The sequence below is a fragment of the Lathyrus oleraceus genome, chromosome 7 (genome assembly GCF_024323335.1).
Source record: "Lathyrus oleraceus cultivar Zhongwan6 chromosome 7, CAAS_Psat_ZW6_1.0, whole genome shotgun sequence".
Taxonomy (NCBI): Eukaryota; Viridiplantae; Streptophyta; class Magnoliopsida; order Fabales; family Fabaceae; genus Lathyrus; species Lathyrus oleraceus.
In genome coordinates, this window is record NC_066585.1 from 527,362,978 (window position 1) to 527,435,066 (window position 72,089).

A 72,089-nucleotide genomic window follows, 5' to 3' on the forward strand; every position below is an offset into this window, starting at 1 on the left:
ACGCGGATTAACAAATAAGTTGAGTTGAGACGATTAAATTTAGGGAATATTTATCAATTGAATTTAACAGTTTTTTCCTATAACAACAATCGAATTAAGAAAACGATTAATAGGAAGAACTTGAAAGGAAATCGAAATTCAATTGCATAATTATAATAATCTTAGAGTTTTAGAATCTGAATACAGCAGATTAACTTCGAGAGTGTTAGTTCTCTATAGCTTCGTACAAAGCGTTTTATTTTTCGTGAATACGAAATAGGATTACTGTAGCAGTGAAAGGCCTAATATAATTAAAGGGAAATTTGGGCCCTTATGAGAACCGACCCCAAAATTACAAAAACCGGCTCAAACTAAGTATTCTAATTAAGTCTGGAACTTCAACAAATTATTCGGCCATCATTCACTCTGAATCAGCTTTTGACTTCAACACGAAATTTGTAGCACTTCCTCTTAGATTTCCAACGCATATCAGAACGTATACCAGAATTTTTGAAATTTTCGACATAAATGCGAAAAATTGCAAATCGGAAATTTTAAAATAACTACCAGAAATTTCGTTTTAGTATGTTTGAAAAAGTGAAACTTATGGAAGAAAAATAAAATTTAAAGTGTAAATATTAGGAAGGGTATTTTGGAAATATTGAAAATCTTGGGGTGTCGGGTTTAATTGAGGGATGTCAGGAAGAAATATCTAAATAGAGGGGTCAAAAAAAGTTCTATTTAATAAGGCCCTAACAATTAGACCCTCTCTTGTTAAACCTCCTATTGCGTGAATATTTTTTTGACCACTTATATTTAAGTCAATTCATATTTTTGTTTTTTAAATAGCCTAAATAAGGGGCTTAAAATCTAATTTGTTTATAATAATATATATATTTTAAAATAAATATTTTTGAAAATAATTATTTTTGGTAAAATAATTTTTTACTAAATAATAAAGTTGATTTTCTTTAATAAAAAAATCATTTTTTTCAAAAATAAAAATGTACATTTTTTTCAAAAGAAAAAATCTATTTTTAAATTAAAATATCTATTTTCTCTGAAGAAAAAAAGTTGATTTTTTTTAAAAAAAAATCCAAATTTATTTTGAAAAGAAAAAATATTGATTTTTCCAAAAATAAAAAGCTGATTTTTTTTCTATAAAAAAAGTTGTTTTTTAATCTAAAATAGTTGATTTTTTCATCAATTTTCTTTTGAAAAAGAAAAGTCAACTTTGTAAATAAAAAAATTATTTTTTATCAAAAATAGAAAAAGTGGATATTTTCAAAAAAATCATTTTTTTCTAAAAAAATCATCTCTTGAAAAGGGCCTTTAGTTTAAAGGGTTTACTTATTTTGAAGCTCATTTAATTTTAAAATTTTAGATCCTTATATTTTTTGGAAAAATTAGACTTTGATTCCTTAAATTAACTGCTCTTATATAAATGTGTTAGTTTTAAAATAATCTAATTAAATAGAAAAGAAAAATGATTGCAGATGTATTGTTTTTCAATAAAGTCCCACATTAATTTTGTACTCCCTCCGTTTATTTTAAAATATCATTTTCTTAAAGAAAAAAATATTTTTTTTTAATTGTTACTTGCAAAATTCAAGGTAGTATTAAATGTATTTTTCTTAAAATTACCCCTAATTATTATATAGAAAGAAAAAATAAAATAAATATAATAAATAATTAATGATATTATAGGTAAAAAAGAGAATTATTGTTCGGCACTTAAAAAGAAACGGAGGGAGTAATAAAAAAAATTAATAGTATTTATACAACATTAAACAAATTTTGAAATAAAACAAATCCCCTTCATAAAACAAATCACCATCATTGAGTTATACTCGTTGAAAACAATTTGTTTAAACCATCATTGAGTTATACTCGTTGAAAACAATTTGTTTAAATGTATACTTTTTAGTAGATTAAACAAGTGAGAAATATATTCAAGAAACATACAATTTCCACTTTATATTAGTATTAATTAAAAAACTTAACAGTTACTACAAATATTTAGAAATCTCCCCTTCTCATTGCCATACATATTTTTAATAAATAGTTAAACATCATCATTAGGTTTATTGATTGTTTATTGTAGTTCTTAAATAAGGATTAGATGATCAAAGCACTAAGAGACATAATCCAACATAATTCGAAGATAGAAGGTTGTATTCAAATTTCAATGTATTGTAACTTTTAGTGGCAAGCAAGATCTTACACGGCATATCTAAATATAGTAATTATCACATGATTGATTAAAACATTTGTGAAAATGACTATGGTACCCACCACTAGCCACCAAATGGAAATTGAGTATTTCCCAATCAATATGAAATGCCAAAATGAGTATTAACAAAATAAACTTTCCTAACTTCTTTTCCAAACATTAAAAAATAAATAGTACTTTAGAGTAAATGTTACACGTTGTTCGATCAAGAGTAAAGAAGATTGTAATAATTGATTAATGTGACATCAGATAAGTAACATGAGACAATAATGTCTCTTCTCTATGTATGGACTAAGGAAACATGTGTAAGTGTATGCGTGTGTGGTTGTATTATCTTAATATTTTAAGAAATACTCATACTTAATATTACTTATGATTCTATAAAATATATAAAACAAATAAATAGATAGAGCAAGAACCACTAACAGTTTTTCACAATTTATTTTATTTTTTAACGAAATTCTTTAACTTTTGATTATCTTTGTGCTATCACATAAATCTTCTCTCTATTTGATATAATTCACATTTTTTTTAATAATGTAATTTTGCTTTAATTTTTTTTGTCATTATTAAAACTAAGAATACATGTATAACATATAGAACCACAAGATCATGCAGAATCATCCTGACACTACCGACCATTAGTTCATATGAGGCGTAAAGCACATTCTCCAACTCCCTAGAGGTGTTCCCCTTCCAAATATGAATTTGAGGGTTGTCAACTAAGACACTATCATCTTCGTCGTCACCACACTTCACATTCTTTTTTGTCTGTTGTTTTTTGTAGTGTCGTATTTGCAAAAAACCTTGCATATGGCGATATCCTAGGACTGCCCTAGGAGAAAGCGACATCATGAGGTCACCCGAAGGGAGGTATCACCCTGTCCTTAAGTTTTTCTCGCCCCTAGAGGGAAATAAGCGTAGGATAAGACGCGTCTTGGATAAAGATAAAGTCATAATTGTCGGTAACCCCATCATCCTCAGAAATAGGAAAAACAAATGTCCACCATTTGACTAAGTAAGTGGTGGTTTTTTCCGAGGTAACCTAGGTCCTAAAGCTTCTATAAATACATTATCCCCTCAAGGGGATATGGAGATTCTCAAGTGACACAGATTTACTACTACTCAAAAAGAACCACACACCTAGTAGCTTTAACACCCTCATCAACCTAATTGCCCGCCTGCGATCCAGTTGCGCTGGCCGCCGGCAGGGCCTCTCATCTCACGTGAGTTGGTCCCTTAAAGAGCCTCAAAAACCACCATACATGGCTTCTCGTCACCCTGAGCAAGCCCTCATTACCCAAATTGTAATACACCTACGAAAACCTCTGAGTCCCCCTCAAAGGAAACACGCACGTCCTGTATTTTTTAACAAATACAGTTTTTAAGGAGACAGAGACACCCTTTTTAGAAACACCTTCAACAGAAGAATAAATGAGTATCCTATACGCATAAAGCTCCATAAACCATTAGGAAAATAGGCCTATGACGCAACAACCAATCCAAATGAACACGTGGAACTAATTGGTATCCTCCTAAATTTTAGGGGTGCAAGAGGTTCAACAAAGTTCAAGCTTTTTGTTTTTACTTTGAAGATCGAGGCTATGACATGGTTTAGAGGACTAAGAAATATATTCATTAGCTCGTGGGGGAGCTTCACATATGCGGTTTACCACTCTTTACAACATCTCGGAGACATCTAATATCGTTGAAAGTTTTGACCTCTATTAGGCAAGAGAAGGATGAGCACACATCGTCTTACATCATAAGATTTAACAAGGTGGTCATTCTGTTTAAATGCGCTTGCGAAAAAATGAAGAAGCATCTACTGGGCCTCAGAGTCCAATCAGGGTCCAATTTCATAAAAAGTAACGAGATTAAGTCCTGAAAACCTTTAATAGTCTATGTTAGAAGTAATTTATATTCAGTAGTATTAATATTAGATTTTTGTTAAGCTTAACCTAGCTAGTGTAGGTTAGCATTGTTGCCTACGTGGCATTTTTATTTGTGTATATATAGTATTGTAATTGTCAATGTAATGACATCCAATGTAATAGTTGTAAGAGCATTTTGTGTAACAGTGTATGTGCAATCATTTACTGTAACCATTTTAGCAGAGTAGTGAAAGTTTGTTATTCTCTCTTCTTTCATCTTCATCCATTTCACCTTGTGCACCAATAATTGGTATCTAGAACTCCGGTTCAAATCCACAGGGAAATACAGGGAAACACGGGTGAACGGTTAGGCGTTGTGTGATTGATTTTGTTTCTTGAGTTCGTGTTGAACTTTTTATTTGAATCGTAACAGAATCACATTTCTTGATTTTGTGAGATTGGAAAACACTAGTGCTTGAAGAGATGTGAGTTTTGCACAAGGTTGAAGATGAACGGAAACAATAATCTATGTACCAACCTTTCAGTGTTCGATGGCAAGAACTAAAATCGTTAGATGATTCAGATGTAGGTGTTGTTTAACGCTCAAGATGTTCTTGATCTCGTCAACGACAATTACATACATATTGCAGTTCCTGATAATGCAACTGATGCGCAGAGAAATGCTCAGCGTGATTTAAGGAAGAAGGATCATAAGGTGTTATTCTACATCCATCAGTGTGTGGATGTGAACGTGTTTGAGAAAATCGTCGATTCAACGACGGCGAAGGCTGCGTGGGACACACTGGTACGGTGGTACGACGATGATGCATCAGTGAAGCTTCAGTCTCTGCATAAGCAGTATGAGAATCTCAACATGAAGAACAATGAAAAGGTACCTGACTACATCTCTAGATTGATTCTGATCACAAATAAGATGAATTCATGTGGAGAAACTATCTCTGAAGAAAGTATCATTGAGAAGGTACTTAGATCCCTTACTCCTAAATTTGATTACATCGTAGTAGCAATTGAACATTCTAAGGATCTTAGCACGATAAAGATAGAAGAGTTGCAAAGCAGTCTAGAGGCATAAGAGTTGCGTCTGATTGAGAGAAACTCTGAAATGGAGGTAGAGCAGCAGGCTCTGAAGCAGCTTCTGGTAATAAATATCAGTAGTCTTGATCATAAGCCAAAAAGAGATCTGATGGTGTTCAAAAGTCAGAAACCTCAACTTCTAGAAGACAAATGAGTGCTCAAAGGGAAAGGAGAAGTATGCCAAGAAGAAAGTCAAGTTCTACTATTGTAAGAAGTTTAGCCACTTCGCTACTGATTGTCGGTCAAACAAGGAAAGGAAATCAGAAGAAGAAAATATAACCAAAAGAGATTATGATGATGAATTTGTGCTATTGATGGCTTCTGAATTTGATGATGCATATTTGGCAGACTAGTGGTATATGGACACTTGATGCTCAAATCATCTTACTGGAAATAAGAAATGGCTTATTGATTTTGACTCTGGGAAGAGGATCAAGATTATATGTGTTGATGATAAATACCTCAATGTTGAAGGTATGGGAAATGTCAGAGTGGTTCTGAATAATGGTAAAGCAACACTGATTCAGAATATGTGGTATGTTCCTGACATGAAAAGCAATCTGATGAGTGTAAGTCAATTAATTGAGAAAAGATTTTTCGCTTATCATAAAGGACAATCTTTTGAAACTATATGACTGTAATCAGAAGCTGATTATGAAGTCATAACAGAGAAGAAATAGAACATTCAGAGTGAATGTTAAAACTACAGACTCTGAATGCCTTTACGCAACAAGTGTTGTGAAGGAAAGTGAGTTGTGGCACAAAAAATTTGGTCATCTAAACTTCGGAAGCTAAGGGCATCTGAATTTAAAGAAGTTGGTACATGAAATTTCTGCAATTAAGAAGCCAGAGAAGTCATGCTATGTGTGCATGAGAGAGAAGCAACCAAGACTTCCATTTGCATCTGAAATGCCTCCAAGAGCAGAACATGTTATGGATGTGGTGCATTCTGATGTGTGTGGACTATTTTCAATACCTTCACTTAGAAGGAATAAATACTTTGTGTCATTTGTTGATGAGTTCACAAGGATGACATGAGTATCCCTTATAAAGTCCAAACACGGGGTGTTTACTAAATTTAAGAAATTCAGAGTGAAGGTTGACAATCAGAGTGGTCAGACTCTGAAGATTTTCAGAACTGATGATGGAGGTGAGTATAACTCTATAGAGTTCAGAAAATTTTGTGAGGAGAACGGAATCGAGCATGAGGTGATTGCTTCGTACACTCCTCAACACAATGGTTGTGCTGAAAGAAGAAATCGAACTTTGCTTGATATGACAAAGAGCACGCTGAAGGAGAAGAAGCTACCTCACATTTTGTCGGAAGAAGTTGTTACCACCTCAGCGTATGTGCTCAACAGGTGTCCAACCAAGAAGTTGAAGAAAAATTTTCCTTTAGAGAAATGGTCTAGAGATAAGCAAAGTGTGAGTCATCTGAAGGTATTTGGCTCTGTTTGTTACAAACATGTTTCAGATGCTAAGAGAAGGAAGTTGGATGACAGAAGTAGAGTCATGTTGCTTGTAGGGTACCATAATATAAGTGCTTATAAGCTCTATTGTCCTGTCACTAACAAGGTTGAATTCAACATAAATGTCATTGTGAAAGAATCAGAAGCATGGGATTGGAGTGAATCTCAATCCAATTCTGGTGTAGTACCAACTTCTAAAGAGATTTCTGACTCTGAAGAAGAAGCTGCCTTTGAAGAGGATTTTGCCTTTGAAGGTGAGTTAGAATCAAAAAGTGATTCTGAAAGTGACTTTGAAGACGAGTCTGACTCTGAAGGTAAATCTGATTCTAATCCAAATTCTGATGGTGATTAAGACTCTAGTGGAGATTCAGACTCTAGAAACGTTCCAGACTTTGAAGGTGGTCATGTCTCTGAAGGTGGTCATGTCTTTGAAGGTGGTTATTCTGGGGCTCCAGCATTTGATACCGCTCCAGCATTCAAAGGAGATTTTGAACAAGTTTAGAGACCATAAAGAATCAAAAATATTCCAAAGAGATTTGCATAGTTTGGCGTGCTGCAAGATATTAAAGTAGACTCTGAATGAAAAGTCATTCAGTGTGCCATGTTAGTAGACTCTGAACCAGACAATGTTGAAGAAACGCTAAAAAAGAAAGTGTGACTGAAGGTCATGAAAGAAGAACTTTAGGCTATAGAAAGAAACAAGACTTAGGAGTTGACTAAGCTTCCGAAGGAGAAGAAAGTCATCAGCGCCATACGAGTTTTCAAGATGAAATTAATGTTAGATGTTCTGACGAAAGCTATCAAGACTAACCAATTTCTCCACCTGAGGGATGGATTTTGTGTTGTTAATTTTGATTAGCTTAATATAAATTAAGGAATGGTGTTAGAAGTAGTTTATATTTAGTAGTATAAATATTAGTTTTTTTTGTTAAGCTTAACCTAGTTGGTGTAGGTTAGCATTTGTTGCCTTTGTGACATTTTTATTTGTGTATAAATAGTATTGTAGCTCTTAATATAATGACATTCAATGTAATAGTTGTAAGAGCAGTATCTGTGGCATGGCAGTGTGTGTGTGAGCGCAACCATTTCTTATAACCGTTTTAACAGAGTAATAGAAATATATTATTCTATCTTCTCTCTTCTTCCACCTTCATCCATTTCACCAATCGCATCAATAGTCTATTAGCTAAAGCTGAAAAATAAATAAGACAATCTATAAAGAAAGTTCCAAGAAAGCCAAAACAGGTAAAAGAGAAGTTGAAGAACTGAGAAGCAACGTAGGGAACAAAGGAGAAAGAAAGAAGCAGAGAGAGAAAAGATTCAATGAAGAAAACTTAATAAAATTGAAAGACCTATTTATTTCAATTCTTAACATTTAACATTAATAATAAGCAAAAACACTACTAAATAGGCAACTACATTATGAGTTTAGAATTAATTTGAGTAGTAATAATAACTTTATTCAAAATTTGATACATCCAATAATTAACATTCATGTATATCATGTACCATAGCTGCGATCGCCAGCATCTCCGAGGCCAGGAATTATGAACCTAAACCAGCGAAATAAAAAAATTAACAATGTGGCAATTCTATAAATCATGTAATTCTCAATATATAATTAAATTAAGTTATAATGTGAGGCACCAACCCTTTGTCGTTAAGTACGGGATCAATAATTCCGGTATATACTTGAAGCCTGTGAAATTTACTGATTAGAAAACTAAATGCTTGAATGAAATTGAAGAAAATATTTTATGTTATGTGATTGATTACCCCGGGAACTGCTCGCTCAGCTTTTCGAGAGCTGGAGGGGAAGAACATGCAGATATCTGCATTGTCATTAGTCCGTTATTAATTAGGTAAACTAATCGAAGAAATCTAACTTAATCACATTGTACATGTATGCAATGCACGACTAAAAACAACCATGTGATTATGCTGATGAAAAGAAATATAGCTTATGATTATGCGCGGATTATTCATTTCATTACCACTTTAATCTGCTTGTTGCTAACCCCGCGATCCTTTAAGAGATTCAGGGCTGCCACTATAGTACCACCTTCAATCCATACAAAACAACAAATTATAGTAACTACAAATTTGATGCATAGATATTGTATATAACACAAATACGAGTAGACTACAGACCCGTTGCCAACATAGGATCGACCACGAATACTTTAGACCCTTCTGCAAATTTTGCAGGTAGCCTGAAAACCACATGCGGTAGTATTTAACAAAAGGAGAAAAGGAAAAGAGCTGAAGAAAAAGCATATTTCCTTTCGAGTATGAATATCTTACTTGTTCAAATATATTGTTGGCTGAAGAGTTTCCTCGTCTCGGCTCATTCCTTTTCCAAAGAAACAAAAGGAAAAACAAAATATTATTCAACATAAGAAACAGACCAAAAGTGTTCTCAACTTTTATAGTTGTGCATCCCTATGAATTATTATGTCTAAACAGACCATAGTCTTATTTTAAGTTTATAATGAACGATAAAACAACAATAAACAAATATCGCAAACTAGATTTTTTTTCTCGATAAATCATGTTTTTTGGATGTACTCAGAACTAGTACAGTACACGAATCATTACCTAAATGATATGTTTTTGTAGCAGGCAAGATCGATGATGCATGTTCAGCAAGAGCAAGGCCGGCTCTCAAAATCGGAATTACCTGCAGAACTGATAAATTATTCAGGCAATATTTTGCAGAAAGGGACAATAAAGACGCACATCGACAAGACTATAAGTTAGTATAAGTTAAAACAATATCATCAATGATTATAAGTAGAATTGGAGTATGTCATAGTTTTGTAAGATATATCCTGAAAAATATCAAATATCAAAGTGTAGATAAACATATTGAAAGAAGTATGGTACTAACAGCCACAGGCTCTCTTGGATCAATAAACTCCACAGAGGCAACACCCAGCGGTGATTGAATCTCGCCGGATACTGTTGGCTGAAAACAATGAAAGAAAAGCAGAAATGAGAATAAATGTAAATCCATTAGTTAGTATTGAATGTGAAAAGGCAAGAGGAAAGTTAACCAATAATAATACATGATTGGAGCAAAACTTCAAGTTTATAACCTTGAAAAACCATGGCTTTAGTTTGTGAAGCTTTTAAAAATTATAATTAAATGATTTACAAACAAGAAAGGTTGCAACCAACGACATCAAAATATATTGAAGGAACTAACAAAAAAATCGAGGCAAAAAAATGCGATTAAGTATAATTTAGCATGAAATAGGAACTAACCAGCCAATCCCTTGAGGCTTCATACATTAGTAGCCTTCCCAACTCGGCCATTGCATTTCCTAAAATATTAGAAACACAAAGTGTCAAATTAACCTTCATATGATTAATCAAGTAATATCAAGCTAAGTTGACTAAATTTAGTTAAATAATAACGGGTTAACAAAAAAGAGGTAGAATGAGTGACATTAGTGAAACTAATAAGTTGAACTTTCCAAAATGAATGCAAAATTGATGCTACAGAACCACTAACAGTGACAATTCAAAGATCAAATACGAGTATAATAACAAAACTACCATAAGTAGAATGTGTTTGTCAAGAAGCTACGGTAAGTGTTAGCATAAAAACAAAAGTTGCCATTAGATTAACTTCAAAACGATTCAAGTGCTTGAAACCAGGTGGATCAATGTTCATCTCATATCAGAGTATACTGCTAAAGATTCAAAGAGTAGCCACTCACTGAAGATGGGACACGGAGTTTGCTCATTCCTGAGAACCGAAACCCAGTGCTTGATCAAAGGATGAGCAGGCACAAACACCTTCAAAACAGAACAAACATTGTAATCATTGATCAATCATATCATAATCATTACAAGACAATAAATTCACCAAAATTCAAACTTTAATCTCCCGTCCTTCCATTTTTCCTTAGATTATGTTAGGATATCATAAAATGAACAGAATGAAAGCGGAATGGAGCAGAGCGGAATGAAGATTCCTTTCTATCGTTTGGAAATTTTAGGACGGAACAAGACAATAAATTCACCAAAATTCAAACTTTAATCTCCATTCCGTCCATCTCTCCTTAGATAGTGTATGGATATCATAAAATTAACGGAATCGAGCAGAGCGGAACGAAGATTCCATTCCATCGTTTGGAAATTTTATGACAGAACAAGACAAATTCTTCCTTCCGTCCAAAAATCGGAGGGTGTAAGTGATGGAATTGAATACATATCACTTCATTCCGCTGCATTCGATTTTCAATGATCCAAACAATGGAATACCACTTCATTCCATCTCAAACCACTCCGCTCCATCTGATTCCATGAGTCCAAACAAAGCCTTAAAAAAAACTAAAACAGACTAACCAAACAAGCAATGACAAATAAATGATCAACAGAGAAGAAAAATACCCTCTTTTCTCTGCATTTTTTCTCTCATATACAAACCACACCAAAAATCCAAAACCAAAAGAAGACTAAAAAAACCTTCATTTCACACTAATCAACTAATTAAGCTACCATGCATAAACCCCCTCAAATAAACAAAACTCTACAAACCCACAAAAAAAACAGTTAAAAAACAGCAACACATTAATCCAGCAATGAAAGAAAGAAAAAGCATCAGAAGGTTAAGAAAACTAACGAGCATTCGATTGTTTTGAGAGAGAGGCTTCTCTTCCATTGTCATATGAGACCTGATTACTCCACAGGTGCGCCGCAGAACACTTGAAAAACGAACCTGAGTGGGAAAAACACAAGGAGTATATATATATATATATATATATTACAAATTATAAATTTCTAAATTAAAAGTTTTATATAATTAATAGAATCATGAATCTAGAAGCTTAATAAACAAAGAAAGAAAAAGATATTAATTAAAATAATTAAGAAAATTGAATTGGAAAGGTTGAATTTTGCCTTATTTGGAGTGAAGAGAGAGTGAAAAGTGGAGGGGATACGCGGCGTATTGGATGGGAATTGGAGATTAAGGTGGCAATGAATGCGGCACAGAGTCATGATCAATGAATGTTTGTGTTTGTTATCCCAAGAATTTCAATGCTAACTCTTGTGAGGTTTAAGACTAGAAGTTTTTTCTTCTGGTTTTGTGAACGGGTTTGAGAGGTTTTTGGTGAAGAAGAGGATAGTTAGTTGGATAGTAGATTGATCACACGTGGATGAGAGCAAACAATTTTGACCAGTTACTCCAGCTTTATATCTACTTAGTACTTGCATTGTCCACTTATAAGACACAAATATCTAAGCAAAATTACTAGGATCAATGTTGTTTATTAAAAGAAAATTAGACATGTGCTCTAATCTAGTACTACCAATTACTCCCTCCGTCCTATGACAAGTGACTCATTTGAAATAAAATGTCTAAAAATCTATGACTCATTTTAATTTGTAATCTAAATTAATTTTTTTTCTCCAATTCTATCCTTTTAATCATTAGTACTATTTGCATCACAATTATATTTGATAATGGATGTTTTGATAAAAATATCATTATCTCTTTTTTATTATTGTATTTTTGTTAATATGTGTGAAATAATCAATTAAATCACTTTATTAAAGGAGAGGAAGAACAGGAAGTAATTTTTTTTAAAGTACAAATAAAAGCATCTTTTGAGTCTATAATTCAACTCTCCATTGTTTTCAATTTTTTATCACTAATGCATTAGTACTTTCATAATCATAATCATTCTTTCTCTCTTTCTCACGGCAATTTCTTTTTTAAATTGATCGATTTTATAACAAATGAAGCATTTGTTTCTCTTTTGGTTTTTGCTGCGGTTACTTCTCCCTTTTGAAACATTCAAGTATTTTTTTATTATGGTCAAACTTCAACTCGTGCACATCGGTTAACTTCTTAGTTCTTTTAGACAAATGGACCTCCTCAAAGGAGATAGTATCTTTTCTATTATAAAAAATGGCATTCTTAAAATGATCAAAGATATTAAGTGTAGAGTATTACCCTTATATTACCGGCGGATTCAGAAATTTTAAGCTTTGGTACACTGATAAAGTTAGATCGAAAAATGGGGTGGAGATTATTATAGATAAGGAGTGGAAGAAGGATGTTGTGGGTGTGAAACAAATATGATATTGGATTCTAACCCTGAAATTCGTAGTGGGTCAAGACGCCTTTAATGTTATCAGTGCTTACGCGCCTCTGGTTAGGTTAGTATAACACCTTAAAGTAAAAATTTGGGAGGATTTAGAAAGTTTATTTTGGGATATTCCCTAAGGAGAGAATTCATTTTATGAGGGGGTCTAAATGGACATGTTGGGAGCGTATCAAGAGGTTTTGAAGGTGCGCATAAGAGGTACGGTCTCGGGAAGGTAAATGCGGAGGATAAACTCATTCCTATAGTTTTTCTTTGATTTTTGAACATACTATAGTTAATACTTGAAAAAGAGATAAGCATCACAACTCAACATTTAAGATGATTTCTCACAAAGCAAACCACTACTCATTCCAATGCAGATCCAAGAACACTCAAATATTTGAAAGAATGCCCCAATTGAGGCTTATTTTTTCCAAAGAGACTATTCCTTACATTTAATTGGCTTCTCAGCTTTTAACTAGGCATGATATGTAAAAAGTAAAAGATTCATCTCATGTCAATGTTTTTTCTTAGGTAAATCCTTAATATCTTGTCCCACAAAGTGATAGAATAGAATATTTTGTTATAATTAGTCATAATTAGTTTCCTATAATTATGTTGTATCATAATTAAATAGTTGACCAAATGTTACACATTGTTGTATATATATTCTATTCAAATCATTAAGAAAGACACGGTTTCCATTATCTTACATGGTATCAATCCTAATCGACCCCCCTCTCTAAAAAAAATGCAGAAACGTGTTTCTTCTTCTCCCTCATTACAGTCTGTCGCCGCATGCTTCTTTTCCCTCCTTGAAGTCTGCCGCCGCAACAGGACTACCGTACTCTGTACCGCTATCACCGTCGCACCTGCAACCATGTCTGAATCAGACCATTCATAACACAGTGACGCCGATACCCACAAATCCGCCGATACTGGTGATTCCGGCCAGCCCAAGAACACCACGTTTCGAGGTTCCAAATCAGAGTTTCATCCCGCTCTTGTCATCTCCAATATTAGGAACCACATTCCTATTATTCTTGAGATGGAAAAAGATCAATATGGCACATGGGCCGAGCTTTTCCGCATCCATGCTCGCTCACATCGAGTCCTGCATCACATCGTTCCATCTATCAAAAAAGAGCCATCAGTCATTACCGACGCCAACCATGAACAATGGTTCACTCTTGATGCCACCATTCTTCAGTGGATTTATTCCACTATTTCTACCGATTTGCTGACCACTATTCTAGAGCCCAACTCCACTGCAATGGAAGCATGGAATCGCTTGAAAGATATTTTTCAGGACAACCAAAATGCTCGAGCTGTCACTCTTGAGCAAGAGTTTTCTAACACTCGTATGGAGGATTTTCCCAATGTATCAGCTTACTGTCGGCGTCTTAAGATGCTTTCTGATCAATTGAGAAATGTTGGCTCCCTGTCAACAATCATCGTTTGGTCCTTCAGCTGATCTCTGGTCTCCCAGAAGCTTACCGCAGTGTTGCTACTTTAATTCTCCAGAGCAACCGTCTTCCGGCATTCTATCAGGCTCATTCCATGCTCAATTTGGAAGAAGTAGATATGGCTAAGATGGAAAACACAGGCTCTCATGCTGCTATGCACACCACTCATCTGAAACCTACTGAAGACATCTCTCAGCGTGGCAACCGCCGCCCCGACAACCGTTCTCGCTCCCGTGGCAACCAGGGTCGCGGAGGGGGACGTGGTAACCGCAGTGCACCTCAGTCTGGAGCTCCCAGCGCTCCCTCACCTTGGTCTGCCCCTCCTTGGCAACAACAACAATAGTACCCAACCTGGCAACCATGGGGTTGGACTTCACCACCATGGACTATGCCACCGTGTCCGTATCCCACCTCTTAGCGAACACGCCCTGCCGGTCCTCCTAAGTAGCCAGGCATTATAGAACATAGTCCTCAGGTGTATGCAACCTCTACCTCATCTCAGATACCGACAGACATTAAGACCGCAATGCACACCATGTCACTTCACACTCCTGACAATCAGTGGTACATGGACACGGGTGCAACATCTCACACAACCGTATCACAAGGTAATCTCTCGTCTTATTTTCTAGTAAGTAATTCAAATCAGAAAGTCATTGTAGGCAGTGGCCATGGAATTCCAATTCACGGCACCAGACACACACAAATAACCACATATCACCAACCACTTCACCTTAACCATGTCCTGCATGCCCCGAAAATTATTAAAAATTTAATTTCTGTGAGACGACTCACAACTGACAACAATGTTTATGTTTCCTTTGATCCTTTTGGTTTTACTGTCTTTGATTTTCAGACAGGGATCACCCTTCTTAGATGTGACAATCGTGGAGATCTTTATCTAGTTACCACTTCTCCCAGTTTTGTCGGTCTCACATCCAGTCTTTGGCATAGTCGTCTTGGTCATCCTGGCGTGTCTGTTTTGAATTCCCTTTGCAAAAATAAGTTCATATGTTGTGAACCTTTTAATTCTTCTGTCGTTTGTGACTATTGTGTTTTAGGCAAACATGTTAAATTTCCATTTTTTGATTCTCAAACTACGACTTTGATGCCTTTTGACATTTTACATAGTGATTTATGGACGTCTCCAATTTTAAGTTCTGCTGGTCATAAATATTATGTCTTATTCTTAGATGATTTTACAAACTTCTTGTGGACTTTTCCTATTAGCAGAAAATCTCATGTGTTTGAAACGTTCAAGTCACTTACTCAACTCATTCAAACTCAATTTTTGCAAAAAGTCAAAACATTTCAATGTGATAATGGCGGTGAATATAATAGAGTTTTTTTAAAAATATTGCACTGATTATGGTATAGTTTTTCGTTTCTCTTGTCCCCACACATCCTCACAAAATGGGAAAGCGGAACGCAAAATAAGAACCATTAATAATATGGTACGCACTATGCTAGCTCATTCTTCTGTTCCCCCCTCGTTTTGGCATCATGCTCTCCACATGGCAACTTACTTGTTAAATATTATTCCCTGTAAAACACTTCATAATCAGTCACCAACACAACTCATGTATCATCGTGATCCCACCTACACACATCTCAGAGTCTTTGGTTGTCTATGTTATCCATTATTCCCGTCATCTACCATTCATAAGTTACAACCCCGCTCTACTCCGTGTGTCTTCTTAGGTTATCCGCTGAATCATAGAGGTTATAAGTGTTTTGATTTGTCTAATATAAATTTAATAATTTCGAGGCATGTTATCTTTGATGAAACTCAATTTCCCTTCACCAAGATACACTCCCCTTCACCTCACTCTTATCAATTCCTAGATGATGACCTTCACCCGTACCTTATACATCAGTGGCAAAATCAAATTTCACCACCTGTTGCACATAACCAACCAACACCGATAATCCCAATTGACCAACCACTACCCTCAATAAACCAACAATCATCATCTCCTACCTCTTCGATCAACACACCCATTACAATAAACTCTCCATCATCACCATCAATTCAACCGCATCCACCTCCACCTACACGAACCATCACCACCCGAAGCATGAAAGGCATTGTCAAACCCCCGCACGATATTTAACTTAACAATCTCTCACTCTGACCACACCATCTCTCCCATACCTAAAATCCCCAAACTAGCCTTATCAGACCCGAATTGGAAATCTGCAATGCAATCTGACTTTGATGTTGTTATTCGAAATAAGATGTGAGATTTAGTTCCTCATCCTTGTGATGCTAATCTTATTCGATGTATGTGGATTTTTAGGCATAAGAAAAATTCGGATGGCTCCTTTGAGCGTTATAAGGCTCGTCTTGTAGGTGATGGCAGGTCACAGGTTGCAGGTGTGGATTGTGATGAGACTTTTAGCCCTGTGATGAAACCCGTTACCATTCGAACAATGCTTACCATTGCTCTCTCCAAGTCCTGGCCCATTCATCAACTGGATGTCTAGAATGCCTGTTTACATGGTGATCTTCATGAGACTGTTTACATGCATCAACCATTGGGTTTCCGCGACCTCCGTCATCCAGATTATGTATGTCGGTTGAAGAATTCATTGTATGGTCTCAAGCAAGCGCCTAGGGCATGGTACCAACGTTTTGCTGACTATGTGGCCACCATTGGCTTTCTCCATAGCACATCAAACCACTCCTTCTTCATATATCGACAAGGTTTAGACATGGCCTACATTCTACTGTATGTAGACGATATCATCCTCATCACCTCCACTCAGGTCCTCCGCCAATCAATTATGCCACTCTTAGCATCTGAGTTTGCAATGAAGGATTTGGACCCTCTAAGTTACTTTCTGGGTATTGCAGTATCTCGTCATCCTGATGACATATTTCTCAGTCAAAGCACTTATGCATCAGAGATCATTGAACGTGCTGACATGGCGTCTTGTAAACCATTCCATTATCTTACACAAAGTAGCAATTGACAGTCTCTAAATCATTTTCAGAGGAAAAATATTGTACTCTGGATGCAACGACTTGTGAATTATAATGACTTGTGTACCTTCTATAAGACATCAAAGTCTCATGTTCCAAGCTTCTTGTATTTTACAATGACAATCTCAGTGTCATACACATAACAATCAATCAAGTGTTCCATGAATAGACAAAACATTTGAAATCGATTATCATCTTATTTGAGAGAACCTCGAAATTGACATGCTTAAGCTAATGCTAGTGTCCTCTAAAGATCACCTTGCATATTTTTTTCCCTAAACCACTCTTTTCTCAATCATTTCATCTACTCTTATTATCTAAATTGAGGATGATAAACATTTATTCTCCCATTTGTGGGGATATCACACACTAACATACAAGAGTTAGTTACCCATGTTAGTTTCGATAATAACTAATCAAATATTAGTATCGTAAATATGAGTCATATCACAAAATTAATTGAAGAAGGACTTATATTTCTATTAGGGTAATGCTAACTTGTGTCCTAGGGGTACAAGATAAGATATCCACTTGTAGAAAGTTTGTATTGAAAAAATCAATTATAAAATTAATTTTATATCTTTATTAAAATTAATGCACAATTTCCAATACAAAATTAGTTTCTTTAGTTCTTATCTTGCGACCCTAGGCACAAGTAAGTATTACCCTTTATATTATTATTCTTTAGATTTCTTTTAAAGAAAAAAGTTAAATATAAATGCCGGTAAAGAGCTGAGTCTTTGCACTCTGTGGAAGAAAGCAAAGCAAAGTGAAAACAATGTATTGGCTTAAACGCACATTTTCCAAGAGTTTCACAAATCCAAACACTTCAACAGAATCCAATTCCACACAACAATCACAAGAACATGAACATCATGGGATTACCGACGAACTCATAAACCACGTCAAATCATTCACCATTGACACCTTCAAAAATTTCCCTCTCAAAGGTTTTCCCTTTTTCTTTTGCCCCCAAATTGAAGAAAATGTTAGGGTTTATGGTTCCCATTTTAAATTCCCAATTTTCACAAGTTTCTTCCATTTTCATGTCAATTTGATCATGTATGGCTGTGAATTTTTTAAATCTTGCAACTGTTTTATGATTAACTTTTGTTGGGTGCAGATGAAGATGAATCCAGTTATAGTGAGGAAGTACAATCTGATTCAACAAGAGTTCGAAAGGATCTTTCTCAGTGGCAAGAGAGGCATGCAGTTCTCATACTCTCAAGAGTAAAGGTTTGATTTCAATTGTGGTTTATGATGCTATTGTTCTTGCTACTTATGTTTAATTCAACTATTATTATATAGTAAAACTAGTTTAATCTATAAAATCACGTGTTTCTTGGCCTTTTGGCTAAGATCAAGTGCAGTATGCGTACTTATGAGTTTAATGACTTTAATCTATAAAATCAAGTATGGTGTTCATATTTGCGTGTGTTACATTGCATTGAATAGTACCCACCATGTTGAACTAGATAGTACTAGTAGTGTAGGTGAAATGATTATGTACTTCTTAAGTAGGTATTGTAAATTGTCTCTGTTGGGTTTGAATGATTCTAGCAGCATTGAATTCTAATTGAGTATTTGTTAATGGCCTTTGCATAGGACCTTGTGACATGTCCAAAACACAAAGGAGATCTTTTTGTAGCCTACAGTTAAAATGAAAGACTCATCCTTGAACCGAATTGGGAGAATAGCTGGTTGATTATGGCGGATGACGGTCCATGGCGGAGAGTCAAAATCCCGCCATACCGGCCTCTTTGCGACGCCGTTATAGCAGATTATGGCAGAAAAACCAGCAATATCGGCCAATATTTACCATTGCGGCGAGTCCAAAAACTGCTATGTATATGTGCCATAGCGGCCATGGCGCCGCAATTTGATAACACTGATTTTCTGTTGAATAATTGACACCCATTTGAAGTTTGTGCCTAATACAAGAAGTGATCCTAATTGATAGGATAGGATTTAGGTAATCAAGGTAACATATCCCAAATCATAGGCAGATGATTTGAGGTTCCTATTGGCAATATAAGCCACACAAAGACAACTTATGGTAGTGGATGTTCTCACCAAAGGGTGGCGTGTTTTGAACTAGCTGTGTCTAACTTGGGAGTGAAGAATATCTATTTACTAGCTTTAGGAATGTCATGTATTTACATTACCCTGTAACTTGTGTAAACTCCCCAAATCAAGAGATCATAGTATTTGTGTTAATATTTGAACTAGTAATTTAGTACTAGGGCTATTATATGTGCACTACTCATTATTTGTGAAAGGATCAATGAGTTTTACTCAAAAACTGCAAGACTTAGTATGGGTAATTTTTAAAAAACAGGTGTGGGGACAAGTACTATAGTTTACTTCACAATATTGTTCCAATCAATAAGCTTGATATTAGTAGTACCACAACCTCCAAAAACAAAAACCCTAGTGGTCGTAATAGGCCCGCCGTCCGACCATCATCTAGAATGGCTCACGGGCCCTAACCCAATATCCTCCAATCGACTCTCCCATTGTTGACCTTTAAAGTCTCAGGTCTTACACTTCATACAACATGAATTTTGGCTAGACTATGTGAGCCACATGTGCCCTCCCAACCTCTGGTTGACCTGATGCTTCTCCAAATATCTTCTTCGGTGTCTCCTCTATCTATTTTTGAGAGGTCAACAATTTAGTTAGCTCATCTTTTTAGTCGCCTTCATCTCACCTCTATTTTTCAGACAGTCTCCTCCATATAATTCATTATGCAATTCCTCGCTTACTAAGTGCTCGGTAGGATGCTTAAATGGTATTGTAGCCTCATTAAGTGCCCAATAGTCCAACGCAGGTGAAGCGTTTTATAACAGTGCCATATATGCTGTCCAATGTGGCATTGAATGATGACCAATGGGTGGACAGCCAATAGAAGGAGGATAACATGAATCTTATAGGTGGACAATTCCAACTGAACTTTCTTTTTGAAGTCTATTGATGCATCTCACTTATCCAAAACAGCTAACAAACTATTTTAAAGGATGTGCAACATTTTTAAAAAGGTTGGTGATGAAATTAGGTTCCATAACCTGTGATTGGTATAGGCATGTGACTAACACATAGCCAAACAGAAATAGAATAGAAATCACATACTACATTCTATTACTTGATATTTCTATTTAATAGGAATGCTTAAATACAACAGAATTACGGAATACATTTATGCAATGCTGAATGTAACTATAGTTATCTGGATTTACATATTAATATAAACACTATCCGGCTATAGTTTATTTTTTGAGGAGTGGTATCATTGGTGTGTGATGGCCGATTTGCATGTTCATTCAATTTTTTGTCTTCTACTATCTTTTTTATTAACCCCATAATTTGACTTCAGTCTATATAGTATTGTTACTTATAATCATAGTGGGGTAGTGAAAGGAAAAGTTAAAGCAGCACAGTTAGAACCAGAGATAATTATTGATTAATTACATTTCAGGAAATGTCGCAACTGAGATATGTACTGTGTCCACGCCATTTGAAGGACAATCAATTCTGGACAATATACTTTGCACTTGCCAGGAGCCATCTTGCCCCGTAAGTTATACTACTTATCGCCGTTGTTTTATGATCACAAAATAGTAAGAACTCAATTGTCTGAAATTTTGTTGATTTGGGTAGATAGCTTTGAAAATATTTATTTCTTTCCATTTTTTTTTGTGCGCTCAATCACAATACTTACACCAAGACATACATTGACACCAAAACATAGAGTGGGAACAAATGTATAAAGACATGCTTTTGATGACATTTGACTCTCCCTCATTGCTAATCAGATATGAGCTACGTGCCATACAACAAGAGAAACTCAAACAGATGGCAATGGAAGAAGATAAATCTTCAGAAAACCACCCGTACGAAATTGAAATGGCAGAAGCAAAGCACGGGAACTCCGTAGAGCCTTTAGCACCCCCGTAGTAGGAAAAACACATGCAATGATTGGTCGTTTGAATATAACAGGTACTAAACTATTAGTTTCTTTGGTGATATATAGGCACTATGTAACATTTGAAGTTTGACCATGCCTTCTTGAAGTTGATATTTTCATGTTGTTTCTAAAGTTTTATGCTTCAATTCAATCTGCTCCTTTGTACATTGTTCTATTCTTAATCATATAAATTTGCAGACAAACATATGGTGCTTGATCTATTCAAAGTTCTTTATGCAATATTGAGAACTATATGAATTTTATTCATGAGTTGTACAGATTATACAAATTCTCTCGTGATATGCATCCCTTAATCTCTTATTTGATAATAAAGCTATGGATATTAGAAATTAGTTCATTCTGGATCAAAATTCATATGAATCAAAGTATATTCTTCCAACTCCAAACAAGATATGCAGGTAAAAAGAAAGAAGGAAAAAGAGGCCACACACATGTAAAATTCCAAACCAGTCAGAGTCATTATCTTTTGTCTCAGCGAATTACAGAAAGCCAAAAAAACAAAATGGTAATAGACGAAGTTAGATGCAAGGCCTAATAAAAAGCTACCAACAAATAAACACATCAAATAATACTTGAGATCATAACAAAGAAAGAAAAATCTATACAATTTTCAGTTTTTATGCTTTTTAGCTTCCATGTTAGTTCCATCTTTGAGAGTCTCCTGTGCATCATTTTCCATTCCAAGGCTAAAAAGGCAAGTTGCTTGAAGATACAAAGCAGTAGGCCACTCAGGCGACACCACTTGAGCTTGCATGGCATCCCCTAGAGCTTCCTGTGGCATGTCATTCATCAAAAATGACAAGCAGCGCCTTGCATACACTGTAGGTGACACCATGGTCCCTCCATCTATGAACTGATGAAACAAAAAATAAAACTAAATGTTAAAAACTTGCTCTATTTGATTAGTATAACACATGAAAGATCATCACTCTTAGTTGTTAGATTAATTCAATAGCTAAGATTTTAAGCTATAAGGTCTGATGTATTGATTTATTTGAGCTTATATACCGACGTAAACACTTGTGAGAATGTTTAAAAGAACTTATGAAAACAGTTTATAATATATTCATAAACTCTTTAGAATAGCTTATATGAAAAAAGTTTGACTTTTTTTTGCCTTTTGTTATGAAAATAATTTATGCATAATCACTTGTATGATAGCCGTTTATACTGTAAACGTTTAATTAAGTTGTTTATCCGAACAGAATCCTTAAAATCCTCTTACTTGTGTGTAGCAGTCAATGGCGGTGACAAAGTCCTTAGCTCTAAAAGCAGCATCTCCATGCTTCTTCAAATTCAAGGTCTCTTGCATTTGACTAGTCCACAACTGAAAGGAAAGCTGCAGTTTCAACATTCAAACATTGGAGTTAGTAGCACAAAGTTAGAGAGAAAAGTGTGTAAAACAAAGTTGATATTCCTCTATTTCATTTTGTGTATTCAAGTTTGACAGAAAACCTCATTGGCAATTCCTTCATCATCCTTGTAACCAGTCTTCTCTAATATTGCATGTATGGCAGTAAGATCCAATCTCAAGCATGATTCACCAAAAGATGTCAATGACAATGGTTTTGTAGATGTTTCTGTTTCATGCTGGAGACCCATCAGAACATGTGATGGCACCTGTTCAAGTACTATCCAAATTAAATGAGAGATCATAATTTTCCTAAGATTGGCCAACATTTTTCACATTGCTTTACAACAAAGTATATTACTTTCTGCAATCCAATTTAGTGATGATAGATCTATTAGACCAAAACAAAATCTATCATATGATTAGTATACCTCGATTTCTTTCTGGAGAGACATAAGAGTTTCAACAAGAGACTTTGCATTTGGTCTCTCGCGAGCTTCATATTGTAAACAACGAGAAGCCAAACGAACCAACTCAGTTCCATCGTCCTTTGAAAAGTGACCCTCTAATGCAGAATCCATCAACATCAAATAGTTTTTTCCGCGTATCAGGTCAAGTGCCTGTAAATGAAAAAAAATTGAATGATGTGATTATCAAATGTTTGTACTTCATTAAGTTTGCTGCATTAGCATTAGTATATGAGCAGAACTATTAGTGATATATATACCAATGACAGTATGTCCTACACGTCGAATCTGTCTTAAGCAAATATGTTCTTATATAGTACCGATACTTCAGATCGAATGTGTATTTGGTGTCTGATACATTGAGTTACATTCAATCGTTATTATTGTATCTGACGCATGTGTTAGTTCTTCATAGAGTACCACAGGCATTAATCATTATCACGAATTTATTTATTCAGTGAGTAAAGAATGGAAAGAAAAACTTACATGGCTTGGTGGAATATGTTTACCACTCAAGAGATCAAGCAACAGAGTTCCAAAACTGTAAACCACACTCTCTGCTGTCACTCTACCTGCACATCAAATGTACAAAAGAGAAACATATGCAGTCAGTTTATCGGAGCTATTGGATGAAGATCTGACGACTCACATTTCAAGTTTGCTTTTTCAATTTCATTCATCAAACTTAACCCGTGAATCGTCCGATAATTAACCAATGGTTCCAACTTACTAAATGCAGTGAATGCGTACTGTGTAGCAGTATTACAACAAAAAACCAGATTCCAAACAAAGTTGATAAAACATTACCTGTCCTTAAGTACTCGGGAGGCGTGAAAGCCAAGTTTGTACTGTAACTCTTGCCATCTCTGCTGTTCTTCATGAGTCCAAAGCAAGATAACCTGGGATTACCATCCTGTAGATGCCATCCAAATTACAAACAGAACTGATATAATTTAAGGAAATAAAAGTGATGAAACGTCCTAACACGTGTTGGTGTCATGTAGATATCAGACACCGATATGAGTCAGATTTCAAACATATCTTTAATATAAAGTGTCGCTGCCATAGATCTTATACCTGATCAAACAAGATCCTATAAGCATTTAGATCATGATACAAACCCCTCCCTTTACTTGTGCAATACTCAAGAGCTTGAGCCAAATAGTAGGCTACCCTCAACCTCATTGCCCATTTCATAGGCTGTGCCTCCCCTACACAAAGTTAAACATACATAATTTGTTATTTCCATGTTCAAACTTCAAATGTCAAAACCAATTTAATGAATGCTTAAACCTAACTAAGACTAAAACAAAGCTTATAGTAATCAAAAAGAAAGAACTCACAATGAAAGAGATGCTTAGCAAGAGTTTCATGTGGCATAAACTCTGCCACTAGTAGCCTTTCATCCCCTTCATAGCAACAACCGATCAAATTCGCCAAACGTTCACTTCTAAGACTCCCTACTTGTTTAGATTCTTCCTACAAGAACACAATTTGTGATATCATAGTTTTAAACTGCAGTCTGCAACTATAATTACGGTCGTATAGTTTTATACTCTTTTATAAAACGATAGAAGAATAATGAAGTGAAAGTGAAAAGTAAACAAACAATGAACTGGCGAGAATCGGGCCAAGCGAACTTGTTGAAACGCTTGATGGCGATAAACTGTCCATTCTCAAGTTTCCCTTTGTAAACAACATTTGGAGCTTTCTCTCCATGCTCTGAGACTATGTTGTCTGAGGAGAATCCATCTGTAGCAGCCTTCAATTCTTCCAAACTGTACTCACTAAAACTTGGCCACAAGTTCTTTTCACTCTTGCCACCATTTTCTACAAAAAAAAAAGATAACATTATTAAATCACAAAAGAGTGTGTCACACAATAAAGATCAAACACAACCACAGACACCAGATACGACTCTAAGACGTTGACACAAATAATGATTTCAAAATATAAATTAATTCAACGTACTCACATGTGTCAGTGTCTGACAATAGTAACAGTTTCTATTAGAAATCTCGGTGCTACATAAATGTCATGTGTGTACTAAAAAAACCCGAAACAAACCTTGGTCAGAGGAATCAAGAACAGAAGGATTGAGGTGAGAGTGGAACCAACAGAAAGAGAATTTAGAGCAACGAGCCCCCATGAAGAAGAAGAATAAGAAGCAACTGAAAGATGAATGCCAAATGAAGAATGATCAGACAGTGTTCATTGTTGTGAGCCCATTTGGTCTATGAGTACTCTTGTATTTGTGCTATGTTTGGTTTGAACATAAATGGAAAAAAAGTTGGAATTTCAAAAGGTTACTAAGGTAAAAACTTTAGTATAATGTAAAATTTCTCTCTGTTGTTCAATTTGCAAAGGGACTTTGCTGTTCTTAACTTTCTGGTTTCAGCTTTATGCTTTTTCACCTTTTCATCATTTTGCTTAACTTTTACTTAAGGAATTTTCAAATTATTATTAAGTGTTACTACTATCATAAATCTTCATTTTTGTGTTGTGTGTGAAAGGTAATAAGTGATTCATATCAGGTAGAAGTAGGTATGATTTAAGAAACATTATAGGACTCACTTAGTTGATAATCATGTCATATACATGACTCTTAAGTATTCATAACTCTAGCAATAATTTCTGTATTGAATCCGTCCATATTGAGTTTTCGCTATGGCTTTAACTGACTTTTGCTAATAGACGGTAGGATTAATCGGTTATAAGCATAGCCGTTTTTTAGGGTGAACTCACACTTTTTCACGATGAAGTTATGGAAAAATGAACCACCATACATATATTTCACAATTAACTTACGGTTAACTGAAATTAACTTCAACTTTTTATACAAGATCACTAAAAAAATTTGAGACGACTCTGATTATAGGGTGTGTGTATGATATTTGATAATTGTCTAGATTAAAAACAAAAACACACTCCAAAAAATGAATGAGTGGTTAAAGTAAGAGGGGTGTGATGATTTATACCACCCATAAGGGGATCAAAAAGTACCCTTAAATGGGGAAAGGAGAAAGCATGTAATAAAGAAAAGTGGTAGTTAGTTGGATTTGAAGACATGCTTCAATGATGTATGTATCAACCTTATCATTGCACTCATCTTTTGTCTCCTTACATTGACTAAACTTTAATTTCCAGCTTGAATTGCGCTTTGTTAAAGAAGTTGAAACTTTATCTTTTTTAGTCATATACTTATGTATTGCTAAAAGTCTACTTTTTCATTCAAATTGAAACTCTAACTCATACTTGATCACATGCTTAAGAGAAATCATATATGAAACTGAGACACTTTGCTTTTTTGTGTAACAATAGAAAGGCCACATCCACATGCATACTTAGGTGTAATAGCAAAAATTTGAAAACACACTAATATAATAATTAATAGAATCGTGAAATAATAATAGAATCATGAACTTGCATCACCTAATAGGGATATGTACGAAAATTGTTTGTTTGAGGCTCTAAAGATGAAGAATTTTTCATGCAGAAACGATAATGGAGAATAAAGTCCCTTTAAAAAAAATTCTTAAATGAGGACGGCGAACATATCCCATCCTGCAAAGTCTCTGTCCCACCTAAAATATTATAATAATCTTAGTTAATATATAATTTTAAATATATATTTAGGTTTATTTGTAATGTAATATTAGTAAAAGAGAGAAATTTATATAATTTTTTTTTTAAGTTTAAAATTTTAATAGTCGTAATTCTATGTGCATAGATTAAATATTGTAAAAAAACAATAGTTTTTTTTTTTATAGATGATTAGATTCTGAGTTTTTTTAGGTTAGTTTTTTATACAGAAAACTGGAATTCCTGAAAATAATTATGATAGACAAAATTCTCTGAGATAAGAATAAATTTGAGATCGGATCGAAATGATTATGTATATGTCATCCCGCTTCATTGACATTCCTATCTTTAATATATTTTTTTAATAATATAAAATTTAGATGAGAAGAATCTCACAAACTCTTCGGAATGAAGCTGTCTGAAGGTTCAAAAGAGTGTAGACTAAGCTACAATAATTATTACTCCTTCTATTTTAAAATAATTATTGCATTTGTAAAAAAAATTGTTTCAAAATAAGTGTCATTTTTAATTTCGAATACAATTTTAATCTTGATCTTCTAACTTTATCTTCTAATTAATACTCCTAATTTACTATTTCTCTCATCTTTTATTAAGGATAATTTGAATACATCAATAACCAAGATAGTTTGATAAATTTGTTATTCCCTCTTTTTTATTTATCACATTTTTTTAATCTATATAAAAATAACAAATATGACAATTATTTTGAGATCGAGATGTTCAAAATCATTATACTCCCAAATGTGTTAATGGTGCTATTATTGACTCGTTGGAAGGAATAATGTTGATTGCTATATATGAGACTACATACATTTGCATGGCCACATGCTACAATACCAAATGTTCATGGCTGATGGATAACAAGTGCTTGAAAAGTTTAGGGCCACAAACATGTGTAAAGGAGATGATGCATGTGTTGTGCTTATGAACTACGTAAATCATATATTAACACAAGAAAAAAAATGGCATAGCATTGTTATGTGTAAGAAAGCACATGCATGGTCAAAACATCATGTGCTACCTCATGTTACTTTGCCATCATCTCAACTTTCAAGAATACTATAGCATTTTGCCCAATCATATGTTTTAAAAATCGAATCAAACGAGTCAATTACTCCAATCCAGAGTAGTAGTCATTTTCGAGTAGCAGCGCGGAGTTATTCATAAATCAAAACACAAATGATTCTCTTGAAGTGCATACTCAAATACGAAATCCTTAAAATATTGTAAATTTAAAGCCTGAAACCACTCTCGGTCGCTGTTCTGATATTTACCTTATAGCAGCAGCTATAGTGTTCTGGCTATATGCTGTTATTGACTACTATCCTCAAACCATGACAAAGTCACAACCGAATCGCTCAATAGCCGCTCAAGCTTCAACCGATTAAACCGATTATAATGTTCTGTTAGCAATTACAGGTTGAACCTAAAACTCATACTGAAATTCATTGAATATCTTATCCCAAATCATTCTTTAAAATTAGATATACTTAAAATAGAATAGAAGTAGTGGTTTCAAAGAAATTAGATATACCACCAACCTCATCATTTCAAAGAAATTGAGCCTCTACAAACCAGTAATAAGCTCAACCTTAAACCACTTTTTTTGGAAAGAAATAAGTGCTGAAGTGTTGTTGCATACTTGCATTTAGCTTTAACCTCTTCTTTACATTATATATTGCCTATATTACACAATGCTAAGCACTAGGTTACCATGTAATGCAAGAAGATAATAAAACCAGCAAAAAAAGAAGCTATGAACATGTTCTCAACATTGATAAAAGGAATTGTAGGGCTGCACAATGTTGAAAAAGCAGAACCTAGTTTTAACTTTCACTAATACAATTCTTGGTACTGGTTTGACTTCAGATTTGAGAAGCTACAAGATCTTCTAATCCAGCAGCAATATTGCAGTAGATCCAATTTTGTACAGTGGAGAAGATTCGGTCCTTTATCTATGCACCGTTCATGGAAGAGTCGGTATGGTGTGTATTACCGTCATCGGTGATTTTGCCGTTTATTTGAGATCTTTGTCTCTAAGCAAGTTCGAAAAAAAAAATCATGTTATGTTGAGATCTTTGGCAGGTATAATATAAAAGGATCAAGGGAAAGGGTAAGTATATTTGCCATACTCGATCCGCAGGGTCGCCGGAATTTCCATTCAATAGCTTGTAGTTCTCCTCTTTGTTCCTACCGTCTTTGTCTTTAGCGCTCAATGGCAACAGGGTTGCTGAAGCAGCGATCGACCGGTCCGGCAATTCTGCAAATAACAAAGTCAGAAAGAACAGCAAATAGAACCTCAAGTAAACCAACAAACAGTATATATTAATACCGGAAACTACCGATTTCGGTTGATATTTATCTGTACAATAGAAATAGAATAGAAAAAGCGAATAGACAGGCACATTAGTGCCGTCTTACAGATGAGCAAACCTGGCAATTTCTTGTCTACAAAAAATACCACCAAATTTACAGTGTACCTGCCAGCGATGGACCAAAAGATGAAATGATTATTCAAAAGGGAACAGATGGCAGTTTTTCGATTATAATGCAGAAAAAAGCTCCTTACCAGGCAACAACTACATCAACTGTGTAATGTTTGCGAGATGCTACTATCAAAAGACTCTGAATAACGGCAAGCAGCCACGCGAGCTGCTTTATGGATCTATAGGTTCATCCATAGTCACAAAAATCAGAACCAAAATTTAAACATGACAAAATATATGACGACGAGGACATGTTTCAAAATGAAGAATGAAGTAACCTTCGGGTTCCATATTTCTGATATGTGCGCACAAAAGTAAGAGTAAAGATCATGTGTGACGAAAATATTAAATCACCGCATCCATATAACACGCCATGCGGAACTGCGTATCAAAATAAAAGTAAGTGTCCAAATCACCAAAAGGCATCAAAGCTAAAGCAACTCCAATTCAGTAATGTATACTAACAGTTAATCACGAAAACTTCGAGAATGTTATCTGGACGGGGCAATGTGGCAAGTTTAGAACCCTGTTTGATACGTAATAGTGTAAAGTTAAAAGAATCTAACAAAATTAGCAGAAGTAACATTTAAAACACATCATCAATATTATGTCTTACAAATGCATATATCAATCAATCGTACCTCACGGCAGTGGTAGTTTGGACCGGGAAGTTGTGTAGAATAAAATGTAATTATGCGAAGAATTTGAGAAGCCTGCATTGAACATACAAATCATAAGCACTCATCTATTTAACATGAAAACTGCAAAAGATTAAAGAACACTTAAATAAAAAGGACATGATGTGATTGACACTTACGAATAAGAATGCTAGAACCCTGCACCAGATAAGAACTGTGTAAATCTTTCGGCTTTTCAATATGAAAGGATGAAACGTCCACTGCAAAAGCACACATCAAAGAAAAACAGTTTAATTAACTTAAAGTAAAATAAGTAAATAGATCATAACTTTCGAAAAACAATTGTCACAACCCTTTTAAAAATCGAAACTTTTCAATGTCGCTGAAGATTGTACTTATAATAATTTTATATATGATAAACAAATACACACTAACAGGATTATGGATAATATATGAACACTGAGACACTGATTCTTACTAAGGCAAAGGATATAAAGATTGTGGTGAACAGTGTTTCACTGATGTAAGCTTTGTCTTGCCCGAGCTCCTGCAAAAACATCGAGGTTAGAAATGACAAAGGCGTTTGTTTCATTCTATTTAACGGTGGGAAAGAAAAATAAGGGGATGACAGTTACAAACCGGAAGAAGGAAGAATCCAACATCTTGCAGAATAGGGCCAGGCTTATGAAAATAATGAACTCCTCGGGCCGCCAAACCATGTATGTACTATATACAGAAATCATGGTTATCGAATTGAGATTTAAATCATGAATTGATGAACATTTTCCAAAATGTTAATTGAATCTTATTACAAGTAAAAACAAGTGACATACGAAACTCAAAATGATTCATAATTCAAGTCATAAATCAAATGACAAAGGAAAAGTTACTCGCAATGCGAAGCTGAAAAACAAAAGTAACTGATACACGAAGTTTAGATTGTGATTTGTCAGAATGAATTAAGATTAATATTAGTGAATCTGTTGATCATCACAATGAACCAGGATACTCAACAAAATTAATCCTCTCATTAAACAAACACCGATGATTTAATCAACCCTGATACTCGACATAATGCTCATAAGATTAAGTTCGGTGATTAAACCAGGTGATAAATGTTGGCACCCCAACAACTTGAATAAAAAGTTTGAATTTTTTTTGTAGCATACAAGTTCAGGGTTTGTTTAAATTGCGTGTATAAATCGAGTATCTTCCATGTACAACTAAAGAGATTAATCTCTCGAGCTAGATAGGACCACAATCACCAACAAAGCTTCCTTAAAGAGTTTTAGTGTTGCTGCATTAAGAGGGCTAGCTTCGAAACCAAACTAGAAAAGACGTGTACCATCTCATCCAAATGCTCACGAGTAGGGTCCGTTTGATTTAAGACAACATTCTTTGTTGCTTTTGTTTTCACTTTTAATTAGTTGGGCCAAGAAAAGCTCAGGTGAGTTAGGTCCTTATGGCTCACCAGGATTACCTGTTCGTGTCAGTGTCGGACACTGACACTTATAATTACATTCAATTTGTTCATCTTTTCAAATTATTACCGCCGTCGACCTATCAATGTTGTGTCTGGTGTCAGTGATTGAGTTTCATAGAGAAAGAGATAAAGAGTCCATGTATTCAGTCTACCACTAATCAGAAAACACTTTTCTCTAACCAAACATGTCCCAATTTTCCAACAACCCCCAAAACCATTTTCAGAAATTCTCAACTCAATATCAAAAGAAAAACACAAAGAGCCTTTCAATTCTCTACACAAAAGGGAAACAAAAACTTGAATAGAAAAACTCAAGCATCACCAAACATAAAGAGAAAAAAAAACCTGACAAACAAGACCAGCTAGAAGATACTTCCAATTCTCAGCAAGAAGGTTGATCTCAACAGTTGTCTCTGAGCAAATTCTTTTCCATAACTACACAAATTCATATCAAAAAACCAAACATAAATAATAATAAAAAAATCATAAAAATCACCAAGCCAATAACTAAAACATAATAAAAAAAAACCTTTGAAGCCTCTCGACCAATGTAAAACGACATGTTATTATTGTTCTTGTTGATGATGTTGTTGTTGTTGTTGGATTATGAGAAGTTCCATATTAGTTCAAAAGTAACAAGAGTGATGAATTCAGCATAATTGTGCAAATTGTAAAAAACCCAGTTATCAAAAATGAAACTTTATGGGAAATAAACAAGACCCAGTAAGAGAAACGCAATAGGGTATCCGAATCTGAATCAGAAAAAGAAAAAAAAAGATCTGAGTATTGGGGGTGATCACAGAGAGAGAACCGATCACACCACTAGAGTCCAATGTGAAAAGGGGCTTAATAGTCAAAAGGGTTTTTCTCTCTCTCACACACACTCTCTCTCTCTATATGTATCTATATGTGTATGTATATATTTGTGGGTGATTGTTGTGTTGTGTCTTGCAGTGAGTTTTTGTGACTGTTATGAACGCGAAATGAACGCGGCGAGGACGGTTAAGAAAGGTTCAATTCATGTATTGTTTTTTTGGGTTAGTAAAACAAGTTTTTTTTTTTATTGGAAAATGAAACTTTATTTTCCAATTTTTGGTTTTTATGAATTTGATATTTATATCCATTAAATTAGGTTTAGCACTTTCTTTTTGAAAAATATTTTTTACTTTTCTTTATACTGATGTAAACGGATTGAGTTACTTCGGATTTGGTCTAACTTGTTATTCAATCCGCAATTTTATTGTCAAAATCGACTTGAACCGAACCAAATATAAAATATTTTTTAATTATTTTTTTCAATATAAAAAAAGTTAACACAATTCAAAATTAAATGAAACACATCACATAATGTCTAATAAAATTTATCCATGTGACATAACGGTCGATAATAGTATAAAATTCAATTGGACACGTTATTTACATAAAATACAATACCTAAATTGGAAATGACATACAAAAATAAACAAAATAATATTTAGTCTTAGAATTATGATTAGTAGTGAGATGATAATTTTATATTTTTATTTAGAATAATAATAAAAAATAAAAAACTACTAATGTCATATCAATGAGTTTGGTCAATAGATTTGCGAGTTGAGAAACTCAAATCCGATGTCCGAATAAAAAATATTCGGATTGATACGGATTGAGTTTGATATATCCGTAAATAAATGAGTTCGAATAATTTATAGATTAGTTCGATTTGGAACAGTGGATTCCACCTGCACCTATGAACACCCATATTTCTTCATTATCTATTAAAGAGAAGATAATTTTAAATATGAACATGGTGAATTGTCTGTTCGATTGATTTGAACGATTAACAGTTTCAAATGTAATTTTTTTTCTCTCAAAGCATATGATGTTTTTCGTATGCGATCTTTTACTAAGGTTATGGACGTTTTGTCGTGGGGCTTATTAGTTGTCCAAAATAATATTTATTTTTAGCAAAATTTATATATTAATTTTAAAAAAATATTTTTTAATCAAAATAGAAAATAAATTATGAAATAAGAAAAATGAGTCTTAATATTTCTTGTGACAATTAAAAGATTAAATAAGTGTTTTAGTAATTTTAATTTTAATTGAAGATATTTATTTGTGAAAATTAAAAGATTAAATAAGTGTTTTAGTAGTTTTAATTTAATTAAAAATATTTGTTTGTGAAAATAAAAGATTAAATAAGTGTTTGAGTAGTTTTAATTTTAATTAAAAATATTTATTTGTAAACATATGAATTTGAATTTTAGTTGAAATAATAAATAAATAGATTTCATTTAATTTTTAACCAAATGCTGATTTTTTATAAAAAAAAAATATTGATTTATAAATATTAATATATAAAAATAAATAAAAGTTAGATTGAACTATAGATTAGTAATTTACATCATTTAACACATCTAACACTTAAAGTTCAACTATGTCACTTAACTCTTTTTTATAGAATATTAAAATTTAATTCTGATATTTTCTATACAAAATATAATGATTAAGATTCTTTGTAAATAATGTTTTTTTTTAAATTAGTCATATTTAAAATAGATTAAATATTAATATCTTATAATCGTTTATCATGTGATATTTCCTGTAACTAGAGGGGGGTGCCAAGGTGTGATGGTCCCCATGTTTCAAGATATTTTATAATATTCTTTTATAAACATCATTTTATTATATCATTCCCTTTTATACTTTTTACTTTATTTTTTATATTAGTTAATTAAATAATGTATTGTTTTGTGTTTGTCCTTACATGCTTTTATTTCCAAATAATTTTTTTTTATGAGAATCCAGTTCTTTAGGTTAATTTCGTTGAATTAAAGTAATATTTAACAAAAAGGTAATATTGAATCATTTTTAACATAAAAGTGAGAGTGACTTATAGAATATACTATATCCTTTGTCTCGACAATGTTTACAAATGTAATTTACGTAAAATTCGAATAAAATTGTCTTAAAGTTTAATATATACTTATAAATATAAAAATATTAAATACTAAATATGCACAAATAATTCTATTTAAATAGAGGACAATCTCAATTATTTATGAACAAAAGCAACAGCCACGTAAAGGCTTGACACAAATGATTTTAAAGATTATCAAAATTTATATTTTTAATTCTAAAAAATTATCACAAGAATATATAGAATTTTGACTACCATCATTATTTTATGAGTATAAACTTCAATGCTATATGAAGAATTTGTTAAATCATTTTTATTTCGAATACCATTGTCTTTATATATGTATTATTTTTATCGAGGTTGTATCATTAGTATATTTTAAAAATGTTTGAAATAGATTAATGATTTAATTATAATATTAGACTTTTAATAATGAAAAAAATATTTGATGACCATAAAGAAAAAATATAGCCAAACATATTTATATAAGTAAAAAATTGAAAAAGAAATGATCACACTTGTGCAATTATTCTAGAGAGAGGAGAGTGTCGGAAAAAAAGAGAAGAGAGATATAAGTTTATAAATTAATAAATAATAAAAAAGAATGAAATAATGAAAAAGATGGAATGAATGTAGATATGTGACTAAGGAGAGAGATGAAGACGGACTCAACATATTGAAAGCAGGTTTAATAGATTAATTTCTGATCACAATTGGATTAAATTTTTTTGGTAACACAACAAAAGGCTCAATTTGAAATAAAATTTGCTCTAAAATTAGAGAATTTATTTTAGCAAGAGAAATCGAAAGTGAAGTGGCACAATGAAGGAGATATGAATACTGCATTTTTTCATAGGATCTTTAAAATCAGAAACTGCATCAAACTAATCTCAACAATTCAGTATGAATAAGAGGTTTTCACTGATCCTGTAGACAACTCCAACATTTTCTCTAATCACTTTGAGCAATTCTTCAACTCTAGCAAGGTATGCACAGAAAATGGCCTCATTGATGAGGTAATTCCAATATTATTAATGATCATACCAATGCTTTACTGACAACTCTTCCCAATCAAGAAGAAATATAAAGTGCATTTTTTCTATGAATAAGGATGGCTCTCCAGGGCCTGATGGTTTGGGGGTTACTTCTTTCAACACTACTAGGAGATCATCAAATATGATGTAATAAATGCAACTATTCAATTTTTCTCTACATATTGGATCCTCCCTAATTGGAATGCGAATTCAATTATCCTCATTCCTGAATGCTTCAATGCCATCACAGTTTATAAGTATAGACCTAGAACACTAGTTAGTTTCAAATTTAAGATTCTTTCTAAAATTATGGCTGACAGGCTTGCTACAATCATGCCCCTTATTATCTCCCATGAATAACGAGGCTTTATTAAAGGAAGGTATATTGTTGATTGTATATGTTTGACATCCGAGGCTATTAATTTACTTCACAGCAAATCCTTTGGGGAAAACATTGCAGTTAAAATTGACATAAGAAAAGCGTTTGGTACATTGAATTGGGATTTCTTATTAAATGTCTTGCACAAATTTGGTTTTTAGAACAATTTTGTTCATGGATCAAGGTTATATTGTTCTCTGCCAAGCTTTCTATTTCTATCAATGATGCTCAGGCTGATTTTTTTTATTGTAAAAGGGGAGTAAGGTAGGGACACTCCATCTCCCCTTTACTTTTTTTGCATTGCTGAAGATGTTCTCAGTAGAGCTATTACAGAACTTGTGGAACAAGGAAAGCTAAATCTCATCAAAGGGACAAGAGGATCCTTAGGTCCTTCTCATGCCTTATATGTAAATGACATTATGCTATTCTGCAAAGCCAAAACCTCAAATATTTAAGCTCTAAAATATTAGTTTATTAGATATGCCCAGTGCTCAAATCAACAGGTAAACCCCCAAAAAATCTATATTGTATACATGATCCATTTCTCAACAAAAATTCTCTCATTTTGCCCAGTCTTTGGGATTCATGGAAGGACAACTTCCATTCACTTACCTTGGTGTCCCTATCTTCAAATGTAGACAAAAAGCTATACATTTTCAACCTATTATGGACAAAGTCAAATCAAAGCTCTCAAATTGGAAGGCTTATATGCTAAATATGGCTGGAAGAGTGCATGTAATATAAAGTGTATTTGATAGTATGTTAACTTATAGCCTTCTCATTTACTCTTGGCATGCACGCCTCATAAAATACCTTGAGAACTGTATGCGAAATTTTGTATGGAATAGTTATATTCAAAAGAGAAAATTGATAATTATGGCTTAGCACAAAGTATGCAAGCCTTTCTCAGAAGGTGGTCTTGGCATCAGATCAGTCTCTAAAGTCAATGATGCTGCCAATCTTAAGCTTTGATGGGAACTTTCCAATTCCTCTAATCAATGGGCTCAGCTTCTTAGACACAGAGTCTTGAGAGAAAAAACACACATAAACTACCATATTTCATTATCTATTTGAACTGGTATCAAAGGCAACTTTCAAGCATTGATAGAAAATTCTATATAGAACCTTGGTGATGGCAATAAGATTAATTTTTGGTCTGAATCTTAGTATGGCATCCCATTGGTAGATCAATTCATATCCCTCTGATCAGTGCATTTTGATGCACCTTCTTCTATAATTGTACTTAGGCATTTATATAATTTATTTTGCTTATTTTATTATTTTATTATGTTTTTAGATTTAAGTTCATGGTGACCTTTAATCTATTTCTGTTTGCTATTTTCAGTTTTAGCGGTTATTTGATACATGTCCACTATTCGGATCATAACTTTAGCTACGGGATGCCGTTTTACAAGTTCTGACATGCGTTAGAAAGCTAACAGAAAGAGCTGCAACTTTTATGTTGAAGTCAAAAGCTGCTTAGGAGTGCAGACGTCTCAAATAATTAATTAAAGTTTCGTGCTTTAAAAAATATTTTCTTTTGGGCCATTTGTTGGGCCGAATTTAGGTTTTTCGGCCCAGTTTGAATTATAAGTGAAACCCTTATTCTGTTTAAAAGGGAAGCCGCGATACTGTAGCAAATACACATTATTCACAATAACTTTTTGCTTTTGTGTGATCATGAAAAGAAACTAATCTCCTAGAGTCAATCTGCTGTAACCGAATTTCCAAGGCTTTGAGGTTTTTATTCTATCAATTTAATTTTGTTCTCTTTCAATTCTATTCCATGAAATTGTATTTGCTTAATCTGTATTTTGTGGAATGATTTTGATTAAATTCGTATGATTGCATTCCTAACTATTAATCGTCGTTTTCGTCGTTTTGTCGTTAAATTGCGTTTGTAAATTGTGTTTGCTTAATTCACGATTGTATTTATCCGTTTGCTTAATTCGGAATATAAGAATATAAATCTATCATATATCTATTGCGCTTGTCAATCAAATTTGAATCGAATAGAGGTCGAAGGCGCTTAGGGAATTGGTAGTAAAAACCAGTGATTAGCCGGAAACCGAAAATAGTAGATTGACTTATTTTATAATCGCTTATTTTAATCATTTTTTTTGCTTTGTTTTCTAAATTGACCACTAAAACATAAATCCCCCTTAAATTGATTTCATTAGGTTAAGAATAATACAAAAATCCTTGCGATACGATACTCGAGGTGTCGCTTCCCGTTTACTATATTTTATTACTCGTTTTTGACCCGTGTGCGACAACGGATCAAATTGGCGCCGTTGCCGGAGATTCTTGTAGATTTTAACGATTATTATAGTCTAATTATTATTATAGTCATAAGTGTTTTAACAATTTTTTTGCCTTAACTTTCTTATGTTCTGGTGTTTTTGCGTTTTAGGATTAAAAAAAATCTGTTTTTTTAAGAAAATCGTCTCAAATTATTCCGATTCTTTGTCGATTAACCCGAAATTCCTTATTTTTCTATTTGTTATGATTTTTTTTTTCTGTTTTGATAGTTTCAGAAAATTTCAAAAAAAATCTCAAAAATTTTAATTGACGTTATTAGATTAATTTTTGTGTTTTTGTATTTTTTCCCTTTTATTTTAATAGTTTTTTTACGTATTTCAATTGTTTGTTCTTAATAGGGACATTGTCGGTATTTTCCTATTTGTTGCTGCATTGCTGAATTAGTTATGTGTTTTCTCATTCTTTGTTGATTTTTTTCTATTGAGTTTAATATGGCTGACCAAAGAACTCTGAGAGAACTTGCTGCTCCTGATATGAATTACAATGGTTTATGTATTGAATATGTTGATGTTACTGTTCCTTTTGAGTTGAAATCTGGTTTAATACACTTGTTGCCAAGGTTTAGTGGTCTTGCAGGTGAGGATCCGCATAAGCATCTTAAGGAATTTTAGGTTGTTTGCTCTACACCATTGAGACCTGAAGGAATCACCGAAGATCACATCAAGCTGAGAGCCTTCCCGTTTTCACTACAGGGTGCTGCCAAGGATTGGTTATATTATCTTGAGTCGAATTCTGTCACGACTTGGAATGATTTGAAGAGAGTCTTCCTAGAGAGATACATTCCTGCCTCTAGGGTTGCATCAATCCGAAAAGAAATATGTGGTATTAGACAGGGAAATGAGTCATTGGCTGAGTATTGGGAGAGATTTAAACAACTAGTATTCAGCTGTCCTCAATATTAAATTATTGAACAACTGCTTATTCAGTATTTTTATGAGGGATTATTACCAATGGATAGAAACATTCTTGATGCTGCTAGTGGTGGAGCACTTGTCGATAAAACTCCAGTTGTTGCTAAAGCCCTGATTGAGAACATGTCATTCAACTCCCAACAATTCACAACCAGAAATAATTATATGGTCCAAACAAAAGGTGTGAATGACATTCAGGTTTCCTCTTCCAACAAGGCTTTAGAAACCAGAATTGAAAAGCTTACTTCTTTAGTGAAACAAATGGCAGTGAGTAAACCTCAAGCAGCAAAGTTGTGTGGTATTTGTACTTCTACTGAACATCCAACTGACACATATGCTATTCTTCAAGATGATTCGATCACTCAGTTGCCTCAAGCATATGCAGCTAACTTTTTCAACCAAAGCAACAATCGGAGAGGGTACAACATTCCTGACTTGTCCACCAACAAATATCACCCCAATTGGAGGAACCATCCAAATCTTCGATATGGAAACTAGCAACCCACCCAACAACATTTAGTCACACCCCTGCCACATACCACTCCCCAAGTCTCCACCTTTGCACCTCCCGGACCTTCATTAGAGGATCTTGTCAAACAAATGGCTGTGAATAATCTCCAATTTCAACAATGAACAGATTCCAGTATTCAGACTTTGCAGACACAAATTGGACAACTTGCCACTTCGATGAATGCCATGCAGCAAGCCCAAGGATCAAACTAACTTCCTGCCCAAACATTTGTGAATCCAAAAGGTCCTAATGCTAATGTGAGTGCAATTTCGTTGAGATCCGGGAAGGTAACAGAACCAGCCCCAAAAAAAATAAAAAAATTCTTGAGGTAACACCTGAACCTTCTTCCGTTGTGATAGAAACTGAGCCCTCTGTTGTGGTAGAAACTGAAAAAGAAAAAGAGAAGGAGTATGTGTCACCAATTCCCTTCCCACATAGAATACTAAAAAATAAAAGGACTGATGATGGAGACAAGGAGAGAGAGATTTTAGATGTGTTCAGAAAAGTGGCGGTAAACATTCTGCTTCTTGATGTTATTAAGCAGGTTCCAAAGTATGCAAAATTTCTAAAAGACTTGTGCACAAGTAAGAGAAGGTTGAAGGGCAATGAGAGAGTAAATTTGGGACGAAACATTTCAACCATTATCTAGCCTAAACATTCACCTGAAAAAGATACTGTTTCATCCCTCAATCAGGTCATACCCCAAAAGTGCAAGGATCCATGAACTTTTGTTATTCCATGTACCATTGGGGATAGTAAATTCGAAAATTGCATGCTTGATTTGGGAGCGGGCATTAATGTTATGCCTACTTCTGTTTATAATAACATTGATCATGATCCTTTACAACATACAGGTTTAATCATTCAACTGGCGAACAGAAGCAATGCTCACCCTATTGGAGTAGTGGAAGATGTGCTTGTTCAAGTTAATGACTTGATTTTTCCTGCAGATTTCTACATTCTGGACATGTATGGAGAAACAAATTCAAGCAGACCGCCCATCATTTTAGGCAGACCGTTCATGAAAACGGCGAAAACAAAAATTGATGTCGACGATGGAACCATGTCCATGGAATTTGGTGACATTGTCGTAAAATTTAACATTTTTGATGCCATGAAACATCCCTTGGAGAAGCATTCTGTTTTTCATATTGAATTGATCTCTGAGTTGGTTGATGACACCTTTTCTGAATTGTTTTCACTTGATTTTCCATCTCTATCTGAGTTTGATGATGTTTATTCATGTGATGATTGTACTGACACTAACCTTTGTGTTGTTTGTGCTGAGATTGATGCTTCCTTGCAGGGTGATAGTATAAACGAATTTGTTTATGTGGCTGAAGCTCTTGACATTCCGGCTGCCCCAAACATACCATCCATTGAACAACCACATTCTTTAAAGCCTAAACCACTTCCCGAGGATTCATATGATTCAGCAAAGCTTCAACTTAAGCAGAAATGTAAGAAGGGAATTAGGTGGACCTTGGTTGACACTCGTGATGTTAGCCCATCCATATATATGCATAGGTACTTACTTAAAGATGAAATAAAAGTAGTGAGGCAGCCCCGTAATCCTTTGATTCTTGATATTGTGAAAAAAGAGATCACTTTCACGTGCCCGTTCAACACTTTTACTTATCGAAAATTCTTTTTTGATCCTGGAATACAAGACAAATGCACTAATCAAAATTGCAAGGTCAATGGACACTACCCAAAGCTACTCCATAAGAACCCGACTTTGGAAGAAGAGACTGTAGAAGAGCCCTCTTTAGGAAAGACTGCTTATGCAATCATTTATCCATCTTGACTCCTCGGGTGTGTTCTTTCCTTTCTCTCACTCTTATTTTATATTTATGCTCTTTCATTGAGGACAATGTATGTTTTAAGTGTGGGGGAGGGAACCATTTATTTGTTTTGTTTTCTTTGTTTTTTCTTTGTTTTGGTTTTTGTTTGCTTTCTTAAAAAAGAAATTGCATATTTTTTTCTTTGGTTTTTGAGTTACAATTATGAGTATTTTTCTTAGTTCTCTTGACTAAAGTCTTGTGGTGTGATGTGAAAAATTTGTTGTGCATTTTTAGTATGATAGGTATGACTAAAATCTAAATTGTATATCTTTAGCAGTAGATCATTAACCCTGGTGAGCTTTGAGCCTTATATGGATAACATACAAAAATCCATCTCTTTCTTTCTTGTGTGATTCATTCATGTTTGTTAGTCTCTAGAACTTGAATTGACTCTTGTTGATGTTGTTGTTTACTTGTGCACACTGATATGATAAAGACAATTTTGTTTTTGTTTTTTAGTTTTTTTTAGTCAGTTAGCCAAAAAGCCAACCCTGAAATAATTTCATCCCTTGTTTGAAACCCCCTTGAGCCTATTCTCCTTTTTTTGTTTAAAACTCATTACAAGCCGAGAAGTGAAAAACAATGTTATCACCCTATTCAAAGGGTTGAAAGAGTTTTGTTTGGAGTTGTGTGAGGTTGAATAATTATGTTTGTAATATTTCAGAAGTTGGCAGAAAAAGAAAAAAATAGAAAAAGAAAATAGAAAAGAAAAAAAAAGGAATGAAAAAATAGAAGGATAAGAGGAAGAAAAAATAGAAGGCTAAGAGGAAGAAAAAAAAGGAATTATGTTTGTAATATTTCAATACATGTCAATACATACACCTTCAAAAAAATGAATAAAAAAGAGGAAGGAGAAGAGAAAACAATTGCTATAGAGTTGTTCAAGTGAATGAAATATTTTATAAATTCAACACCCGCAGTTTCTTTCAAGTCTCTTTTATCTCTTTGAATTTTAGCCTAATACCCCTTAGGATTTATCTCACCCTTACCTTGGCCACGTTACAACCAAATAAAAGTCCTTTTGATCTTTGTGTGCATGTATTTCAACTATGGATGTTAGAGTCCTTTCAAGATTATGGTAGTACTAATTTTCATGTTGTGCTTTGAGTGTAAACAGTTAATCTAAACACTTGAGAGTTGAGTGAATTATATCCTGTGAGGATCTTACTGCTGTTGATGTACTTTTTGGTAATCTATTTTTCTATCTGCTTTGAATGTCATAAAAGTTGCTTACTAACATCATATTCTTGAAGCTTAGACTTAGAATTATGCTTATACCTTGTATCTTGAAAACTTTTGGAAGTGCATGCTCTGTTTTCTTTCCTTTTGTTTTGAAATTGTAATTTTGCTCGGAGTGCAAAAGTTCAAGTGTGGGGGAATTTGATCAGTGCATTTTGATGCACTTTATTCTATAATTGTACTTAGGTATTTATATAATTTATTTTGCTTATTTTAATATTTTATTATATTTTTAGATTTAAGTTCATGGTGGCCTTTAATCTATTTTCGTTTGCTATTTTCAGTTTTAGCGGTTATTTGATACATGTCCACTGTTCGGATCATAACTTGAGCTATGGGATGCCGTTTTGCAAGTTCTGACATGCGTTTGAAAGCTAAGAGAAAAAGATGCAACTTTTATGTTGAAATCAAAAGCTGATTAGGAGTGCATACGTCTCAAATAATTCGTTGAAGTTTCGTATTTTAGGAAATATTTTCTTTTGGGCCATTTGTTGGGCCGAATTTAGGTTTTTCGGCCCAGTTTGAATTATAAGTGAAACCCTTATTCTGTTTAAAAGGGAAGTCGCGGTACTGTAGCAAATACACATTATTCACAATAACTTTTTACTTTTGTGCGATCATGAAGAGGAATTAATCTCCTAGAGTCAATTTGCTGTAACCGAATTTCCAAGGCTTTGAGGTTTTTATTCTATCAATTTAATTTCGTTCTCTTTCAATTCTATTCTATGAAATTGCATTTGCTTAATCTGTATTTTGGGGAATGGTTTTGATTAAATTCGTATGATTGCATTCCTAACTATTAATCGTCGTTTTCGTCGCTTTGTCGTTAAATTGCGTTTGTAAATCGTGTTTGCTTAATTCACAATTCTATTTATCCGTTTGATTAATTCGGAATATAGGAATATAAATCTATCATATATCTATTGCGCTTGTCAATTGAATTTGAATCAAATAGAGATCGAAGCCGCTTAGAGAATTGGTAGGTAAAAACCAGTGATTAGCCGGAAACCGAAAATAGTAGATTGACTTATTTTATAATCGCTTATTTTAATCTTTTTTTTTGCTTTATTTTCTAAATCTACCACTAAAACCTAAATCCCCCTTAAATCGATTTCATTAGGTTAAGAATAATACAAGAATCCTTACGATACGATACTCGAGGTGTCGCTTCCCGTTTACTATATTTTATTACTCGTTTTTAACCCGTGTGCGACAGTGGATCACCCTCTAAATGTTCAGGCTAGTCTTCAATCAAAAGCAGAATATTTCATCCACAATTTCCAATGGAATGTTCCTCCAGACCTAGCCATTTTGTTTCCTAACTTAAAAGAAATCATCATTCATGTACATATTCCTCTCGCTCCTAGGAAAGATGAGCTCAAATGGATCCACTCTCATGTTGGCATGTTAACTCTTAAAGATGCTTATCTTTTTAAAGCGCCTTCTGGTTCTAGCTTCTGTTGGGAAAAACTGATTTAGAATACTAGCATTCCTCCTTCGAAGTCTATGTTTGTGTGGAAGCGCATCCTCTGAAAAGTTCCTACTGATGAGATCCTAGCCAGGAGAGGTTGGTACATGTTTCCTTGTAGATGTATCTAATGTGATATTCATGAAGAAACAATTGATCACTTATTCATACATTGTACATTTTCTCGATCCATCTGGAATTGGTTATCTAATGTCACCCATCATGCCTTTCAATTCAATCTTTTGGATATCTGGGAGGTCTGCAATAAGGCCTGGTCTAATAAAAGTGAGGTAGTAATCCTATCTGTTATTATCAACTCCTTTAACATCATCTGGAATTGTAGAAACCATAAAAACTTCCACAACTGATGCATCCAATGAAAGAGTGCATTGAACTTGTTGATATTCAATGTAAATATGACTAGAAACTTTACAAAGGCCACCACATCTTGTAGTATTAGAGACTTTTGAATCCTTAAAGCTTTCAAAGTCTCTGTGTACCCTCCAAAGGCTACAAGAATAATTGAAGTCATTTGGAAGCCTCATATACATTCTTGGGTCAAATGAAACTCTGATGACACTTCTCTTGGTGTCCTTGGTCAGGTTGCTTATGGAGGAATTTTCAGAGACCACTCAGCAAATCTTATTGGTTATTTTGTAAAAAATCTTGGCAAAAACTTTTCTCTTAATACATAATTCATAGGAGTAACGAGAGTAATAAAATTAGCCTATGAAAATAATTAGAGACACCTTTGGATAGAAAACTGATTCCAAATTGCTTTCTAGAGCTTTTAACAATACTAACATTGTCTCTTGGCCGCTGAAGAACAAGTGGCTTAACTCTATACATATAACTCATAGCATGTCTTTTATTTTATCCCATATATTTAGGGAAGGGAACCATTATGAATACAAACTGACTTCATTAGGTTTTTCCATTCAAGGTTTTGTTTGGTGGAATGAAGCTTTCATGTCTGATTTTGATGATATGGTTCAAAATAGGCTAGTTCTTCCTTATTTCTGTTTGTGTTAAGTTAAGAGTGTTTTTGGTTCTTATCCCCCCTCTTTTGTATATTCCTTTTTTATTTATATAATCTTTCATTTTGAAAAAAAAAGTGTAAAAACATAAAAGAAATATAAATTCCTAATGTTTTGACGAAATATTTTTTATGCTAAAATTTAACTTAAATATGTCATAAAATCAAATTTATAAAACAAGCTTAAACGCATACCTTCATTGATCAAGATATTGGTTAATTGTCTTTTGCTTACAACTTTGTCTATTGTAGTTGTGTTCATTCTTCGCATAATTAGCATGATTTTCTCTTCACTAATGATTGATTTATTGATAATTCTAGATTACTTTTGATTCCTCCATTTTGAGTCTCTCTTATTAGAAAATTTAATTTATCTTACCGATTCCACCGATGATGGGCTTTCTCTCTTCTTTAACCTTCACCGCCTAAAGTAATTTCTTCAAACTCTTTCTCCTTCCATGGCTTTTCCGATAGTCATCCCATGGCTTTGCCTTGATCCTAAAACTCAAAAACCAATCTCCGATTCCGCCATACCTAAAGCTCTGACAATCTTCCAACTGCACAAACCAACCTTTAAAAACTTTACAATAACCTATAACCAGCTCGATAACAACAGTTGAACAGAAATAAGTAGGAAAAAAAAGCTGAGCAGAAATAAGCAGGAAAAAAAGCTTAACAGAAATAAGCAGAGCGGGGAGCAAATCGATGGATATAAAAAGAGCAACTCACAACAACCTTCAGATGAACCTTTCACCAAACTGAAAAAACAATTTTTCATCACAAACAGAAACCCTCTCACTTTGCAGAATTCATCGCAAAAAACCATTATCTTCACTTTTAGCCTTCATCAATCCTCAACGCTCTTCACAGTCTTTATCTCAATCCTCACCATAAATTGAATCACACGCAAGCATAATCAAAGAACTGAAGGCGTGAAAAACACAAGAAGGGGGGGGGGGGTGAATTGGGTTTTTAAAAACAAAAGTTTTTTCCAAAACAAAAACATCATTAACAAGTTAATAACAAAGAGATAAAAACATGATGATTTTTATTCTGGTTCTCTTGAGCTCAAAGCTAATCCAGTCCACCCGCCAAGGTGATTTTGCATTATACACAAGGACTTAATCCACTATAATCAACAAATTACAATAAACACAAAGAATAACCTTCTTTGTCTTCTCAAGGATCTAACTAAACCTTAGTCTCCTTAAGGACTCGCAAAAAATAACTTTCTTTGTCTTCTCAAGGATAACCTCCTTAAGGACTCAAACAAATAGTTTGAAGAAATATTTAGTGTGTTACAAGATGCTTCTACACAAGCAGATTTTACACAAATGAATAACAAACACTTAAAGAAAACTATATACAAAGAATGATAGCTTTTCACAAAGAAAAATAGCTTGTCAAAATACTTGTGCAAATCAGTGTTTTCTTCAAGTCTCCAATGCATGCTTATATAGTGTAAGCATATGACAGTTGGAGGGGAAAATGGGGAAAGCTCCTTTGAGCGGCTGTCCACTGTTGGATGGGAAAGGAATGATACCACATAATGCCCTTTTTCCCACAAAAGCAGTGACATGTGTGATGAATAGTACTATCCTTGCCCATGAAATCAGGTAGTGGGAAGGTTGTTCAATTTGTACCATGTACTATTTGATCACGTTCCCATTTTGATCTTATCTTCAGATTCATTGGATTCTGATAAAAGATGATTGAAGCATGAAGTTAAGAAGTAGATAACTGGATTCATAAACTTCTGAACCTTGGGTCAGAACCTTGACAACGTCAAAAGTCTGGCTTGAGGTCTTCAGTATCCTCATAATCTTTAGAGTCTTCAGAATCCTCAGTCAGGACCTTGATAACTTTAATCGTCTATTTTGAGATCTTTAGAATCTTCAACTACATAACACAACTTCAGAAGCTTGCCATTCTTCAGAAGTTTGGTGATTAGAGTCACGTCTAGAAGCAAGAATTGAGAAAATATTGCAGTAGCAACATAGAGTCTCCTCAGAAGCTTCTGATGGGTGAAATCACAGAAGCATAAAGAACATTGCAGCAACAATATTGACGTTTTTCATAACTTCTGATTGTAGGCGCAAAAGCGGATTTGGAACACAAAGTTCAGAAGTTGATGATGTTGCACATCATATGATCAGAATCAGAACTGATTATTAAAGCTACACAATAACAAACCATTAGGGTACCAAAATTGTTTTCACACAAATACAACACTGTTATCATCAAAACTCAAGGTATAAATGCATAACCAAATCTTGTTCTAACAAGAACCACGATAACACGCAGAAGAAAGAACAATGAACGCACATAAGCAGAAGAAGATCGAAAGAGGAGAGAAATTCGTCACCTGGAGTCACCGTATCAGAGCGTGAAACCGGTGAGTTTCTTCCCCTTTGATTCCGTTCATTCTACACGCAAGAACATTGATAGTGAATTCCATTTCGGTGTTTGATATTGATTTGATGGGGAGTTTGAACACGAGTTTAAGGGTGGAACGCGTTCTTGATGAAACTCAAAAGCAACTCGTGCATTTGAAATTGGTCTTTTTTAGATGCGTGGCCATGGTCTTGTGGTGGTGAACCCGTGCGCAAGAAGATTGGGCCTATGGACCAATCATTTCGTTTTCCTTTATACACCCTTCAATCATGCATAGCCCCATGGTCCATTAGTGTTCATTCTTAATCCATCTTAACCTATTAATTTACTTAATTATTTTGATTAATTTTTTATTAATCTTGCTCCTGTTTTCTTTTCATATTTTGATTCATAAACCACTTGTTAATGTTTGCGTTAGGTTAATTTTGGATCATTTGATATAATGTGGATTAATTAGGTTTAATTAGGAATTAAATTTGATTTAGGTTTAATTATTTTAATTAGATCTTTTGGATTTTTTAGAAGTTAACTCCATTGATTAATATTTCCATGACTAGTACACTTGCCGTTAGGTTTTTCTAATCCTTTTTTTTTATCTAATTCATGATTGGACAATATGCTTAAATGTTGATGTTACCATGATTTGTCCATTAGGTTGACTTTTCATTCAATTTGTCATTTTCCATGTGATTACCATGTTCGTGTTTAGGTTAGGTTTCACATTGTGATTTAGATTATTAATTTTTCTTTGCTAATTTGAGTTCATAATCCATGTTTAGATTGATTTTTGATCATTAGATTTAATTTTATTTTGAATTATTCATTAGATTGATTATCTTGAAAGGTGAAAATGCCATTTCAATTTGTGTGATGTCTGCCTTGTGCATGTCACTTCATTCACCATGATCATGTGATTAGTCTTTTGTATTTGTCCATATTGATTCATTTTCATTTAAATTGATACATGTCATTGAGTATATTTACTTTGATACATTATTTTCGTTTACCTTAAATCCATACTAACTCCACTTTCTTGTGTGTGTTCTTTATGACCATCATTACTTATCATTTGCTTTGTATTGCTCGATTATACTTAGGAGGACACCATTCCACTTGATTGTTTTAGGTATGATACTTGGATTGTAACTTGTATGGTTTCCATTCTTATACCTCACATTATTTGGTACCATCCCCCCATTGTGAGTCACATGTCCCTTTTTCCCATAAAAGTGTAATAGCTCAGGTTTACATTCGTCTATTGCTTTCCAAGCATGCTAACTAAAAAAGATAAAATCAAACGATAAAGAGAAACTTTCAAAATACAAAAAGCACACTTGACCCAACGTCAAGTGTTTTCCAAATCAAAACCACTTCAAAGCAACACGAGTGCTTGATCCAACGTCAAGTACCTCGTTATCATTATCCATCTCATTATCCCATCTCTTCTCAATCTATCTCTATCTCTACTCCAATTCTTCATACACCTTTTCACAATAAAAACACTTGATCCAACGTCAAGTGCCTTTTTCAAAATATTTTCTCAATAAACTGAAAATAAAAAATGAGGTGTACGTACTTATACACAACATTCAAGTACTTGGGCTGTCGGCGTGCCTAGCTTGTGGCCTGATTACTTAACTTCCATTCAAAACATCTAACAATAAAACGAGTTCAATCTGGTGCTCTGAGAGAGAAAAAGAGTGGTAAGGATGCCAATTTCCTCTCAACTCTCGAGTATTATGATTGTTGGTCGTACTTAGCCAAGGGTTAGATACTTGTCTCCCTCTGAGTACCAATGATTAAACTGTCCAAATCATTTCACAAATAAAAAACTTCTTTTGGATGAAAAAGAGGGGTTATGATGCAACTTCCCTCTCAACTCCCAAGTATTCAGATTGTTGGTCGTACTTATCCAAGGGTTAGATACTTGTGTCCATACTAAAATCAACCCCAACCAATCAAATCAATTTTTTGCCTTAAGGCATACTTCTAAACCTTTTCAGAAAGGGCATGTTACTTCCGTTCTACTATGAACGAAGCTTAAGCCTCCATGCGTGAGCATACAAGTAATGTTTAACTGCTAGAATATGATCCAAGCACATCCATTCTATCACAAACAAACTAATGCTTAAAGCTCCCATGCTCGAGCATATAAGCAAGTTTATTATAGAATGCAAAAGTTAACATTGTTCATTAAAAACAATCAAACAAATACTCCATTTTGTGATCGGAACTACGGAGCTCTGACTTCTTTATTGCACGAATGAGGATACGTAGGCACAAGGGTTCGAAACCTTGGCGAGCACACTAATTTAAAACTTATTTTTCTCTCCATTACCCGATAGCAAGTAACTTTCAGATAACAACATCCATACACATGAAGAACAAGCATAGTAGTTCCCATTGAGTACAACAAATATGAGAGGTGTTAATACCTTCCCCTTGGATAACCGACTTCCGAATCCGCTCTTGGTTGTGAAGACCATTCTCTTGGGGGTTTATCGAAATTTTCCCTTTTCTTTGGAATAAGTAAAATCTGATGGAGACTCTGTATTTTTCACGGTGCGATACCGGTGAAAACGCCTTTTTTCATCCTCTTGTGACCTTCACTCCCTTTCTCTTTCAATTGATAGCATGTCTCAAGATCCTCCACAAATGGTTTCCATTGATATGCATGAAACACCATATTTTCCTTATTAAACTTCAAAATTAACTCACCGATCTCCATATCTATTTTAGCCTTTCGGTTACCAGAAATGTGCGCCCGAGAATCACCGACCCTCTGAATCATTTTTCATGTAGATCACCACAAAATATTCAGGGAAGGTCAACCCATCAACGTGAACTAGAACATCTTGTACAACACCAAGCGGACGAGTTACAGATAAGTCGACCAAAGTTAGTGTCACGTTGCTCGATACAATCTTGCATATCTCCAATTCCTTGAATTTACTCATCGACATAACATTGATGCTCGATCCTAAGTCACATAAAGCATGTGGGATTTTCATCCCTCCAATGGTGCAAGTAATGTTGAACTCTCCTAGATCATTCATATTTGGTGGAACTTCCGACGGTTCTCTCACCTTTTCTTTTTCATCCATGTTGATTTGTTCTTTAGTTAACTTATGCTTTCCTCCTTCAAGTAGATCCTACATAAACTTAGAAAATTTGGGAATTAATTCTAAAATTTCATGAAAAGAAAGACTTACCTGAAGTTGTTTCAACATATCTTTAAATTTCTCAAACATTCCTGCCTCATCTTCTTGTACTAGTTTCTTCTTAATGATGAGATATGGAATTTTTCTATAATCTGGTAAAGGTGGATTTGGTTCATTCAAAATTTGATCCATTGTACTCTTCCAAGGAGAATTTGTATCAATGAAGTAATCAAGGGTGACCCCACTTTCTTCTTCTCACCTTGATTTCCATTCTCCTCCTTTTCACTTTCACTTTTTTTCTTCTCAATTTCGTCCTCTTGAGCTTTTTCTATTTCCTCCTTTATAGTAACCAACCCAAAATTTTCTTCCATAACTTTGCAAGTTTCATTTTGGGGATTATCAACGGTGTTCCCAGTGAATCCTCCACTTGAGATAGGAAAAGATTCTATTTGTATAGATAATTGACCAATTCGAGTCTCCAAATTCTTGATTGACGCATTATGGTTTCTAGCAAAAATTTCATGGTTCCTATTTGCATGCTCCAAACTAATCTGAGTGACCTTGATTTCGTCCTCTTGAGCTTTTTCTATTTACTCCTTTATAGTAACCAACCCAAAATTTGCTTCCACAACTTTGCAAGTTTCATTTTGGGGATTATCAACGGTGTTCCCGGTGAATCCTCCACTTGAGCTAGGAAAACATTCTATTTGTCTAGATAATTGACCAATCCGAGTCTCCAAATTCTTGATTGACGCATTATGGTTTCTAGCCAAAATTTCATGGTTCCTATTTGCATGCTCCAAACTAATTTGAGTGGCCTTGATGAAATTTTGTAAAGTCTCTTTCAACTGTGAAAGCTTCTTTTGGAAGTTGGAAGCTTGTTGGTTTTATTGCATAGCTTGGTTACCACTTAGGTTTTTGTTATTGCTCCAACTAAAATTTGGATGATCCTTCCATCCTGGATTGTAGGTATTGAAATAGGGGTTGTTCTTCTGAAAATTTTCAAATTGAGCCTCTTCACCTACCCCTTCCAAAGAACACCTTCCGTTTTCACGTCCTCTTCCATAAAAGTCACACTTAAGTGATTGTACTTGGCTCAAGTTAACTTTATTTAAGCAACCTTCAGCTAGCTGCTTATTTAACAATTCAATTTAAGCTAATAATGCAGTATGAGTATCACCATTTAACATACCTTTGGGCGTGCCACTAATTTCAAGCTTAATCGAAATTTCACTTTTAGAATGGTACTCATTCATACACATCTTTTCAACGAGGTCCTTTACCTATGGTTCAGTCATTTGTCTAATTGTGCCTCTCGCAAAAGCATCTAGCAACATACGTATTTGACTATTGAGGCCTTTAATGAAATTTTGCACTTGTTCCATATTGTTAATATTATGATTGGGGCATCTGCATAGCAGTAACTTGAATCTCTCCCAAGAGTCATATATTCACTCAATGTCTTATTGCTTGAAATTAACAATCTCAACTCTTCTTTCATTAAACTGGCTAGTGGTGAAAAACCTTTCCAAGAACTTATCCTCTAGCTCCTTCCATGTTCGAATGGTTCCATTTGGAAGGCATAATAACCAATCTTTTTCCCTTCCAATGAGTGAGAAACCAAACAATCATAACTTTACATGGTCATCCGAGACACCATCAGGTTTACACACCGAAGCGGTTTCGTAGAAGCGTGCAAGATGAGCCCATGGATCTCTGATAGTGTTCTCGTCGAACAAATTATCTCTTAGACCTGAAAGCATAAAATTCTTAATATCAAAGTTATTAGGGTCTACCAGTACAAACCTTCTAGAAACATGTTCTTCATTAGTTTGTTTGCAATAGTCCCCCATAGTGAGGGGTGTTGGTGTTGTCATGCTATCTTACTCTTCAAAATCCGAAGAAAGTATTGGTGAATCTCCTTCAACTAGACTCTCTTCTCTAGCTGTTTTTCTTAGAGCATGTGCATTTATTTTGATTTTCAGATCAAATGGTAGTAATGACGACCTTGAACTATGCATACACAAACTGAAAATACCTCAGTAGCACTATGATAAACAAGAAAGTAAAGCAAAAATAAATAATTAAAACTAATAAAAATAAAATACGTTGCACAAAGTGTTGCCCTGTTGCAATCAACAGTCCCCAACAACGACGTTAAAAACTTGATGACTTCTTGGCAAGTGTACCGATAGTGTTGTAGTAATAAAAGATCGAATCCATGGGGACTATGTTCGAACAATCCAACAATTGTCCAATGTAAAGGAAAAGCAGTAAATTGGGGGTTTTCAGGTTTTTAGACGGAAAACAAATTACGAGTTTGAAACATAAGTAATTAAGACGGTTAGGTTGTGTATTCAAATCCCATTATTCTCTCTTGTTGATGTATGATCCTTTGTATGAATGGTCTTATCCTTATAATTTCACGGTGAATTAATAAAACCTTTATAGCCGATCCCTCACGAAATAACTCACTAACCATTCTTCAGAGCATTCTATTCTTAGTCCGCCGGTGTTAGCAGGGTTAAGAGATGTACATAACATTAATTCCCTATGCCACTACTCGGGGTCTCCTATCCCTATTCAACCAGCATAAGTAGAACGATCGCCCTAGGTCCAACATATAGGCTAAAGGTCAATAATCCCTATGTGTCCAAAATCATATTAATAGAGTATCTCAAATAAAAAGCATTAAGATTAAGCAACAATTGAATAAAATTATAATTCAAAGGATTCATACAAAGTGAAACCAACATATAATGCCAACAAGATTGAATAAGGTTTCATCATCACACAACCTAACCTAGAGAAGTTTAACTACTCATAGTTAAAATTACAATATCAATTGAATAAAGAAGAATAACATATGAATTCCCTTGAATGATTGGCCTCCAATGCCTCCTAATGCTCTCAAAAACACTATTTGATGCTGTAAAATCATGCTCCAATGCCAAATTTCGTAACCCTTGTGAAAGTGCAGAACTTCCCTTTTTAAAGGCGTCAGAATGGACCAGAATGCGTCAGGAAAATGCCCATAAAAGTGACCATCGCACGTGATCTCTTGCATCGTGCACGCGATGAAGCTTTTAATGCCCCATCGCGTGCGCGATGCTGCACGATAATGAATGTAATTATTTCTGAATATTCATTCTTTTTTGCTCCTTTTTCACTCAAAATTTCACTAAGTCCACAATTTGCACACTTAGCTATTTTTTCTTCATTCTTCGTGAAATTCTAGTTATCAGACTTTGGATGTCACACGGGTTGTTATGACATCCAATTCTGCACAGACAGGGATTATGCAGAACTTAAAAGTAAGTGCAGTAAATAACACAAGTAATTGTTTACCCAGTTCAGTCCAACATGACCTACATCTGTACCAAGCCAGGGAGGAAATCCACTATTAGTAGTATCAATTCAAAGCTAAACTCACCCGTTTACAACTTATCACTTAATCCCTACCCAATGCAATTTCAATCTTAACCTAAGATCAGAGTTCCTACTCACTCCCCCTCAATCACCTCAGTGATTACTATCTTTAAACAATATTAAAGACACGTTGAAGTCACACTTCAAACAACTCTTGATTGTGCTTCACAGCTTTAATCAAGATACACAGCACTCACGCTTAAAAGCTTTGAGTGACACAACACTTACAACTCAATGAACACCCTATGCCACAGCTATCATCTACTTGATAATGGCTTGGCTTACAAGATACGTCTAATACAAGACTCACAAAAATACAGCAGTGAAGTATGATGGACACACAAAACCTTCACGCCTCAAAATCCCTGAAACTGAATGAAGGAACGCCTTCCTTTTATATTGCAGTATCCTGGGCTTTTGCACCTGTATTCTCCTGAATTTAAGGTCACGCGAGTTCCCATAAATTCAACATTTAGGTTACTAACAAATAGGCAATTTGTTAGGTTCATTGAATGTAGCTTGGTTGTTGATTTCCTGAATTTTCTCTCAGTTGTTGAATCCCTGAAGAATAGCCTGAGAAAAAGCTGAAACAGAAAACTGAACAACCTACAATATAGCATATGCTGTCAGGCATGAATGTCACGACATTCAGCTTGACATCAAGGTCCATATGCTGAGTCTGTTTTTCCAGAAAACAGACTGTACAATTTGCTGACCTGTACATGATCAAAATGACCATACTACAGTAACAGCTTACATTAATAAATGTCAAAGTGTCCAACTTAACATTTACACATTTGGCCTTAAGTTAGTTTTGTTATTCTCTTGAAGAACAAACTCAGTTACATGCTGAAGTATAGCAGAACACCACTCTGTCTAATGTTCAGTAGCTGCTGTCAATGATGAATGTCATAACATCCAGTTTGACATTCAGTCAGTAGGCCTTATGCCAGGTCTGGTCTTTCCTTGATAACCAGACTGGAAATAAATACTAAGTTCTAACAGAACACCTGTTGTTCTATTCCTTAGTATCTGTTGACAGGTATGAATGTCACAGCATCCAGTTTGACATCCAATAAATCCTGTGTTAGCTAGTCCTGCAGTAACTACAATGTAGTCACACATACATGTCATGACATCAGTCAAGACATTAGTACCCATCTAGTGTTTTACCATATAATGCAGCCAATTAAACACCTACAAACTCCCCCTTTGGCAAATTTTTGGCTAAAACACTTTGATCCCCATAACAGAGTTCATGGCAGCGGAATCGCACACCTAGCAGGAATTAATACTAGCTAATACACTCAGAGTGGCAGCACACTCACACATGTGGAAGTTAAATAAAAACTTCACACAGCAGCACACACATACAGGAGTTAAATCTAAACTTCAACACACAATCGCTGCAGGGGAGGAAGTTAAATAAAAACTTCACACACAACAACATATAAGCAGTAGCTAGATACACACTTCACCACACAGCTGCAGTAGAGGAAAACTTCAATCTGTCATGAATGAGAACCTGTTTTAACAAAGTTTAACACAGTAAACTTCTGTTGTCCTGGGGTATCACTTGTCACTCCCCCTTTTTGTCAAAAATGTTGCCAAAGCAACACTTTCAATTACAGATCCACAAATAGTAATTATAATTACACAAATGACAGACAAAAAACACAAAGACAAATATTTAAGCCTCAGCCTCATCATCAGCCTCCTCTTCAGAGTTGGCCTCCTCCTCATTCTCAGAACTTTGCCTATCAGCTCCATCCGTGTCCTCAGCAGAAGTCTCCAATTGCAAGATGAGCTTTTCCAAAGCATGCTTTCTAGCCTCCAGTTCTTTGCAGGTTTCTCTGAGAACTGCAATAACAGCAGCTTTGTCTGGTTGGTTGCCAGTTTTGGATGTTTCTTTCGATGTCAAGACAATATCAGGGACATGCTTGCCCAGAAATAGTTTGTAGCTGAACGCCAATGGACTTTCTCTTCTTCTCACAAAGTCATTATCTGTCAGGATGTGTGGAAATTGATTCAGCACTATTCCACATATGAGAGACGGAAAGGCAATAGGTCCCTTCACACTAAAACTCCCGGCATGCTTCATGGTCTGCTCAAAGATGTAAGTCCCATAGTCCACTTTTGCCTTGGTTCCCACTGCATAGATGAACTTTCCTAACATCACAGACACAGTTGACTTGTGATTTGTGGGTACCCAGTTGGCTGCTCCAACTTTGTGTAACATTACATACTTTACACTTAGTTGACTGGCCACCAGATTCCCTTTGAGAGGCCATTTCTGGACTTGCTTTGCTGTGATGACTTGACAGATAGTGTTGTCAGTCACTTCAAGTTCTGGTTGCACTTCATCTGCTCTTCCCAAATACAGATTTATCACTGAGGGGGAAAAGGTCACGCACTTGCCACGCACATAGACCTTTCTAAATTCTCTGGATTTCCCATCAGCACACTCCTCAGATAGATTAACAATGAACTCCTTCACTAAGGTCTCATAGCATTTAGGGAGTTTAGTCACAGTTCTCATCAGTCCTGCCTCTTTGATGAGATCCATAATTTCCTTACACTCCAATGCATTCTGAGCCAGTTCTCTCTCCAATGCCAGCCTCTTGTGGTATACATACTTCCACCTGTTAACACTGGAGGCAAAGTGGAAGGACACTTTGTCAATAGGAACTTCTGGGACACTGGTTGCTAGCCTGCTGGAAGAAGGCTTCTTCCTGGACATGGATGTTGTGACATCACATGGGACATCAGATTCAGACTCCACCACCACAGCCTTGGTCTTCAACTTCTTGGGCACCTCTTTGCTCCAAGATTTTGTAGGTCCATAACCTTTCCTCTTGTGTGCACTCTCTGTCTCTGGTTGCTTGTGAGGATTTGTCTCACCAACTTCCTTGGAGGGGGACTTCTGCTCCACAGTCTTTTTCTCCCTCCTAGACCTAACCCTCTTGGCTATCCTAGGGACAACTGAAGCCAGAAGTTCATTGTCAGAGAGTTCTTCCACGTTAACCGTTTCAGCTCTAGGGTTGTCCTCAACACCTTGAGTAACATTGGCCTTCTCACCTCTCACTTTGCCTGAGGGTTTGTCAATCTTTGACCCCTCATGAGCATCTGGTTGCTCAACATTGTCAGTGACATTCTTTCTCAACACTACAGCTTTATCTTGACATGCAGCAATATCAGGAATGATAGTGTTCAAGGGAACAGAAACCCCAGGAACATTCCGATTACCAGATAGTATCTGAGTGACAATAGTTGCAATGGAGTTATGCACGTACCTCGAGCCTTCCCTTGTTTGTTCATCAAGAGCGATTTCTGATGAAAATCCGGAGACCGTTTCCTTAGGTCTTCTTGCATGGGACGAAGTTGCCGCGTCAACAACAGGATCCTCCCGGGTAGGGTAGGAAGACTCAGTGCTGTGAGAGTCGGATACGGTGGTATAGGAGGAGGTATCGGATTGACGAGCCATGCTGAAAATCTCAGAGGGAAGATGAACCGTTTCTTTGGACGAGGGTTTGCACGAGTGGAGTTTGAAGCGACTGAATATGAAACGCTTTATGCAAGAGTAAGGTCTATTAGATTTTGACCACTAAGAGCCCACTATTTGTTGTTTAATAATTTGACTTATTAAACAGTAGCTAACTAACTTCATTAGTTGCTATAACTTTTCAGACGCACGCATTCCCTCTTTGCCCTTACTAGTTTCACACTTAGTAACGTACAATGTCATGACATTCCGGGTGACATTATACTCTGTCTGCATCAGGTTCCTCCACACTAGAAATGCCCACTTGCTACCACAAGCTAGGTACTGAGTTTCTGCAGACGTCAATAATACACACCTCTGTCTATCCCTTGCTGTATGATGACCAATGGGTACCAAGGGCTCATAACTTTTGATCAGACACTTTCCACAGTCTATCCTTTTATCTAAAGACAGATATGAGACTCTTCTCATAGCTCCCTTGGAAATGTTCTTCTTCACTCCTTTTACCTGAAGGGGATCAAGTCTTCCATGTCCCAGCTTCCCTTCCTGATCTCCCTTGGCCAAAGGGCACTTGGGAAAGTTGAGAGAGTCTTTAGATTTCCATAGATAGCAATTATCTTTGGATCTATCTCCTTTCATCACTTCTTGATTGCACCCATTCAACACCACACATCCTCCCTTGGTAAATTCCACCTTGTATCCTTGGTCACACAGCTGGCTTATGCTTATGAGGTTCATAGTTAGTCCTTTTACTAACAATACATCACTCAATTTTGGAGTTTCTGGACAGTCCAGCTTCTCAACACCCATGACTTCTCTTTTAGTTCCATCACCTAATGTCACAAACTTGGTGTTAGAAGGATGTAGATTCACCACTAGGTTGTTCATCCCAGTCATATGCCTTGAGCAGCCACTATCAAGGTACCAATCTTGACTGATATGTCCCCTTGAAGAAGTGTGAGCAAGGTTAGCAACACACTGTTGATTCTCAGGCGAGAAGTGAATCTTAGATGCCAGCTGCTTAGGATTGACCTGAGTTGTCTGCTTAGCCGCCCATGTTTGTTTCTTAATGGGGACATTATGCGTAAACACCTTTTTCTTAGGCCTCCCTTGAGAGGTCTGGTTTGGGTAACCATGCAGCCTATAGCAGAATGGTTTTATGTGACCGAATCTACCACAGTAATGACATTTCCATCTCTTGAATTTCTTCTTCTGATGATTGTTCATTCTGGTTCCTCGATGTTGTGACTTTGGATGTGACTTCCCTTTGGATTTCTGAACTTTAGCCTTTGGGCCTTTGCGTTCAGATGAGGATCTTTTCCCAAAGCCTAAACCAGATGTGGTTCCAGACTTCTGTCCTGTCTTCAGGATCTCTTCCAAGGTGTCAGATCCCTTATTCAACATTTTGATGGATTTGGTCATTTGGTCTAGCTTAGAGATCAGCAAAGAGATCTCACCCTTCAGACCCTCTATGACTTTCAGCTGCTCTAGTTTCTCAGCTTCTAGCTCTTTGATGAGTTTCTTATGCTTTTCTCCTTGGATGCAAACTTCTGCACTTTTAACACATAATTCTTTATATGAGACAGCAAGCTCATCCAAGGTGAGCTCATCTCCACTTGAGTTATCCTCTGAGGCACAAACACTGGTCAGAGCAGTGACATGTTTGGCCGATTCTCCTTCAGATTCACTCTCAGTGTCTTCTTCTGACCAGGTGACAGATAGCCCTTTCCTTTGCCTCATGAGAAGGGTAGGGCAGTCAGTCTTAATATGACCATATCCTTCACATCCATGGCACTGGATTCCCTTGCCTTTGTTGGCCTTTTCTTCATAAGTTGATCTTTTATTTATGTCAGACGGGATGTTCTTGACATTAGGTCTACCCTGTTGATCAAATTTCTTTATGAACTTGTTGAACTGTCTCCCAAGCATGGCTAAGGCTTCTGATATACTCTCATCACCTCCTGCTTCTGACTCCTCTTCAGCATTAGATACAAAAGCTATACTTTTGTTCTTCTTCTCAGCATACTCACCCAAGCCCATTTCAAAGGTTTGGAGAGAACCAATGAGCTCATCCACCTTCATGTTGCAGATGTCCTGCGCCTCCTCTATGGCTGTGACCTTCATAGCAAATCTCTTAGGCAAGGATCTGAGAATCTTTCTTACAAGTTTCTCTTCAGCCATTTTCTCACCTAGTCCACCAGAGGTGTTTGCAATTTCAAGAATATTCATGTGAAAGTCATGAATAGTCTCATCCTCTTTCATCCTCAGATTTTCAAACTTGGTGGTCAGCATCTGAAGTTTGGACATCTTTACCTTGGAAGTACCTTCATGAGTTACCTTGAGGGTATCCCAAACTTCCTTAGCTAGTTCACAGTGGTGTACCAGCCTGAAGATGTTCTTGCTGATTCCATTGAACAATGCATTCAAGGCCTTGGAATTTCCAAGAGCTAATGCCTCTTGCTCCTTGTCCCACTCTTCTTCAGGAATCTGCACACTGACTCCATCTTCACCTGTCCTCATTGGATGTTCCCATCCTTTGTTGACAGCTCTCCAGACTTTGCTGTCTAGAGACCTTAAGAGGGCTATCATACGAGGCTTCCAGTCATCATAATTAGAGCCATCCAATATGGGTGGTCTGTTTGAGTGTCCTAAATCCTTGTCCATGGTACTAGAAAGTAACTTCCCTAGATCTCACCCAGAAATTCACAGGCAGGGTGCCTGCTCTGATGCCAATTGAAATTCTAGTTATCAGACTTTGGATGTCACACGGGTTGTTATGACATCCAATTCTGCACAGACAGGGATTATGCAGAACTTAAAAGTAAGTGCAGTAAATAACACAAGTAATTGTTTACCCAGTTCAGTCCAACATGACCTACATCTGGGGGCTACCAAGCCAGGGAGGAAATCCACTATTAGTAGTATCAATTCAAAGCTAAACTCACCCGTTTACAACTTATCACTTAATCCCTACCCAATGCAATTTCAATCTTAACCTAAGATCAGAGTTCCTACTCACTCCCCCTCAATCACCTCAGTGATTACTATCTTTAAACAATATTAAAGACACGTTGAAGTCACACTTCAAACAACTCTTGATTGTGCTTCACAGCTTTAATCAAGATACACAGCACTCACGCTTAAAAGCTTTGAGTGACACAACACTTACAACTCAATGAACACCCTATGCCACAGCTATCATCTACTTGATAATGGCTTGGCTTACAAGATACGTCTAATACAAGACTCACAAAAATACAGCAGTGAAGTATGATGGACACACAAAACCTTCACGCCTCAAAATCCCTGAAACTGAATGAAGGAACGCCTTCCTTTTATATTGCAGTATCCTGGGCTTTTGCACCTGTATTCTCCTGAATTTAAGGTCACGCGAGTTCCCATAAATTCAACATTTAGGTTACTAACAAATAGGCAATTTGTTAGGTTCATTGAATGTAGCTTGGTTGTTGATTTCCTGGATTTTCTCTCAGTTGTTGAATCCCTGAAGAATAGCCTGAGAAAAAGCTGAAACAGAAAACTGAACAACCTACAATATAGCATATGCTGTCAGGCATGAATGTCACGACATTCAGCTTGACATCAAGGTCCATATGCTGAGTCTGTTTTTCCAGAAAACAGACTGTACAATTTTGCTGACCTGTACATGATCAAAATGACCATACTACAGTAACAGCTTACATTAATAAATGTCAAAGTGTCCAACTTAACATTTACACATTTGGCCTTAAGTTAGTTTTGTTATTCTCTTGAAGAACAAACTCAGTTACATGCTGAAGTATAGCAGAACACCACTCTGTCTAATGTTCAGTAGCTGCTGTCAATGATGAATGTCATAACATCCAGTTTGACATTCAGTCAGTAGGCCTTATGCCAGGTCTGGTCTTTCCTTGATAACCAGACTGGAAATAAATACTAAGTTCTAACAGAACACCTGCTGTTCTATTCCTTAGTATCTGTTGACAGGTATGAATGTCACAGCATCCAGTTTGACATCCAATAAATCCTGTGTTAGCTAGTCCTGCAGTAACTACAATGTAGTCACACATACATGTCATGACATCAGTCAAGACATTAGTACCCATCTAGTGTTTTACCATATAATGCAGCCAATTAAACACCTACACTTCGGTCATTCCTTCTCATATTTGCTTGACTTTCACTTGTTTTGTTCCGATTCTTCGACTAAATACATGTAATGATAGACTGTCATCAATTAGTCAGTTTGAGATTGCTTGATGTGTAAGCAATCTCATTATAAATAGGAAGGTACCCTGCATTTGTAACATATAATTTCAGTCAATTCAATACATTCTTCATTCCTTCTCCAAAATCCAACTCTCTCTCTCTCTCTCTCTCTCTCTCAATCTCTCTCTCACACTCTCTCTCTCTCACTTCAAATCTTTGTTGTCTTTTAACCAATGTATGATTTAATCACTCGAGTGAAGGGTGAGGAACAAAAAATCTTAAATCATTTGAGAAAGAGATTGAATCTTGTTCCATCAAGAACGATTCCAACACTTACTATTATTTTACCTATTTTCACGCCATTACTTTATATAAATACTTAAAATTATTTGAATGTTTATATCATCTAGTATGTATATTTATTTTAATATTATTTTAAAAAACTGAATATTTAAATATGTTTAAAATAAACTAAAAATAACTTATTTTTAAAATTTCTGAAAAAAATGCTAGATTTGTAATCTCCTGTTTTTGTTAGTAAAATTATTTAAACTAAAATGAGAATAGAAAATATAAAATGCATTGTTGCAAAGTGCTAACTTTGTGGCAGTATGAACATGAGAATCAATTTCAAAATAAATTGAGCAACAATTGTGCTTTATTATAAATGAAAAACCAAACTTGTCCAAACAAGAAACAGAAATAATATTCCTGCTAATTGCAGGTACATAATAACAGTTCTCTAACTGAATTATTAAACCACTAGGTAAAGTCAATACATAAGTTCCTACGGCTAAAGCAGCAACCTTTGCTCCATTGCCAACTCGTAGGTCAACTTCACCTTTTGCCAAATCTCTACTCCTTTTTAGCCCCTGCACATTGGTACAAATGTGAGAACCGCATCCAGTATCTAATACCCATGATGCTGAAGTAGATAAATTAATTTCAATAACAAAAATACCTGAAGTTGAAGTATCTACTCCATTCTTCTTATCTTCCAAGTACTTTGGGTAGTTTCTCTTATAGTGTCCGGTCTTACCGCAATGGAAGCATGTGCCTTCTTTTGCTATGCCTCCACTAGCTTCAAAGCAACAACAGTGGGTTTGGGTTTGGCAACTTCCTTGCCTTTCCCTTTATCACCCTGCTTGGTGGGTCTTTTGTTCTGTCTCTTTCCATTTCCGATCATCAGAATGGACTTCCCTTTTGACTTCAGATTCTGCTCAGTAGTTCTTAACATGGCTAGCAGTTCAGGAAGAGATTTGTCCATATCATTCATATTGAAATTTAGGACAAATTGACTGAATCTATCTGGCAACGATTGCAAGATTAAATCAGTCGCAAGTTCCTTTCCGAGGGGAAAACCCAACCTCTCAAGGTTCTCCACATACCCAATCATCTTGAGCACATGGGGACCTACAGGGGCTCCCTCATCTAACTTGCCTTGAAAAGGGCTTTTGAAACTTCAAACCTTTCATGCCTTGCTTGCTCTTGATAGAGCATCTTCAGGTGTTCGATCATATCGAACACTGCCATGTTCTCATGTTGCTTTTGCAACTCTGAGTTCATGGTAGCTAGCATGAGACAAGCAGTTTCATTGGCATCATCGACATGCTTCTTATAAGCATCTGTTTCTGCCTTAGGTGCATAACTAGGAGGTTCCTCTTCAGGAACAGGTTTCTCCAAGACATACAGCTTTCTATCATGTTTGAGGACAATCCTCAGATTTCGGTGCCAATCCAGAAAATTTGTCCCAGACAATTTTTCCTTGTCAAGGATTGATCGCAAAATATTGTTAGAGGTGTTTGTTGTCATGGTAATCTACATGAAAATAATGAAAATATAAGTATCAATAACATATTTAATTAGGCGTTTAATTAAATATGCTCCCACTATTTTACTCAAAACAAATGACCCTCACCATTTGATTCGGAAAATCCCGTTGGAAGATTTTCTAGTGGGTCGAGATCCATATTTCACTTTGTTTTAAGTCCACGTAGGCGGATTACACAAAACTAGGTTATTTAGGTAGGAACTCCTTCCAATTGTATCTAATACAACTCTCGAATATTTTAGTTGGGTGAATAACTCCTTATTCCAATCCATCACATGGATCATTTCCAACTCTTGCTTCTAAACATATATAATATTATTATAATTTATTTAGTTAAGTTTGACCCATTGTTTTAGCAATTGGATATTACAATTATCCCATCGTACCTTACTAATATAGAACATGCACCTCGCGTAGGCGAAACCTACATTATCCGATACTAGTCTTGATGAGTGCTAAAATTTGGAAAGCATAAACTTAATATTTAATTTGAGGGAATTTGCAATTATTCTGATCTCACCGGCTTATTTATCATATAAATCGTCTCTCACATGCATCAACATGCATTCACATGCATCAACACACATAACGGAACAATTATGACCCCTAGCGCAATTGTTCTCCCAAGCCAATGAGAGAACCTAAGCTAACCTAACAACGATCTAAGCTTCTCCAAGCAAGATCTTCAAGGTTGTCCTCCTTTGATATTGAATTCTTCTCTTTCTTCATAACATTATATTACATAAAAGAAACTCGTTTTACATACGAGGGAGTGAGATGAGAAAAGAAGTTACATTAAGAGATTAAAAGAGAGGCACGACACGCAGGTCGTATTTTAAAAACCCAAAACAAAATAAAGGAAAACTAAGGCCATAACCGATCACCACAAGACAATAATAATAAACATATTATTATTATTAATTTTAATTCTTTTAATTAATTAAAACCAAATTAAATTTCGACGACCAATCACACGACGCAGAGTTAGCCGGGGGTCCACTGCCCAGTCAGCGGACGGGGGTCAAGGGGGCAGCGCCCCTGGCCGAAAATTTTAATGAACAATTCATTTGAAATTGACGTTGTTTTTCGCATCAACACTTGATACTTTCAGGCACAACTCTTGCGCAGTCACAATCCTAATCGCATAACTCTTTGACAACACAACCCTTGTGCCGTCATTAACCCTAATGCACCAATTTCAGACCGTCAAACACATCTCGATTGTTGATTCAGTATGATTGATCAACACGTCATTGCTTCACCATACTAATGTCGGATCAAGAAGCAAACGACCATTGATCGCTCAAAGGAAAACAATCATTAAGTGTTTGAATGAACGAAACAGAAACAGTATATCATATATACCGTATTTTGCATTAGGATTACTCATATCATATATATAACTTGATCGATCTCAATTGCATAACCTATGGACGATTGATGTATCACTGCTTCACCATACTAATGTCGGATTCCGAAGCATATTTAACATCAATCATCCAAATCGTACACACATGATGCCAAATTTAATTACTTGTTTATTCTTTGATTCATTCTGTCTTTTAATCGTATTAATACAGAAAATACAAAAAATAAACAACTATTAGATGCATGGTTTGGTAAGTGGCTCTGATACCACTAAAGGAGAAGAGCGATCCAAAACGCAGCGGAATTTAAAATTTCTCCTTTAATGATCCTTACGAATGGGCATGATCAGTGATAGAATCGTTACCTCTTGTGGCGATTGTAGCCTTTGGTGCAGATATACGGAGCGATCACAAACGTTGAACGATGACAACGCCTCTACTCAGTCCACACGAACGAAATCCTTCAATCTTAGTGCTAGCTGCTACGAATGAAGGCTTTGAGTGAGTGAGAGAGAGAGAGAGAGAGAGAAACGAAATTACAACTGCACAAATGCTTCTACACAAGGGTTCTATTTATAGAACCACTTGTGTGGGCTGCAAGCTAAAAAGCCCACTTAAGTGTAAGTGGCCCATATTTTATAATATGCCAAAATCATTTAAGCGTGTGGTACCTTACCATATTTCGTATTCTACTTAAGTACACCGTACCTTACGATGTTCTACAATTCACTTAAGTGCACCGTACCTTACGGTGTTCCTTAGTTACTCTATCTCTCATCAATCCGTCCTTTGTGTGTGACCCTGTAGGTTTTCGCGGCATTAGCAATTATATTAAATCACGTATTTAACATAATAAACAGTGAGCGGTATCTAGCAACACATCACTGCTACCCAAGACACGAAAATGTCATGTGATCTGACAAATCCTTTTGTGATAATACTTATGTGTACAACTACCCTTTTGCCCTTATGTCTATATTGAACACAAGGCATATACCGTGTCATCCTTGTCCAGTTCAATATTGAGCCCATAGACATTTATCCTGTTACGCAGGATGGGCAAATTCCATCTAGGTCACTCATGTCCCTTAGCATGCTTCGTGGAGTACCCATCAACTGTCTTTATGGTCATCCAGTTACGAATAATGTTTGATTAGCAATAAAGCACTCGACTCTACATCTAGGGTCCATAGTGGTTTCAGGTCGAAGGGTGGTATACACCATTATCACCATGAGAATAACTTATGACACTTTGCATAACATTCTATATAGTATTCTCATAGCGGGTCAATCCAGTATAAATATTACTCTTAATATTCATACCTATGTTTAAGACTTGATAACTCCTTATCCATGATCCATGAGATGTGATCATCAATCTATATACATAATAGTCTTAATGCTTTAATGTTATCCCACTTCACAATAAAGCTCGACTACGGATACTTTAAGAATAATGTCCTTATGTTTAATGTGATCTCATGATTAAGTCACACTTGATACATTAAACGGACTATCTATTCTAGGGACTTTATTAAACAAACATAATAAAGAAAAATCCTTTTATTATTAATAAATAATTCGATACAAGTACCAAAAGTATTGGCCTCTAGGGCTTACACCAACAAAGTCGACCAAAGTTAGTGTCATGTTGCTCGATACAATCTTGCATATCTCCAATTCCTTGAATTTGCTCATCGACATAACATTGATGCTCGATCCTAAGTCACATAAAGCATGTGGGATTTTCATCCCTCCAATGGTGCAAGTAATGTTGAACTCTCCTGGATCATTCATATTTGGTGGAACTTCCGACGGTTCTCTCACCTTTTCTTTTTCATCCATGTTGATTTGTTCTTTAGTTAACTTATGCTTTCCTCCTTCAAGTACATCCTACATAAACTTAGAAAATTTGGGAATTAATTCTAAAATTTCATGAAAAGAAAGACTTACCTGAAGTTGTTTCAACATATCTTTAAATTTCTCAAACATTCCTACCTCATCTTCTTGTACTAGTTTCTTCTTAATGATGAGATATGGAATTTTTCTATAATCTAGTAAAGGTGTATTTGGTTCATTCAAAATTTGATCCTTTGTACTCTTCCAAGGAGAATTTGTATCAATGAAGTAATCAAGGGTGACCCCACTTTCTTCTTTTCACCTTGATTTCCATTCTCCTCCTTTTCACTTTCACTTTTTTTCTTCTCAATTTCGTCCTCTTGAGCTTTTTCTATTTCCTCCTTTATAGTAACCAACCCAAAATTTGCTTCCATAACTTTGCAAGTTTCATTTTGGGGATTATCAACGGTGTTCCCAGTGAATCCTCCACTTGAGATAGGAAAAGATTCTATTTGTATAGATAATTGACCAATTCGAGTCTCCAAATTTTTGATTGACACATTATGGTTTCTAGCAAAAATTTCATGGTTCCTATTTGCATACTCCAAACTAATATGAGTGACCTTGATTTCGTCCTCTTGAGCCTTTTCTATTTACTCCTTTATAGTAACCAACCCAAAATTTGCTTCCACAACTTTGCAAGTTTCATTTTGGGGATTATCAACGGTGTTCCCGGTGAATCCTCCACTTGAGCTAGGAAAAGATTCTATTTGTCTAGATAATTGACCAATCTGAGTCTCCAAATTCTTGATTGATGCATTATGGTTTCTAGCCAAAATTTCATGGTTCCTATTTGCATGCTCCAAACTAATTTGAGTGGCCTTGATGAAATTTTGTAAAGTCTCTTTCAACTATGAAGACTTCTTTTGGAAGTTGGAATCTTGTTGGTTTTATTGCATAGCTTGGTTACCACTTAGGTTTTTGTTATTGCTCCAACTAAAATTTGGATGATCCTTCCATCACGGATTGTAGGTATTGAAATAGGGGTTGTTCTTCTGAAAATTTGCAAATTGGGCCTCTTCACCCACCCCTTCCAAAGAACACCTTCCGTTTTCACGTCCTCCTCCATAAAAGTCACACTTAAGTGATTGTACTTGGCTCAAGTTAACTTTATTTAAGCAATCTTCAGCTAGCTGCTTATTTAACAATTCAATTTAAGCTAATAATGTAGTATGAGTATCACCAATTGACATACCTTTGGGCGTGCCACTAATTTCAAGTTTAACCGAACTTTCACTTTTAGAATGGTACTCATTCATACACATCTTTTCAATGAGGTCCTTTACCTATGGTTCAATCATTTGTCTAATTGTGCCTCTCGAAAAAGCATCTAGCAATATACGTATTTGACTATTGAGGCATTTAATGAAATTTTGCATTTGTTACATATTGTTAATATTATGATTGGGGCATCTGCATAGCAGTAACTTGAATCTCTCCCAATAGTCATACATTCACTCAATGTCTTATTGCTTGAAATTAACAATCTCAACTCTTCTTTCATTAAACTGGCTAGTGGTGAAAAACCTTTCCAAGAACTTATCCTCTAGCTCCTTCCATGTTAGAATGGTTCCATTTGGAAGGCATAATAACCAATCTTTTGCCCTTCCAATGAGTGAGAAACCAAACAATCGTAACTTTACATGGTCATCCGAGACACCATCAGGTTTACACACCGAAGCGGTTTCGTAGAAGCGTGCAAGATGAGCCCATGGATCTCTGATAGTGTTCTTGTCGAACAAATTAACTCTTAGACCTGAAAGCACAAAATTCTTAATATCAAAGTTATTAGGGTCTACCAGTACAAACCTTCTAGAAACATGTTCTTCATTAGTTCGTTTGCAATAGTCCCCCATAGTGAGGGGTGTTGGTGTTGTCATGCTATCTTACTCTTCAAAATTCGAAGAAAGTATTGGTGAATCTCCTTCAACTAGACTTTCTTCTCTAGCTGTTTTTCTTCGAGCACGTGCATTTATTTCAATTTTCAAATCAAATGGTAGTAATGACGACCTTGAACTGTGCATACACAAACTGAAAATACCTCAGTAGCACTATGATAAACAAGAAAATAAAGCAAAAATAAATAATTAAAACTAATAAAAATAAAATACGTTGCACAAAGTGTTGCCCTGTTGCAATCAATAGTCCCCAACAACGACGTTAAAAACTTGATGACTTCTCGGCAAGTGTACCGATAGTGTTGTAGTAATAAAAGATCGAATCCACGGGGACTATGTTCGAACAATCCAACAATTGTCCAATGTAAAGGAAAAGCAGTAAATTGGGGGTTTTCAGGTTTTTAGACGGAAAACAAATTACGAGTTTGAAACATAAGTAATTAAGACGGTTAGGTTGTGTATTAGAATCCCATTATTCTCTCTTGTTGATGTATGATCCTTTGTATGAATGGTCTTATCCTTATAATTTCATGGTGAATTAATAAAACCTTTATAGCCGATCCCTCACGAAATAACTCACTAACCATTCTTCAGAGCATTCTATTCTTAGTCCGCCAACGTTAGCAGGGTTAGGAGATGTACATAACGTTAATTCCCTATGCCACTACTCGGGGTCTCCTATCCCTATTCAACCAGCATAAGTAGAACGATTGCCCTAGGTCCAACATATAGGCTAAAGGTCAATAATCCCTATGTGTCCAAAATCATATTAATAGAGTATCTCAAATAAAAAGCATTAAGATTAAGCAACAATTGAATAAAATTATAATTCAAAGGATTCATACAAAGTGAAACCAACATATAATGCCAACAAGATTGAATAAGGTTCATCATCACACAACCTAACCTAGAGAAGTTTAGCTACTCATAGTTAAAATTACAATATCAATTGAATAAAGAAGAATAACATATGAATTCCCTTGAAGGATTGGCCTTCAATGGCTCCTAATGCTCTCAAAAACACCATTTGATGCTGTTAAATCATGCTCCAATGCCAAATTTCGTAACCCTTGTGAAAGTGCAGAATTTCCCTTTTTAAAGGTGTCAGAATGGACCAGAATGCGTCAGGAAAATGCCCATAAAAGTGACCATCGCACGTGATCTCTTGCATCGTGCGCGCGATGAAGCTTTTAATGCCCCATCGCATGCGCGATGCTGCACGATAATGAATGTAATTATTTCTGAATATTCATTCTTTTTTGCTCCTTTTTCACTCAAAATTTCACTAAGTCCACAATTTGCACATTTAGCTATTTTTTCTTCATTCTTTGGTCATTCCTTCTCATATTTGCTTGACTTTCACTTGTTTTGCTCCGATTCTTCGACTAAATACATGTAATGATAGACTGTCATCAATTAGTCAGTTTGAGATTGCTTGATGTGTAAGCAATCTCATTATAAATAGGAAGGTACCCTATATTTGTAACATATATTTTCATTCAATTCAATACATTCTTCATTCCTTCTCCAAAATCCAACTCTCTCTCTCTCTCTCTCTCTCTCTCTCTCTCTCAAATTATCTCCTCACTTCAAATCTTTGTGTGGTGGAATTATCTTTCAACCAATGTATGATTTAATCACTCGAGTGAAGGGTGAGGAACCAGAATCTTAAATCATGTGGGAAAGAGATTGAATCTTGTTCCATCAAGAACGATTCCAACACTTACTATTATTTTACCTATTTTCACACCATTACTTTATATAAATACTTAAAATTATTTGAATGTTATATCATCTAGTATGTATATTTATTTTAATATTATTTTTAAAAATTGAATATTTAAATATGTTTAAAATAAACTAAAAATAACTTATTTTTAAAATTTCTGGAAAAAATGCTAGATTTGTAATCTCCTGTTTTTGTTAGTAAAATTTTTTAAACTAAAATGAGAATAGAAAATATAAAATGCATCGTTGCTAAGTGCTAACTTTGTGGCAGTATGAACATGAGAATCAATTTCAAATAGAAAATCACACGGAAATATTTTTAGTAATTTAAAAAAATAAAATAAAAATAAGCTAATAATATATAGCATGATAACCTATTAACAAAATAATTGTACCTCAGTTGACAAGTCTTCATGTCCATAACTTAAAATATTGGTTCATATTTTTTTTTTTTGGATTGAAAGACTACTTTTTATTTCAAAAACTAACAAGTACAATCGATCACAAGGGTTTAGGCCGGCTAAACACGCCAAACTAACATGCAAGACTAACCAAGAATCTTACTCAATATATAACCTAATACTATTAATATGATTAGTTATTTTCCTATGTAATGTGCATTTCATAACTATATTAAAAATGGCGGTATCCTTCAAGTTATCATCTAACTTTTGCTGGTTAAAGATAACATCACTCCTTGCCCTTCAAATTTCATAAAGTGTTGAAGTTGTGGCCAACTTTAGAATTTGTCTTTTTCAACCTTTCTTTCTTGTTTCATTCACTCTCCAATCTTTTTCTTAACTCCAACTTGCAGCCTGTCTGTTGTAACATGTCCAAACAAGAATTTCACGCCAAATCTCTTGTGTGGTTTTTCAACCATAGAATAGGTGATCTATCGATTCTGGTTTGGTGCAGAAAGTTCAACAACCATCATTTGGGACTCCAATTTGGGTAAGTATGTCCTTAGTTGGGAGTCTATCCATGAAGACTAGCCACATAGTGAAGATTAACTTTCACTATCTCACTATGCTGACCTTTTATAACATATTTAAAGGAGACAGTTGTGCCATATTTGATAACCCAATCAATGTAGCTAGGTGTAAGACTCATTTCTCTCATGATAATTTCTAGGGCTCCCTAATCCAATGTGTCATAAGCTTTCTTAGGTCTATTTGAATTAAACATCTTGGTGATATGTGTTTACAGCTGTACCCTCTAAGTAGTTCATGAGCAATTATAATATTGTCATGTATAACTCTTTCGGGCACAAAAGTTGACCGACTATCATCCACCAAATCTGCAATCACCTTACTAAGCCTTGTGGTTAAAGATTTTTGAGATAATATTATAAATGGTGGTGCAACAAGCAATAGGTCTCAGCTCCTTCATTGTTTTTCCCCTAGGCCTCTTAGGAATCAAAGTGACAAGAGTGCAATTAACATATGCATAAAGCCTGTTGATGTCATAGAACTCATGCACTGCTACTAAAACATATGTTTTTATCACTGTCCACCTGGCTTTGAAAAATTTGGCATTGAAGCCATCTATTCCTGGGGCCTTGTTGTCCCCCAATATCATTAAGTGCATTCCATATCTCTTTCTCAACAATAGGTTGGATGGGGTTATCTTGTTGAGCTCCACTTCTAAGAGCCTATACATTCACCTGCATAAGCTCTTGAGATGTAGTTCCAATCAACTCCCCTATAGAATATGAGAATCTCATGTTCCATCTCTTTAAAACCAGTCATGACTTTTCCTTGTTAGTCTTCTAACTTATGCAACCTAGATTGTTTATTCTCCCCATTTACTATA

The 72,089-nt window shown here is 35.2% G+C and overlaps 4 protein-coding genes and 2 pseudogenes across 6 annotated transcripts; 3 read left to right on the forward strand and 3 right to left on the reverse strand.

The window, feature by feature from the left end:
• Positions 1–7,988: 7,988 nt before the first annotated feature.
• Positions 7,989–11,850, reverse strand: LOC127107854 (uracil phosphoribosyltransferase). Its single transcript, XM_051045190.1, has 12 exons — positions 11,562–11,850; positions 11,284–11,379; positions 10,376–10,454; positions 9,918–9,976; positions 9,541–9,618; positions 9,249–9,330; positions 8,955–9,003; positions 8,802–8,863; positions 8,645–8,712; positions 8,427–8,482; positions 8,302–8,349; positions 7,989–8,203 (listed from the first exon to the last, which is right to left on the reverse strand). Exons 1-12 carry the CDS (start codon positions 11,658–11,660, stop codon positions 8,152–8,154), a joined length of 828 nt encoding a protein of 275 aa, XP_050901147.1. The 5' UTR covers positions 11,661–11,850; the 3' UTR covers positions 7,989–8,151.
• Positions 11,851–12,921: 1,071 nt separating this feature from the next.
• On the forward strand, positions 12,922–16,704 carry LOC127104777 (uncharacterized; annotated as a pseudogene).
• Positions 16,705–17,930: 1,226 nt separating this feature from the next.
• LOC127107856 (uncharacterized) lies at positions 17,931–22,855 on the forward strand. Of its 2 annotated transcripts, none has more exons than XM_051045194.1 (5): positions 17,931–18,153; positions 18,327–18,439; positions 20,679–20,776; positions 21,016–21,199; positions 22,424–22,855. In XM_051045194.1, the coding sequence occupies exons 1-4, from the start codon at positions 17,982–17,984 to the stop codon at positions 21,155–21,157; spliced, it is 525 nt and encodes a 174-aa protein (XP_050901151.1). In that variant the 5' UTR covers positions 17,931–17,981; the 3' UTR covers positions 21,158–21,199; positions 22,424–22,855. The 2 variants fall into 2 exon arrangements, with proteins under 2 accessions (XP_050901151.1, XP_050901150.1); XM_051045193.1 differs by having other exon boundaries at positions 17,932–18,153; positions 22,427–22,855.
• LOC127109750 (uncharacterized) lies at positions 18,538–18,666 on the forward strand (annotated as a pseudogene).
• Positions 21,588–25,413, reverse strand: LOC127107855 (serine/threonine-protein kinase BSK5). 2 transcript variants are annotated; one of them, XM_051045191.1, is made up of 10 exons: positions 25,074–25,413; positions 24,616–24,836; positions 24,350–24,485; positions 24,084–24,217; positions 23,814–23,919; positions 23,493–23,578; positions 22,971–23,159; positions 22,644–22,808; positions 22,414–22,527; positions 21,588–22,041 (listed from the first exon to the last, which is right to left on the reverse strand). In XM_051045191.1, exons 1-10 carry the CDS (start codon positions 25,153–25,155, stop codon positions 21,799–21,801), a joined length of 1,476 nt encoding a protein of 491 aa, XP_050901148.1. In that variant the 5' UTR covers positions 25,156–25,413; the 3' UTR covers positions 21,588–21,798. The 2 variants fall into 2 exon arrangements, with proteins under 2 accessions (XP_050901148.1, XP_050901149.1); XM_051045192.1 differs by having other exon boundaries at positions 24,982–25,100.
• Positions 25,414–28,226: 2,813 nt separating this feature from the next.
• On the reverse strand, positions 28,227–32,196 carry LOC127107857 (phosphatidylinositol:ceramide inositolphosphotransferase 1). Its single transcript, XM_051045195.1, has 12 exons — positions 31,746–32,196; positions 31,562–31,651; positions 30,373–30,459; positions 30,212–30,280; positions 29,913–29,993; positions 29,737–29,808; positions 29,561–29,621; positions 29,374–29,476; positions 29,179–29,274; positions 29,043–29,089; positions 28,742–28,869; positions 28,227–28,645 (listed from the first exon to the last, which is right to left on the reverse strand). The coding sequence occupies exons 1-12, from the start codon at positions 31,776–31,778 to the stop codon at positions 28,565–28,567; spliced, it is 948 nt and encodes a 315-aa protein (XP_050901152.1). The 5' UTR covers positions 31,779–32,196; the 3' UTR covers positions 28,227–28,564.
• Positions 32,197–72,089: the final 39,893 nt, after the last annotated feature.

What these genes read in the sequence shown, in the direction of transcription:
- LOC127107857 (XM_051045195.1), bottom strand. Translation starts at nt 31,778, where the DNA reads ATGTCGTTTTACATTGGTCGAGAGGCTTCAAAG. An exon ending in TAGCTGGTCTTGTTTGTCAG is followed by an intron (nt 30,460 to 31,561) that starts GTTTTTTTTTCT and finishes TTCTGTATATAG; the next exon opens with TACATACATGGTTTGGCGGC. An exon ending in CGAAGTTTTCGTGATTAACT is followed by an intron (nt 29,477 to 29,560) that starts GTTAGTATACAT and finishes TTTGATACGCAG; the next exon opens with TTCCGCATGGCGTGTTATAT.
- LOC127107855 (XM_051045191.1), bottom strand. Translation starts at nt 25,155, where the DNA reads ATGGGGGCTCGTTGCTCTAAATTCTCTTTCTGTTGGTTCCACTCTCAC. An exon ending in AACATATTCCACCAAGCCAT is followed by an intron (nt 23,160 to 23,492) that starts GTAAGTTTTTCT and finishes TTTCATTTACAG; the next exon opens with GCACTTGACCTGATACGCGG. An exon ending in CTCTCCAGAAAGAAATCGAG is followed by an intron (nt 22,809 to 22,970) that starts GTATACTAATCA and finishes GTACTTGAACAG; the next exon opens with GTGCCATCACATGTTCTGAT.
- LOC127107854 (XM_051045190.1), bottom strand. Translation starts at nt 11,660, where the DNA reads ATGACTCTGTGCCGCATTCATTGCCACCTTAATCTCCAATTCCCATCC. An exon ending in CTCAAAACAATCGAATGCTC is followed by an intron (nt 10,455 to 11,283) that starts GTTAGTTTTCTT and finishes TCTGTTTTGAAG; the next exon opens with GTGTTTGTGCCTGCTCATCC. An exon ending in CTGAGCGAGCAGTTCCCGGG is followed by an intron (nt 8,350 to 8,426) that starts GTAATCAATCAC and finishes TAAATTTCACAG; the next exon opens with GCTTCAAGTATATACCGGAA.
- LOC127107856 (XM_051045194.1), top strand. Translation starts at nt 17,982, where the DNA reads ATGTATTGGCTTAAACGCACATTTTCCAAGAGTTTCACAAATCCAAAC. An exon ending in CAAAAATTTCCCTCTCAAAG is followed by an intron (nt 18,154 to 18,326) that starts GTTTTCCCTTTT and finishes TGTTGGGTGCAG; the next exon opens with ATGAAGATGAATCCAGTTAT. An exon ending in GCCAGGAGCCATCTTGCCCC is followed by an intron (nt 20,777 to 21,015) that starts GTAAGTTATACT and finishes ATTGCTAATCAG; the next exon opens with ATATGAGCTACGTGCCATAC.